The sequence below is a fragment of the Siphateles boraxobius genome, unplaced genomic scaffold (assembly GCF_051911475.1).
Source record: "Siphateles boraxobius isolate OS27281-9 unplaced genomic scaffold, OSU_SipBor_1 1, whole genome shotgun sequence".
Taxonomy (NCBI): Eukaryota; Metazoa; Chordata; class Actinopteri; order Cypriniformes; family Leuciscidae; genus Siphateles; species Siphateles boraxobius.
In genome coordinates this window covers 15,591,447-15,654,115 of record NW_027508699.1, presented here as the reverse complement: position 1 = coordinate 15,654,115, position 62,669 = coordinate 15,591,447, and the positions used below count along the sequence as shown (strand labels likewise).

At 39.8% G+C, this 62,669-nt stretch overlaps 2 protein-coding genes across 5 annotated transcripts; both read left to right on the top strand.

Moving 5' to 3' along the window:
- Positions 1 to 5,535: 5,535 nt before the first annotated feature.
- On the top strand, positions 5,536 to 17,221 carry thpo (thrombopoietin). The gene is made up of 5 exons (XM_077222809.1): positions 5,536 to 5,769; positions 13,556 to 13,686; positions 13,979 to 14,065; positions 14,180 to 14,344; positions 16,238 to 17,221. Exons 1-5 carry the CDS (start codon positions 5,715 to 5,717, stop codon positions 16,385 to 16,387), a joined length of 588 nt encoding a protein of 195 aa, XP_077078924.1. The 5' UTR covers positions 5,536 to 5,714; the 3' UTR covers positions 16,388 to 17,221.
- A 3,402-nt stretch (positions 17,222 to 20,623) lies between these two features.
- zfyve9a (zinc finger, FYVE domain containing 9a) lies at positions 20,624 to 61,578 on the top strand. 4 transcript variants are annotated; one of them, XR_013200735.1, is made up of 20 exons: positions 20,624 to 21,052; positions 28,933 to 29,032; positions 31,246 to 31,353; positions 32,678 to 34,152; positions 35,286 to 35,385; positions 35,740 to 35,916; positions 37,046 to 37,209; positions 37,372 to 37,480; positions 37,725 to 37,847; positions 38,140 to 38,295; positions 46,314 to 46,538; positions 47,088 to 47,170; positions 47,278 to 47,382; positions 47,840 to 47,990; positions 48,320 to 48,400; positions 49,110 to 49,272; positions 49,685 to 49,790; positions 50,043 to 50,219; positions 58,077 to 59,012; positions 60,990 to 61,578. XR_013200735.1 is itself a non-coding variant. In XM_077222064.1 (19 exons), exons 3-19 carry the CDS (start codon positions 31,284 to 31,286, stop codon positions 58,236 to 58,238), a joined length of 3,627 nt encoding a protein of 1,208 aa, XP_077078179.1. In that variant the 5' UTR covers positions 20,624 to 21,052; positions 28,933 to 29,032; positions 31,246 to 31,283; the 3' UTR covers positions 58,239 to 61,578. The 4 variants fall into 4 exon arrangements, 2 of the variants coding, with proteins under 2 accessions (XP_077078179.1, XP_077078046.1); XR_013200727.1 differs by having other exon boundaries at positions 37,372 to 37,501; XM_077222064.1 differs by having other exon boundaries at positions 58,077 to 61,578.
- The last annotated feature ends 1,091 nt before the right edge of the window (positions 61,579 to 62,669 follow it).

The following is a 62,669-nucleotide window of genomic DNA, read 5'->3' as shown; positions in this document are numbered from 1 at the left end:
CCCTGGACAAATTAAAATACAGAGATCCTTAAACATACAGTATGTGTATCATTATAGGCTGTTACCATCCAAAAGGGAGACTGACTACATCTCAATATTTTATATAGCCTACAGTTTTTCTCAATCGCTTTGGGGTAAATTTTTTCCGAACGGTCTTTACATTCTCTAAACTGTGGGCTAAGTGTAAATGTCTCAACAGTTTACTGGAAGATAGAATATTAGAACTCTTGCATGTCTGCAAAATGTAGTTACTCACCCAAAACATGTAACCCATGCTTCAAAACCTTGGTGTTGTGTCAATAAAATGTATTTTTAGCATGGAAATATTTGCTATATAATATGTTTTTTCTATACTTTTTTGTTGACACCAACTACTTTCTATGAATGTCCGTTTTGTCTGTGTATCACACTGAGCATTTTAAAAACAGACAGTAGGTAAAACTGACCTATAAGACTGACCTCCCTGGGAAAAGTCAATAGTACACAAAAAAATTAACATTTGTATTTATACATTAATTTTTGCAAAAATGTGTTACATTGTAAACTGAAAATGCTCTGGTGCTTTTTTATTTATTTTTACACACTCTATTATGTCTTTCGATAACACATACATATCTTCCTACTGCTCTTCCATGGCAAGAATTCTCAGTTTTCACATTTCTACAAAAATAAATGTAGGGCCTACTGTTTACAAATGTATTTACAGTTATTCTGAGTCGCTTTTGTGCATTTCTCAGATCAGAAATGAAATTCTCAAAACTACTTGTTCAACCTCCACATCATCTAGCACTAGTGCACATCATAAAAGCAGTTTCTCATTCTTTTGAACAAGTTGCTATTGCTTTGGTACATTCCTACATTATCAGTTGCTAATGCCATGTTGCTCAAAATGTATTAAATAGTTCTCTGTGCATTATAGTCTTACCCCTCAAAACATCTAGTCATTAATTCATCGTATAAGTCATTAAATGCAAAATGGTTGATAGTTGTCATTAACTACACATTTCTATGAGACTTTTTGTAAATGTGCCATGAATTGATCAATTGTGCCAGTGAATCTTGACTTTGTCGTAGATTTTACCCTACGTACCTGGTCCTGTACCCAAGCACGTCTACACATCAACGTCGGCTGAGTGTTGTAATCCTATGCTCCAGCGCGTCTACACATTGACGTTGGCTGAGCCTACTAACCATAACTTGCTGCGCAGCAATAATAAACAGACAGACTTCAGCAAATGTCCTTTAAATGTTTTAATCATGGCCGGGAAAACTTCCTGAGCAGTTCTCCAGAGAATCTCTACCAAAAAGCTTTAAGCACGGCCGGAAGATCTCAGACAAATTTCAGAGAGAATCCCACCAGTAAAAGGAATACAACAGTTTTTATAGACTAAGAGCATAGCAAAAATGACATGAAACATTACATAATTTCCCTACAATTTGATTGGTTTTTCAAATGCAAACCTTTCTGTTATTAGGTAGAAAACAAACTTTTTTTTTTTTACACTCACACAACCAAAGTCACGAGTTTTAGCCAAAGGCTATTTTTATCTTCAATTATCAAACCTGAAAATGTTATGATACTCGGGGATTTTAACTTCCATATTGATGACTCTTCTTGTACTGTGGCATCTGAGTTCGTAACACTCACTGAATCATTTCATTTTAAACAGTGTGTTTCTGGCCCTACACATATAAAAGGCCATACTTTTGGCCATACTTTTTTCTTTAGGCCTGAACATTGACCAATTGAGTGTTATGGACATTAATGTGACAGACCACAGTTGCAAATTTTTCTACCTGTCTTCTACTATTGACTATCTTCCTTGTAAACCGATGCTGCAAAGATGCATTATTAGTCAGCTGAGAGATTTTCTGAATCTTTTGACCCTAGTTCTTTTATTGATTGCAGTGATGCTGAATCTTTTCTTCAGTCTTTTAATAATCATTGTCTGTCTGTTTTAAATAATGTTGCTCCTCTGAAGTGTAAAAGCACATTCCCTAAGAATCCTTGCCCTTGGGTGAATGAAGAAATAATGTCTTTCAGGAGAAAGTGCCGTAAAGTTGAACGTTTGTGGAAATCCACAAGTCTGGAAGTGCATAGACTGCATTCGAAGGAGCTTAACACATTGCTTAATGTTATGATAAAACAGGCCAGGTCGGTCTATTTTGCTAATCTTGTAACTCTGAACAAGAAAAATCCTAAAGTCCTGTTTGATACTATATTTAAGATTGTCTCTCCCCTTGCTCCTCTAGTGCCTGTGCACTCAATGACTGATTGTAACAGGTTTTTAAACGCTTTTGTAAACAAAGTGCAAGATATTAGAGCAAGATATTATTATTGCTCCAGAACAAACACTACCCCAAATTAAACAACACCTCGGTTCCTTGGACTCATCCGTCCAGTTGAGCCTAAGAAACCTTGGTGTTCTGCTCGACCAATCAATGTCTCTGGATGGTCATTCTAGACAGTTGGTCAGAAACTGCTTAAACTGAGAACAATACTGCCCAAAGCTACCATGGAGTTGATCATTCATGCTTTTATTTCTTCACGGTTAGACTATTATAATTCTCTTTTTATTTGTTTTAACAAATTTTTTCTGAGCCGTGTCCAATTGGTGCAAAACGCAGCAGCCAGACTATTAACAGGAACAAACAGAAGGGCTCACATTACTCCAATCTTATTTATTCTCCACTGGCTTCCAGTAAAATATAGAATCGATTATAAACTATTAGTTTTTACTTTTAGAGCACTACATGGACAGACCTCTAAATATATTGCGGACATGTTGACCCCTTACTCTTCCTTCCGCACTCTTCGTTCCTCAGGTCAAAATCTCCTGATGGTCCCCAAAACCTGCCTTAAAACTCGGGGAGACCGCTCTTTTCAGGCAGTTGCCCCCAAACTGCCCTGCCCTGCCCTTGTTGTTGTGTATGGCTGATTGTGTTGATTCTTTTAAAAAACAGCTGAAGACACTTCTATTCCGACAAGCTTCAGTTGACTGAGCTATTATGTTGTATGTTTTGTATAATGTTTCTTAAAGGTACAATATGTAAGAATTTTGCAGTAAAATATCCAAAAACCACTAGGCCAATGTTATATATTTAGTTGTTATATGTTTAGTTGATTACTTACAATATCCCAAATATTTCCAACTATTTGTAAATCGTGAGAAAATTGCGATTTTAACCAAGGAAACGGGACGTGTGAGCAGGGGTTAGAGGTCGCCAGTCAATGACGTCATATCCGCGTTACCCTCGGTTTCCGCCTGGTTTGACCTCGCACTGCCATAGTAACCATGGCGACAGACGTGGACAACTGGGTTATGCCCGTTATGCCTAGCAGGACGCTCACGCTGTTGTTGTTTTGTTCAAACATTATGGACCATGGCAAGCAGACTTTGAGACAAAAAAAGGACTAAAATGAAGATCAGCATCTTTCGAGATGCCGAGAGCTCCACGTCCGCGACTAACTTCGACTTGACAGAGACGCGAGTGTTGCATGTACTTTATTAGACAGGTGAGCAAATGTACATAAAACTAATCAATGTTATTTAGTTCAACATGATGAAATGTTAGAATATGATCTGTATGTTATTCTAATGTTGATCTAGCTTAGTTAGTCTCATACACCCAACAAACAACCTAACTAGCAACATTCAACACACTCAAATGCCGTTTAGTGTGATAGTGTAACTGTTAGAGCAAGTGAAACAGCGCTGCGTTACCTCAAGTTTAATTCGTCTAATAAACTGACCTGTGTGAGTATTAATTCAGCACTTGCGTGTAGTTCGGTAGAATGAAATGTCCTTATTCCTTTACATCCGCGGGACTCGCGTTGTGTGTGGCGCTGGTATACGTCTAGCAATCGCGCCCTGCTTCATACCACAGTCATGTTAAAAACATCAATGTATTCACTCATCTATAAAAGATCCATCAGCTTAACGACAAGATCCATAATTCAGCTTAATGTGGAATATACGTCATCAATATACGCCTTTGTTATTGTAAGAGGTTAGCGACCCCTGAGGGCGAAAAATCCTGCATATTGTACCTTTAACTGTTCAAATTGTTATTTTGCTACATGTAAAGCACTTTGTGATTTTGTATCCTTTTCAGGTGAGAAAAAGAATGAATAGGCGTATGAATAGGATATATTTGGGTCTTTTTCGAAACTTTCCCCTAATGGGATTCTTCGGGGCTTTTTTTTCCTTACTCAGGACATATTGAGGATACAAAATCAGTTGAGTTTGCTTCTGTTGCAATTTGTTCAACCTTTTTTCATAAAATGACTGGACTGTACTAACAGAGTACAGTGTTTTATTGACAACATGACTAAGCATGATGTTCCGAGTATTCTTGCATGTTCAAAATGGTAGTGATTGTACTTTCAGCAAACTCAATATATTGGTTGATTGATTGTGATTCCTATTCATTACAACGGCAGGCCATTTGTCAATTTAAAAAACATTACAAACATTCCATGTTATAAATATCTATGGCATATAACATGTCTGACAGATATCAGTGAAAGGATTGCTTTGCATGTGAAGGCTCACACGATGAAAGAATGTTTGAAGTTGTGAAGAGTTTAACAATTTCACTGAGAACCAACTCATCAATTTTGATAAACATGCCATGTGTATTCATTATTGTGCAAATTGTAGACAATTGTACTTACTCTTTTGAACACGTGTCACAACACATGCAATCTGCTCAAATCAATAAGAAATTCAAATTTGATTTGAACATGAAACTAATTGTTCAGAGATCTGAACTTATTGTTTTGAGAAAAAAAGTTTAATTTGAGAATTGAGCAAAAACTGTAATTGATTACATAAAATACACTTGATTTTATTCATTTTTTAAATTTTAAATTTTATTATCTGATATCAGTAAGCACATTCAATGTGGTATATCAATACAGGTAGTGACTTTGGTAGCTCTTTGATTTTACTTACAAAAAGGCACAATTAATCTTTATGTTCAGTTTTGTAGGTTACATTTTTTAATGTATGGCCGGCGTATATGGCTAAATGTACATACAGGAAGTAGACTACTTTCCTGCCAAATGCACAATGGTACAAAGTACAATGGATTTTACATTCAATAAAACAATAAATATTTGATAGAACAAGAAATGAAGAATAAATAAAAAATATAATAAGTAAAATATGAAGTGTGCATATGTAAGAATAAATAAATAGTTTCTTATCCTGTCTTTTTTGTGATACATGTATCCCCTATGACCTTTGTTAAACAATAATAATTAAAAATAAATAAATAAATAAGTGTAGCAGAAGAATACATGCAAAAGCATGTCCTACTGAATGTGGCAATCCACTAAAAGCAGGTTGGTTGATCACATAATAAAGTATTAACCTGAACTAATATATGTGGGCTCTTTGTGTTTGCTCAGCCTAACGTTTTTTCTCTCTCCAAAAGCCTTGTTACTTATTTATTTATTTAGAATTGCATAAGCATCCCCTACAAACTCAGGGTTAGCCTCACTTTTATCCGGTCTTCAGTGAACTATGACTCACTGAAGAGACGTCAGGGCATGTTCAGAGACAAGATAAAAAGCGTCCCAGCCGGGAAAGGAATATTTAGAAAGAGTCAGAAAGTGTGGGGGCGATGCACATGATTGGGAATGTAGTGGAGAAGCGCACATCTCGGTGGGCGTTTTTGTTTTACTTCTTCAGAAAAGACGCACTCCAATGGAAAGCAACGCGACTGAAGATCTTATGTGGTCGCAGGGCATGGATTTAAGTAGTAAGTATGCATGAATGTCTTCATTGTACCGGACTGATCAATGCACTGCTGTTCTAATGCTTCTAAAACTCACTCTCTGTAAAACATGTAGCCTACCTTTTCGCAGGTATTTAGAAAATGATGATAAATTTGAGTTTTGAGTAAAGTCATTAATAAATATGCGTATGCGCGCGCGTGTGTGTAAAGGACAATATGTGCATACAAAAGGGCGTTACTTTACTTAAATGACCAACTGTTTAAATTATCTTGCACGGCTAGGCAAATATACAAGGACATAAAATAGCCTATTTGATTTATCTTATTTGTAGATTATCTGCACTAAAATAGGCCATTATAACAGAGAAAGTAGCAACAAGATAACTTTATTTATTGTTAGCTTACATATTTAGCTAGCCTACAGGGTAACTTCGATCTCTATTTAAAGTTCTGTCACTTATCAGTTCCGATGTTTTCGTTTTCTCGGCTCTTTTTCGTTTTTTTTTCTTCAGATTCATAGCAATCTAAAGGGTTTATTATCCCTATAAATTAAAATAATGTCCTCTCCTTCCATTACTTTTTTTCTTGTCGATTGTTTTGAGTCGCAAGATGGCGCCTATTGTCTATTCTATCCGATTCTATCTTGCATGAGAAGAAGACAGCTACCTCAGCGTGATAGAGATGTGAAAGACAATGGGTGCTTCTCAATATCCCTCCTAGTCTCCTCGCTCCTCTGTCCTCCATCCTATGACCCGGAAACCAATCAAGGTCAGCCATCTTGAAGGACATCTCAATTCTCTAATTGACCTGTGGCTAAGCCACGCCCCCTCCACTCACTCGGACAAACAGTCAACATTCGGTGACAGGCGCTATGGCAGCTGTCACAGCAGGAGACATTTCACAGGAGGCAATTGATGATTTTTGGAGACAGAAAGATCATATATATATATATATATATATATATATATATATATATATATATATATATATATTTTTTTTTTTTTTTTTTTTGGTAAAAAGTTGTCTAAAATATTGTGCTTTAATATGTAATTAATGATTCATGATCAAATTAAATATGTACAGGTCTAAGTTGCATACGTTTCCAGGACAAGCCTTTTTACCATCTTTACCAAGAGTACCTCTCTGTTAGTTTGGTGCTACAGTATTTACATGAATCATTCAGCACAACATTGCTAACATTTGTTATCTCGGTTATTTACTGGTACGTTAATGAAGCTAAGTGACATGATGTACAACACAGCAAGAAGCTAACGTTAACGTTTTCTAATGTTAGGCTAACGTTACGTTAGAGATGTAAAAGATAACGTTCAAATAAGTTGTTGACTTATCTTAGAACAAATGTGGACATCCTTGTTTAATTTATCCACGTTTAGTTGGTGTTGTGGTCTACCATAACTTAATCCAGACAATTATCTCGGTTGAGATGTGGCTTGGGAAAGGGTAAAAAATACACACCGTCGCCCAGCCTCTCGGGATACCTAGTGTCGGAGTTGCATGTACCCATGCACACCGTTTGACCATTTTAAACTTAAAAGGACAAGAAAAAACATATAAAAACGAATGAAACCTGACTAACTGCAATGCATTTCAATGGACGAGGAAGCAGAGAATGTCCGAGTGTATGGGTTAGCTATGCGCACTGTGATTGGCTCATCGCATTTGGGGGCGTGGCTTAGCCATAGGTCAATTGCACCGCGAGGAGTCGAGGATCGAGGAGTGAGGAGGCTTTCAGAGGAGCCATGAGCGAGGATACACAGGTTTATCATATGCGGAAGTGTTTTATTGACTAAATGTGACGCACGTATAAATTCTCCTACCCCTTCACATCGTTCACAATAATTTTAATTAAATACTTTACCCTTGCAGTTTATACAAACCACACATCTCACATATTTCAACAGGGTATCTTGCTTTATTATTATTCATTATGAATTTCTTAAATAAACAAACTTCAACAACATTGGGCAGATCCTTTGAGTGCTGCTGATGACGCTGTGAAGTGACGCTCGAGTGATCAAGTATTCCAATATCTAAAAAAAGCTTTCATTCGATTACTCTGTCCTCATTTTCTTTCCTTGCGTCCTTCCCTCACAACCTACAGGGAAGGAGCTGAGACGCTAGGAAAGGAAGCGAGGAAAGGAAACGAGGATGCACAAATAAGAAATGAGAAGAACCCAGAATGTTGCCATGGGCAGCTTTACACATTAACGTTACCTGTATTGCAACATGGAAATCAGTTTCTGTGAATGTGCGAGACTTCCGATTCAATATTCGCTGTAGGTAAATAATTAGAAAAATATGAAAGTGCTGAAAAATAGCATTTGTGCTACAAACCAGTGTGTTTGTGAGAACATTAGTTTTTATGGCACATTGCAGTGTTTATTATAAATAATATACCAGTGAAATGACGATCGCAACTTTCATTTCATGCCGACCTTAGACACCATTTTTGCAAGCAGGATTTACAAACTGTTTTTGTACAGCTAATAACTGAAAGTGGATGACACCAAAGCCTCACACATTTAAGTAAAAAATGGCCTCCACCGCTCTTCCATTAAAAATAATTTGAGAGGCCAACACCCGGGTTAAAACCGCTTTATTTTTCTCTGTAAGAAAAAAAAAAAATATATATATATATATATATAGTAGCTTCTAAACCTTTAAAGGCCCACTGAAGTGCATTGGAACACACAGCTTTTAAAACAGATAGCTAAGGTGGGACATTTTGAATGGCTCCTCCCCCTTTTCAAATAGCCAGTAGCTTTTAGTTTACCTCACAAACTGCAAGTCATACTTCACAGCACCATGGAAGCGAATTAGAGGCTGATGATACCATGGACTCAATAGTAGAGGTGTGAATAAATTCTAGCCATTTCATTCCTAACCAATCTACAGTTGGAAAACTGAATAAAACTCGAGCAACCTAGTAGAGTAATTTTGTTTTAAAAAGTGGGTGGGACAGTCTGGTGTGTGGGGGGAGGAGGTTGCTATACAATGCAAAGAAGTACAATATGTGTACAATAAAATAAATATATATATATAAAAAATAACATTACTATGTCCAGAAATCAATTTTAAATAGTACATTGGGGTTAATTTGCCATTTAATGAGGTCTACTAATATTGTTAGTGCTGAGAATTTTCACGTGAATCCATAGATCCGGACCTGAAGTTTGTGTAGGCACTTTCATGGTCTAGTGGCAGAACTTTTGAGGGACTGTACGTTTTCTCCTGTATGTATCTCCTAAATGCAAATTTTGTCATTGGTTTGGAACACACCAGCTTATTCATAACATTAAGCCTAACATATTCATACTAAAAGTTTAATAAAAAACTTAAATTTTGATTTTAGGGGGCATTTAAAGACAGGCTTACTATAAGCCATGAGGTTAATTGATGCTATATGCTTTTGTTGAAGCTATCAGCCCGCATACTTCAAATAATTTTTTTAATAATGCTGTTTAACAACAGAATTCCTGGTGAAATATACCTTACCCATGATTCTGAATAAAAATCTCGACCAATTGGATAATCACAACATGTAAATTCCGCCAACAGAACCGTCTATATATGGTAAAAGTAGTAAGATTATGCTTGTATGTTTCCCTATGCTCTCAAACTACTCAAATATTTGTATGCATATTCTGCATATTTTCTATATATCTAGCCTATAAGATCAACTTCTTTAAATCAATAGTTCTATCTTTGTTTTTTTATTCTATTTAATTTACAATGCTTCATGAGATTGTAGTTCCTTTCCTCATCAAAGCCGTTAAGTTCACAATTTTACCCTTGTCTTTTTGTCTGATTCTCAACAACTTTTTTGCTCCGTTTAATCCCACCGGTCACAATTGTGACAACATTTTTTTTTTCTGATTTCTGGAAGCTCTAAAATGTTGTTTGTCTTTGGGCAAGAAATTCAACTTTTAAATGAAAAAATAGATTGTCTTGATTAAAATCTATTAATTTCATGTGACTAGTGTGAAAGGTCACATGACCAGATCAGTTTACTTCTTGCTTGCACATCTAGAAGATGGTGAGTGCTGCTCAATTCTTGTTTGTGCATTCTCGTTTCCTTTCCTCGCGTCTCAGCTCCACCCCCTGTAGGATGCGAGGGAAGGACGGAGAAAATGAGGACGGAGAATCGAATGAACGCTTTTTTATAAATTGGAAGACTTGATCATTCGAGCGTCACTTCACAGCGTCATCAGCTGCGCTCAAAGGATCTGCCCTTATGTTGTTTTAGTTTGGCTGTTTAAGAAATTCATAATAAATAATAAAAAAAGAAGATACCCTGTTGAAATATGTGAGATGTGTGGTTTATTTAAACTGCAAAGGTATAGTATAAATTCAAATGATTGTAAATTTGTGACCGATGTGAAGAGGGAGGAGAATTTATACGTGCGTCACGTTTAGTCGATAAATCTCTTCCACAAAGGATACACCCGTGGCGTGTATTAGAGCCCGACCGATATATCGGCGGGCCGATATTATCGGCCGATTTTAGGCATTTTCCTAACTATCGGTATCGGCATTTATAATAGCCGATAAATGAATATTTTAAAAAATGCGGGTACGGTGATTCATGTAAGGGTGGCGCTGCCAGTAAAGCACCTAAAAGCTGTCACAAGAACTGGCAAAAATAATGATTATGAATACAACAAATATAGCAAGGAGACATTTTAATTGTTTATTAAAAAACAAGTGTTTTCAGTCAGTGTCAGCCAAAGATGAAGTTGACGATGCTGACTCGCGATCTTCAGTGAGCGCGCGCCAGAGAGAAATGCACATTTCATACGATTACATGAGTCTGTCTGTCTTTCGTTTTGAATTGTTCTGTTTAAAAGTAGACATTTCAATATAGATATATTTCAATTCTCAGGTCTATACGCTGAGTTTCGGTTCATGAGACGAGCTCCAGTTCACCGCAGGCGCCTCCGTGTCGAGATTATCTATCGTCTGCTAAATTTACTTCTTATAAATTAAATCCAGGCAAATGGCTGATGAAACATTGATTAAAATTAAGATACAATTAATACAAAACGAAATTCACTTTGAAACGAAAGGTTTTGTGCTTTCTGTTTGATGTCTATGTGAAAGTTTCAAAGCATTAGTGCCGCTTTCAGAGCGCTCACGTCCGTAGTGCTGAACTGTCGCGTCTGTAACATTGTTTTTTCCTCATAAATGCAAACACGAAAAATAAAATAAAATAAAATAAAATGAATATTTTATGTAGCCTGTGGAGACTGAGAGCCAACCCTTCTTCATCCGGTGGGTAGTAGCCTACTTGTGATTTGCGCAGTGTAATTCACAGAATTGATTTCTCTGCTACAAGCCTCTGTCACGTATTGTGTGAGCTTGTGACTTTTGCAAGCGCGCAGCTGAGAAGTCCTGATTATATTGTCTGCTATATTTAGGCCTTCTTCTTATTTATTTAGGCAATTGGTTGAAGAAACATTGATTAAAATGCGTGGCGCGAGCGATCTCCGACAGTAAACTGATTCTGCTTTGTCTCGGGTAAACAGCTGTTGCGACGCGAGCAGTAACGGCCATGTAGACACCGTGTTAAAGCTCATTCTGCCTGATAACGCTACGTTACAACATCAAGCAATATTCCAAAAATGTATATAATTATAACACTTTATATAGGGCCATTTTGCATTATGAGTAGCCTAGTTTCACGTTTAGTACATTTTGCTTAGGCTACTAATTATTTAAAATAGTATAAAAGTACTGTACATATATAATTAAAAACGTTTTCATTATGATATTATTCATTTTACTTTAGTAAAAAGATCTGAGTTCTTCCTCCACTGGTAGAGATTAGAGGAATTAAGAATAAAAATAGAAGATAATAACGTTTTGTCAGTGACACTTTTTATATATTTATTGATACAAGTTATGACTAAATTAAAAGACAAAGTTGTTGTTAGTGAAGATTATGCAACAGTATTTAGAATATAATATAATATAATATAACATGCAATGCAAACTAGTTTGGTTACAGCTCAGCTGTATAATTCTCATTCTATCATTCCCCCTGCCTCCATTACATATCTGTGTCACACAAGTGTTTGATTACCACATTTGAGTGATCATTGCAAAACGTGTTTATAAAATATATTTATTCTGTTTATAGCTACTGTGTAAAGTACCCATCAAAAGTTTGTACACACCAATAGGAAAGTGTCCAAACTTTTGACTGGTATACTGTACTATAATACACATAAATAATATTGCTACTGTATTATAATATACACATAAATAATATCGGCCGATATATCGGTATCGGGCTTTTTGTACTCCCTAATATCGGTATCGGCATCGGCCCCCAAAAATCCATATCGGTCGGGCTCTAGCGTGTATCCTTGCTCATGACTCCTCGCAGGAAGTCTCCTCTATCCTCGATCCTCTTCGCGGTGCAATCATAAGGTGCAATTAAAGAAATTGAGATTTCCTTCAATATGGTTGAGCTCGATTGGTTTCCGGGTCATAGGATGGAGGACGGAGGAGCGAGTAAACGAGGAGGGATATTGAGAAGCACCCGATGTCTTCCTCAGACTACTACAAAAAAGTAGTATGTAAAGCATCTCAATTAACAGATAGAACTATCATATTTTGTACATATATTCTTTAAAAGGTCTACTACTGATATATTTTGAGAATTATACTCCTGCAAATTTTGCTCGTAAGACTTGTCAATTTGTTAACGGTCACAAATGTGACCGGTAGTATAAGACAGTGCTTCAATTGAAAACACTGGTTTTGGCTGTTAATCCTACACTGAACAAAATTATAAACGCAACACTTTTGTTTTTGCCCCCATTTTTCATGAGCTGAACATGAGATGTGCTCAGTGCTCACTAACACAGATTTGTGAACAATATTTAAGAGAAATAGGCCTTTTGTGTACATAGAAAAAGTCTTAGATCTTTGAGTTCAGCTCATGAAAAATTGGGTCAAAAACTAAAGTGTTAAGTTTTTAATTTTGTTCTGTGTAGTTAACAGAAACTATCAATGTGTTGGACCTTCTAGACGTACCTAAGTGCTGTGTGCAGCAAACAGGCAATTGAAAGTGACTGTGATAGTGATGGCTCAGATAGGGAGTACCAGGGTGAAACGGCCCATTGGCCAGATAGACTGTTGAATGGCGATGCAGAGGTGAACTATCTGGAGGATTAGGCAGATGTTCATAAGAACAAATTGGTGTGCCCCACACATGACCACAAACAACCCTTTCTACAACGTACGGCCCATCTTCAGTGCACTGAATGAGTGCACACACATCTCCCTGAAACTGGCCTAGGACAGGGCCCAAGTGAAGTCATGGTCTTGGCCATAGGGGTCTAGCCGAACAAGCAGAAGTTCCTCCAGGGTGTAACTTTGTGTGCATCACAACCTTTTCACCTCACTAAGCCTCCTTCATGACATGACAAAACAAGTTATTGGATATCTTGGAATGTGTTGTGTAAATAGGTCTAATTTAAGAATTTGTATGAATTCTGACTATGGTGTTGAGTATAAAACTTAATATTTCACTAACTTAACCAACATAAAATCAAAGAGGGCATGAAGTTTGAGTGTTAGGGAGGTCTAAGGAGTAAAATGCATTTCCTCAAATGTCAAGAAAAAAATTGTGATTAAACGGTTAATCAAGCCAAAGTTTGTAATGTATCAACTTGTTGCAGGTTGCTTTGGCTCATGGATCCACTAATGTAATTCAATATTATAGTCCCAAGAGTTACATAATACAGACAGACGTATTCTCATTGGGTTGGTTGTCTTATAGGAGTTCTGGTAGTAGTCTTCAGCATGGTTGCCTCTGAACTGTCTCACGTTCACACTAGACCAATTGACTTTGTGTGTGACAGCGATGCCAGAAGAATGTTGAACAAGGTGAGGGACTTCCAAGAGGAAATGGTAAGACACTGGCATCTACTTTCACTTCTTTGTGTGTTTCTTAGGATGTTTATCTGTGGCCTACCACAATGTTTACATTCCTATCTTAGATCATAGTAACTCATAGGTAAGAGATAATGTTTCAAGGACAGTGGAACCATTTAAATTTAGGCACAAGGAGTGAGAAGATATTCACTGGTGAATGGACTTGGACTGACTTTCCAATCCAAAATGAGTTGTGTGCGTCAACATTTCTGCTTGTCTATCCACCGGTGAGACATTTTATAGGCTGTGCTTTTCACTCCCTTTACAGAAAAACTGCAGTGCTGTAGATGCTCTACCCTTTTCTATTCAATTACCATGCGTCGGCATTCACAAACCAACCTGGGAGAGAAAATCAGTGAGTCGTTCAGTGCAGCTCCCACTCCCACACACTCCCTCCAATACAGCATCAACCCACTCACACTGCTCTCGCGCACACACTCTTTGAGACAGCTGTATGTGTGTGTTCCAGGTGCATGAGTGGAGGGCTGAGATCCTGCTGTCTTTGGGGTCTCTAGCGCAGGATGTGCAGTCTGCCAGGACACTCAGCCAACCTGGCTGTAGACTCACTCTGCTGGAGCGCTTGGAACACAATATCAACAACTACCTGCTTGTAGTCAAACTACTCCACATTGAGGTGAGGATAGACCAGTTCAACCTTGTGCTGCAGCTCAGATAGATATTGGCACAGAGACGAATGGCATGCAGACAGATTGTGTGCCTCTTGGGGAATTCACTCACATGGGATTTTGACTACAAGACTACAACATCTGACCCTATAAAATAAATAAATATAAAAATATAGCCTACTATGTATATATATCATTCTGTGTTTTTTATTTAAAAGGGTGGTAAAACACGATTTCACTTTTCTAACTTTAGTTAGTGTGTAAAGGTTTTGGACTACACGACATTCCTCCAGGGTTGCTGACGTCAGCAACCCCCATAAACCCCTCCTCCGAGAATACTAAATAAGGGGGGCGAGGCCATTTTATATTGCTGTGGAGAAGAGTTATTGTGGTATAGGAGTGTTGTTGACGTCGCAATGTCATCGAAACGCTGTTATTTTCAACAGTGCCCGGATTGCAGGTCCACTTTGTTCAACCTTCCTAGGGTTAGGGATCAATGGTTAATTATTACCCAAATCACGCTCTCTGTGCTGCACATTTTACGGAGGAAAGCTTCCACAATCTTGGCGAGTTCAATGCAGGATTCTCACATAGGCTTGTCCTGAAAGATGGAGCAGTTCCAACTTTAAGAGCAGAAGCTGTTGTTTACAGGTCACAACCTCTAAGTATGATTTATTTTTCGTCGATGTGTTTTCCTGTAATAGTTCGTATTGTTAATTGTACCTTGTAGCAAGGAAGTAAACAAATGACAACGCTGTTTGGCTCTGCAAACCAGCTTGTTAAATGCTCATTCATACTTATCCGACAAACACCTAATGTTACAAACTTTTTTAAAATCTCAACAGCGAACTTAGAGTAAATTATTCTTTGATCAGAGCTTTTATGTATTGTTTATCGCTTGTTTATCTACAGGCATGCTAAACATGGTTCTGTGTTTGATTTGGCTACTGCAGTAAAGCCAATGTTTAGTGTTCGTTTTGAGTTAATAGTTCTGTCAACAGATATTTGTCTACAATCGTTCTAAAAATACAAAAGTAACGGTGGCATACAGTCAGTAACGATCACTATAGATCCGCAGTCTTTACTCAAAAAAAAATCCCTTTGAGGACTGTAGCATAATTTGTTAGAACGGTTATATGAAATTCTTGTTTATGAAGCTTATTTTTTTGTAATACTATAATTAATTAGTAGCTACAATTAAATAACAGCGTATCTAAAAGGGACAATGAGACAACAAAAAACAAACCTTTCTGAAACGTCGTTTAACATCCGTTCTCTGTTGTTTTATGATTAAAAATAATAATTTAATAATGTAATAGCAATAATAATCTAATTTTACAACATTTGAACATTAACTACTTTCATGTTATTTTTAAATTCCTTTAAGAAGACGTGAATGGAAGTTTTCCCATATTTGAATCTGGCTGTGGGACTACGTAGTTCTCAAGGAAAATATCCTGCCTTCCCGGAATATTTGTTGATCCGTCACGTCATCTTGGTGACTTTGACTCCAGGTGACCTCTGCCTTCCTTCCCCAGGAAAGAAGGGGAAATAGCGACACATACTTGACCCGTGAGAAGGATGGGAACATGGTGCTCTCTGAAGTGCATTACAGCCATGCCCTGCTGATAAAATATACATACCACCACTCCTAAGCACGTACTTTGGGGAATATGCTGGACTGTAGTTTTGCTGATTTCTGATGCATTTGCAAAACATAATTATGAGAATCAAAGCGTGTGTTTTATTGATCTCAATGCTGACCCACCATCTTCCAAAGTATAGCTCATTCATTTCTATCACACAGTAAAAGTAGTTTCTGTTCTTCACTCGTACACATACTATGACTATTTTTAGCTTGAACACTATTTTCTTTTTCTGTCCATCTTTGTCTCATCCAGCATCAGGGGGAGCAAGTGGGGCACCAGGAAGAGGGATGCCAGGGTCAGCGCTCTACGGATTTGGGTTTGGTGTTGAAGAAATTTGGGCTTCTTCTCACAGGCAAGCTGGAGTGGCTCATTGCAGAGATGGAAAACGGGTGCTTAGACTGATAAACTGACTTCTAATCTCAGCCTTTCGTCAACCTTGTGTAATTGGACCAGACAGGCCCAATCAATTTTAACAATGGTCCACCTTCAAGACAATGGGGGGCCATGCACTTTACAAGACCACAGATTTACATGAAGTGTAAATGACAAGACTCTGCCATCTACTGGATCGGAGCAGAATGACTCACCTGTTGACGCAACCACTAGAACTTTAAAAACGGACAAACTGTTCTGAAGTGAAAACTGTTGAGTCCTAAATGTTGTTTTATACCACGGATTATATTTATTTATTTTATAGGCTGCATGAAAGTTGAACTGTTCTACAGGGTGTGATATCACATGGAAGACAACCTGAAGTCAATAAGAAGGGCAAAATGTGACACAATGCAGTTCACACACAGGAAAGGTCACTTGATCTATACACTCCAAGTTATAATCATGGGATATTTGTGCATATAATATATTTTGTATAAAAATACTATTTACAATATTTTGTGAACAAACAAGCCATTTCAATATTTTATTCAATTGAAACGCTGATGCATTAACACAAAACAGTGTAAATAATCACAGTGAAAATATGTAATATTAAAAAAACTAAATATATTCTCTTTTTAATATGTGATGTCCTCCTCTCTTGAAATGTTCCCCCAGTTTTGTAAAATTAGTAAGAGCTGTTAAATGACCATATCTACATATTTAAATATATTTTCCTTTCATTTGTTGTGTGGATTATAGTGTTAAATCTACACTTACCTTGAACATCACCGTTACATCTACTTTAAAATGTTTGTCTTTAACGTATGCACTATGCAGGCAATGTTAACTAAAGTGGATTTAATCGGTTTAATTAATTAAAGGGTAAGTTCGGCGTTTTACAAGTAAAGCCCTGTTTTAAGATCGTTTCTGATGAAATCGAACGGTTAAGATTAAAATTTGGACAAATGCTGCTGTCCCGGGAATTTTATGTTTTTGTGTTTTTGTGTTGATCAAAATTGACAGTAAAGATATTATATTAGAATGCTGCAAAATATTTCTATTACAAATAAATGCTGTTCTTTTGAACTTGAATTCATCAAAGAATCCTGAAAAAAAAAATTACCACATGTTCATACAAAAATATTAAGCAGCACAAGTGTTTTCAACATTTATAATAAGAAATGTTTCTTGAGCATCAAATCAGCATACAAGAATGATTTCTGAAAGTATCATGTGACACTGACGAGTGGAGTAATGATGCTGAAAATTCAGATTTGCCATCACAGGAATTTATTACATATTAAAACAGAAAACAGTTAAATTGTATCTGTATTTCAACATAATACTGTATTTACTGTTTTTCCGCCCTCTCAACATCTGGACAGTAGCAGCACACAAAAGAGTGGAAAAACAAATTTCAGCATTGTTTGAATGTGTTTGTTGTAGCATTGGGATCAAGTTCTGCTTTTGCTCATTTTGTTGAATGTGCATTTAGCAGCCCTGGTCAGGTTCAGATGCTTCTAGAGATGACAATGATTGTAGGAAGCTACTGTAAGTCTTATGAGAAAGCGATGTGCAAGAGAAGTTTAAAGTGGAGTCCCTAATGAGTAATTTATGTATCAGATTCCAGTCTCAGACAAAAAATGAGCTGTTGAGAGAACATCAGGGAAAGCTTGTGATTGATTGTGCCATACAATAGCTGACAGATTGCTATGGATCCTTGAATTTGAATATAAAAATGCTAAAACCATGTGTTGTCTTTGAGCCTTTTCAGAATTCTGAATTCTTTTGGAGAAAAGCAATCAATTACACCATGTATGAGACGAATAATTATGTAAGTTACTACGTATAGCTTTGCTTGTCTTCATCATAACCAGTGATCTTCACTAATTCTGGAAGTCTGGACAAAATATTTCAAACCTGGAAGACTTTGGTCATGTCATGGCTGCTTTCATGTTTATTAATGTTTGTTCATGCAACTTTTTTGTCAGTCAGACCCCTTTGACATACATTTTTTCTAGTTGAAGTCCCCATGATATTTTAATAATTTAATAACACATTTGCATGTTCATGGTTCTCTGATGCCAGTTAATGGTCACATTGACATGTAGGTAAACAAATTATGTATCTCTATTTTTACTGTTCAAATTTTTTTATTTGGACTGTTTTTTTATTTTAATAAAATGTAATTTAATAAAATTGTTTTTATTAATTTGAATTTCTATTTGAATTTGAATTATTAACTCACAAACTATGTTTTTTTTTTACAAACTCCAGTTTGGGAAACCCTGTTGTAATGCAATGTTTAATACATTTCATGATCTACAGTAGTGGCCAAAAGTTATGTCTGGTCAAGGACGATTGCATTTTTCACCCTTAATTCACACATTATTATTATTTAAAAAAAAAAAGATTCTGTAAAAATATTGCGTAGTTGTGCTTTGAGTCAATTGTTTTATTTGAGATAACGCAATTGTGTGAACATAATTTTTTGGCCAGGCTGTCATAGAAAGAATTAATAATACTGATAATAATAATAAAAAAAAGAGAACCAGCAAAATTATGATAACTGATTATGATGTAGTCAATGCATGCTTTTTGCTGGTTTTCTATGTTTTTTTTTTTTTTTTTTGCATAGCATAATAAAACCTATATGTAGATAGTCTGCCTTTTTTGGTGCAAAATAATTTTGTCAGATAAATACTTTAACTATGCAAATAATCAGAATATATTACCTAATATGTGTAATCCAATATAATTATATCCATATAATTATGTCCAATTACGTAACTACAAATGAAAGGTTTAATCTGTCTTAGGGCCAGCAAAAATTTGATTTACTAAGGTAATGTTACTGTAAATCTAAGTGCTGATTTTAATGTATGACATATCTGATTAATGCCATCTCTGCATCTGTCAGTGTTGTGTTCATGCTGGTTTTCCTTCTACTCATCCTCTTCTTCTGTCCCACTAGCAGGGGCTACATCTCTAATACTTTTTCACCAAGTATATAGGCATTTACTTCCAACACTTTAATCAGTGTCAAACATGGCTCTTGAAAGCCTGCTTCTATGGCGAACTGAGCTTGCTTGCATTCATTTTTATTAGTTTAAATGGAACTGAATTAATAGATTAATAGCATTTTAATTGCTGTTTTTGTGTGGGACCAAGTATAGTTTAATATTGAAGTTCTTGTGAATGGGTTGACTCTTAGCATCCTATACTTTACAAACCATGCATTTTAGTTCAGTGGTCATTGAAATTCTGGTAATTTCCAGAAGATTGTGTACTGGCTTTTCAGATTCTGGATTTATAATGCTGTTGCAGCAGGAGCATATAACAGTCTGATTGAAGAACAGTCACCAAGTGACTACATTGCACACATACTCCATAAGGAAACGGCATTGAAACGATTTTAATGAGTTTAAAGTTTATAAATAGTAGGCTAACAATGGCATAAATATTTGCTTAATACGCATTTGACTGAAAAAATATTTTGCAGCATGCAGCGTATCGCAATGAACACTTGGTGTCGCACTTTAATCAGAGAGTGAAACTAAGGTAAACGACTGTTAATAGCTCATGAATATTAATAGTTTTAAATTGACGTTGCTTCCTGGGGCGTCCAATCAATTAATCAAATGTTTACATTACAGTATGATTCTCTAAGGGTAGGGGTGTATTTCTTCACCACAGAGATACAATGTTTTTCTTTTGACATTGCTGTCACGTTTAATATTTGCATTAGGCCTAGTTTCACTTTTGTATAAAGGAAATAACACTGTTAAACTAAACCCTGCCTTTCAGGCCACATTGTAGCATACTATCCTTTCTATAGGCCAGTTGGCCTATTTTTAAGACTCTTTAAAATACTTATTATTTAGGTTTATATTTGAGAACTAAATGCTTGAGCCCACATGTTTGAATATTGATAAACTACTGGCATGCCAGTAGCAAAATAGCAGCAAGTGCAATTTATTTATGTAGTTTTTTCCAAAACATTCAGGATTTTAAATTACCATTTCAATCAGCTCTTTAAGCTTATTATACTAATATAAAAACAAAGTGGGACAATAAAATAAAATAAACCGTACAAATGTAAATGTCTACACTTTCTTACAAATGGAGGTATTAAACATTTATGCTATTATGCATACAGTACCTACATGAAAATAATTTGATCGCCTAAATATGATACATTGTTGCGTTGTTTACGACGTCACACGGACTCGGTTGCCGCCCCGCGGTAATGTTTCCTCTAGTCTGAATCCAGAGGCACGGTGGTGTCACCCGCTGTAAAAACGCTTAGCACACAAGGTTACGAAACAGACGCCATCTTGGCTCAACTGTAAGTTACTAACGTGGGAATCTCACGCCATTTCAGCGTAGCTTGAGCCAAAATGTCACACCCTTGCTGCAGTTCGTAGTAACCTTCTCCATTAAACCTTTGGGGGAGGGATATACGAGAGCTGTCGCGCAAACTACTTCTTCCTACACTTCTGTGGAACACGGGAAAATGGCCTAGCTGTTCCTGGAGATTTCCTGCAGATGTCAAAGACACTATCGCTTGCTTTATATGACGCGAAGTGTGTTGGATTGTACCCGTGGAGTTAACGTTAACGTTACATGGCTGAATCGTGCGTGAAGATGATGGTAATGATGATGATGATGATGATGGGGATTCCACCGGTGAGTAAACGATTAACCCACAAACTGTTGTTCGCTTATGACATCTGTGGTGTAGAAACCCAACGAATGCAGCATTTAATACTACTTAGGAGATTAAAGACGGGTCATTTGCGAAATGTAAAATGACTCTTTAAAGCGTGTTTCTTGCCAAAGATTAATTTAGACTCGCGCATTTTTATCTTATGTTGTCACATTCAAATCACTGCGATTAGCCTCTGAATGCTTGTGAAGCGTGTACAAATAGCTGGTAAGTAAACGTATGCATTATTTAACAGGCTAATATTAGTTAGCTAACGGTAATAGAGTCTTTAGAGACTGCAGAATGAACTTCAATACTCTGTTATGTATGCGACTGTTGTTTGGTTTAATAATATATTACGGAAATGAGGAGCTTTCGAGTAATTGTTGATGAGGTAACATTTATAACAATTAACATTACTATAAGTAAAAAATACTGCTTAACTACTGTGGTATTGCAAAAAAATAGGATACATGAATCAAAATTTCTAACCCTTTCTAATATAGATTATATGACACTTAACTGAGTGATAAGCAGTTAAAAGTTTTTATAAAGCAGTAAAAAGTTTGTATACAGTGTTAACTATTTGTAGTAATCAACCACAGGTTTTATAGATGCTTTGGGAATATAGTTTGGTATGGCCAACTGTCAAGAACCCGTCATACTAAAAATCGTTTATGTGGAGATATGACTTTTTTTCGTGGTAGGGCGGGAGTGTATAGTCATCAAGGGTTTGGTTCTTGCTTTGTCAGAGTGAATCAACACTTGCAATGAAGAAGTTAAAGTTACTCATTCAGCTTTCTAATGTGTGATTTAAAGCACTTGTTTGGGATGCACTTGGGAAGAGAGGAAATTATGCAGTGGAAGCTTTTGGAATCCAATGACAGGTTGACAGATTCCTGCTTCCTCCAGCAACAGATAGTCCTTCAGTTGGCCCTGCTCTCCTAGACATCCGAGCTACTTCTAATGCCTTTTCTTATAAATATGACACTGATGTGGGAACAAAGGCTAGTAGTTCCAACGCTGTTTTCATTCTTCTTCTTTAAGAGTAGATGAAAGTAAAATCCTGTAGTAGAAATTAGAAAGCTACTGTGATGTTCAAATTGTTAGAGACACTATGGCAGCAGTGGGCTCTAGTTTTCCCTAGCTTTTAGAGCATCGCTGTATTTTTCATTACTTTAGTTTAAATGCAGCTTTTATGTTCAGGATGATTGATAAGCAAAGCATGGGTGAAATGCCACAGCAGTTTTTGTAGCAAGAAAGTGACAGCGAAAACCATGCCTGGAGTGTGGCTGTGGAAGCAATGAAACTGAGCTTCACGTCAACAGTCTTAGTGACACAGTGTGCTGCAGAAAAATGTTTTACAAAATGAACAATAACAGGAAGAAAGTGAGTAAAAACTACATTGAGATATCTCAACATTCCAGAGTCTTGCAAAAGTGATCAAGTCCAAACTGAACTAGTCGCATGACACTATTAAAATTTTAGTGGTTACATGCGAGAATAGATTTGACTGGGAATACAGGGAGTGCCGATGTGTAGAAATGTGGTAATATTGCATATTTAACCCAATGAAGCCTTCAGTATCATGATGTAAATTTCGAAGGCCTCTAAATTATTAACATGATCCAAACTTTGCTGAAAAACCTGTTAAAAAACAATATTCTATGTGCCTTTTGCCCTCTGATTGATGGTTCATACTTTTGTAGCAAGTAAAATACCCTTTAGGCCCTGTCCCAACTACCATATGGCACCCTAAACAATCTCAATCTTCCTATGAGTGCACTTTTGCGACATATAAATGCTGCTTTAACTGTCTGGTAGAAGTCTTCAGCGGAGCTCTCTTCAGTGCGCACATTGAGGGCGCATATTCGACCACAAAAGGGGGGCACTCGCGAGGAGGTTTGAGTATCGTTTGAATTTTAGCGATTCCATTTTTTGATTCCACTTTCATTAAAATTGACCACTGGCTGTCTATCATGTATATAGATCAGGATGACAATAGGTAAAACCTCGCACACATAGCACCTCACTACCATGATAAACTGTAAAGCTATAGTTCTAGATGTTTTTTATGGTATTTCTTATGAAAACAGTAGCCTAAATACATTTTTTTACTATAAATACAAATGCACAATACGATAGCGTAATAAGAAAATTCATGTACTCGAGTCAGCATATGGTTATCGTGTTTATATTGTTTCACATGTTCATGTTGAGAAAAACAATAATATCCACATACTCAGGTGAGAAAACGCGCTCCGCTGACAGATTTTGCAGAGACACAAAGATAACTGTGTGCTAGGCGAAGTTTCTAACAGCACTTTGTGTTTTCTGTTCTTAAACCTGTACGATAAGTGGCGCAGTCTGCTTTATTAGTGTTTTCCCGTTTGCGCTGCTTGAGCTTAAATGCTTTTGTTCTTTATATTTTTTGTTTAAACATGTTGTTTAATGTTTTCAACTAAAAGAAAACCTTAAGATATAACGTAAGCTTGTTGTGTATATTGCCTAGTTGTAAGCTTGTTCAGAAATGGTGACGAAAAACTTGATAAATAAAAAAATAATGTCTATCTCGTTAAACGTCATTTAAATAGCTCTGACCTTGAATTGAGAATGCAGATAAAATTAACTTTTATTAACAACAGTAATGTGCAAACAAATCATTTTATAGGGAAAATTGAAATATTAAACCATTATTAAATGTACCATTATTCTCTTACGTATAGTATCATACTGAACTGACCGACAGCTTCAGTGAATATAAAAGAAGTGCTCTTTGCTTGTTTTCTTTGTAATTCTGTCACAATTTGAAGGAAAATTTTTGTTTAAAAAAAGTTTTAAAAATCATCACAATAAAAATATCATTCCAATTGGATTATATTTAGAGCTTTGAAGTGCTGGAAAAATTGTGAAGCCCTTAAAAAGGGCGATTGCAAATGTTACATTGGTTTTATAGTTCAAAAAACAAGTAGTTTATATTAGTTACTTAAATTTTAGACAAAATGTTGACTGTTTTTGTTCTATTTCACCAAACAAAGATCACAAACAGCTGAACCAGCCTATTGTGCATTCTCAAAGCAACACTCAGCGGTGTTTTGTCACTGAAGCATTTAGCGTTTTGAACGAATTGGTTGAATGAATGACTCAATGACTCATTCATTAAATGACTTGCCGCCACCTACTGGGGGTTAATTTTAATATTTAAAAGTAACATTGCATTTTTTCGAACATTTCTTATGATTTGTATATTCAAAAATGTATTTATTTATTACAATAGTAGGCAAATTTTGCAGTGTGAATTATTTTATTTGATTGGCAACAGCCCTATAGTGTCTTATTATTATAATTAATTTTTTTGATCAAATGCAAGAATTTGACATGAAAGATGGCACATACATTTAATAAGGTTAAAAAATGGGTCTTTATAAAGGAAAATAACACCCCGGGGTAAATGTCAAACATATGCAGATTTAAGTAAAGCTTCTTCCCCCCAGGGCAAGTAACTTTTTTTTCGGTCAAGTGAATGAATGATTTACTTGTCTGAAGGATAAGCATATGACAAGGCTTAATGTCGAGGCCTGCTTGAAGAGCAACTTTTCATAGCAGACCTACAAAACTGTGTAAGGAAGTGTGGGATATGTTCGGCCTCTCTCCTAACGGCTTAGTTATGTAACAACACTCCTTTCTGTTTTCAAAAAACTAAATGTTTACCATTAAATGAAAAAGTTATATCAATGGAGCCACATGTTGCTTAAATGTTATTCCACTATTTGACAATCCCAAAAAAATTACTTTAAATGTCTAGATTTAATATCGTATTACTTAGTTTACAGGTGAAAAATACAACACCTTAGTTGACTCTGACTGTGCATGTATTATTTAGAGAATCTACCAAGTAATTAAATCTTGATCAGGCATGGTTCCCTGGTTTCTTGATCGCACTCGCACCCAGCTTGTCTCCAAATACATTTTAAGTTTATAGTTGCTTTAAAAAGCAATTCAAACATGCAAAGTTTAACTGTGTGCACTATACATTGTCTATAGTGGATTATGCAGTGCTCCTTGAACTTTGACAATTAGCTGTGAGTGTGAAAACAAAGCTCTTTGTATTTCAGCATGGGTGAAGTCACAGTGCGGTTTAATGGAAACTTTGTTTTTTAAAGGTTTTGTTTCTGTGCTGCCAGTTATCTATAGCAACGGTTGCAGATTGTAATTAAAGACTTGCGTTTGTACAAGCACAACCCATATAGTCGGTTGTAGAGGCTTTGGGGATTTTACTCCTGATGTGAAGAGTTTGGTTGGCTGGCTTTTAAATATTGCATGATATGGTGTAAGTTTGTACAAGTCCAAAACAGTGTTGGGCAAAATTATTAGAGTAATATTTTTTAATGTTTTAAAAGAAGTCTCTTCTGCTCACCAAGGCTTCATTTTTTGATCCAAAATACACCAAAAACAGTAATGTTGTGAAATATTTTTACTTTTTAAAATGACTGTTTTCTATTTGAATACATTTTAAAGTGTTGGTAAAACTGAATTTTCAGCATCATTACTCCAGTCTCAAATTTCTTATACTCTTTCTGTCCCATTTGTAAGAACTAAACTGGGAAAAAGGGCTTTTATGTATAGCTCCATTTGAATGGAGTCTACTCCAAACGAAATTGAAATTACAAAGTCTGGTGTCTATGGAATATTTTAAGTCTATTATTCGGTCACTTGAAGAAGACTCAATGATGTGCATTTGTTTAAGTGTTTTAAGTTTTTACTTGTTGTTTTAATCTGTAAATTTGTGATTGTAGCCTAACAGTCTTGGCCAGGACACTACTGTGAAAGAGATTTTTAATCTCAGAGAGATTATCCTGGTTAAATAAAGGTAAAAAATGCATTCTAATATGATGATTTGATGCTCAAGAAGTTCTTTGATGACTAGAAAGTTCAAAAGAACAGCATTTATCTGAAATAGAAAGCTTTTGTAACATTATCACTGTTGTTCAAAAGTTTGGGGTCAGTACCTGTTTTTTGTGTGTGTTTTTTTTTAAAGAAATTAATTATTTTATTCAGCAAGGATGCATTAAATTGAGAAAAAGTGACAGTATAGACATTTATTATGTTGCAAAAGCTTTCTATTTCAGATAAATGCTGTTCTTTTGAACTTTCTATTCATCAAAGAATCCTGAAAAGAAATTGTACACAACTGCTTTCAACATTGATAACAATAATAATAAATGTTTCTTGAGCAGCAAATCAGCATGAATTATTTATTATACAGCTTTGATCACAGGAATAAATTACATTTAAAAATATATTCCAATAGAAAACAGTTATTTTAAATTGTAAAAATATTTAACAATTTAACAGTTTTTGCTGTATTTTGGCTCAAATAAATAAAGCCTTGGTGAGCAGAAGAGACTACTTTAAAACTTAAAAAAATCTTACCGTTCTAATAATTTTGGCCACCACTGTATATAAAATTGAAAAGACCTCCAAAAGTAACACAATAGCATAATGGAACTGATCATGTATTTTTTTTCTTATACTAAGAAAACAAATATTGTCTTAGTAATCATGTAGCTACTAAATGGCAAAACAACTTCCAACACTTTAATTACTGGACATTCCAACAGGACATTCATGTTGGCAGTGATCTTTGAACATTCATGTTGGTACAGTGAAAACAGAACGTGATTGTAAACTCAGCAAACCTTAATTTCCTCGTTCGACCTTACTTTGTTATATCAGGAGCCTTTGTGCAACAGTTGCTTCCATCAACCCATAGCTGGACAGCCGATATATTTTCAGAGAACATAATGGCTATTTTTCAGCCATGAGATTTAGTTGCGGTCCTCCATTCTACTTCTGTGATAGTGATGTCAGATCTAGGTTACATGTTGTCTTTATGATCAGAACCACCTATGAGCCATTCTTCTAATCTTTTTTGGCCATAATTAAGCATAATCATATGAGCAAGAACTAGGGCTGCACTATATTGGAAAAAAATATATAATTTGAATGGCTCTATTTGGAAAGAACTAATACTTATATAATGTTTAAGATGTTTTTGTAGGGAAGTGCATCTACATAGAAAATAATAACAAATTACAAACATAGATAAATACAATAGAACAAATATACAAATTAAATAAACATTGCTTTTTTTTTCATGCAAGTCTAACAACAGAAATTGAATAATCAAATATAAAATAACACTGCATAGTCTTCACTGTATTAATCAAATATAACTAATCTTTGATAAAGCCATAAAAGGGATTTTTTTCTCTTTTGTTGTTTGATTAACATTAATGATAAAAGCAGCAGATTTATTAGGCTGCTGCCACTTTAAGACTGAATAGGGCCTGTTCCGTACAGATCACCAATCAACTACTATCCCTATACTTGTTATCTCACATCCTGTGATTGCAGATGTACTCATCGTCACGCCGATGCTAAAACGATATATCGTGCATATCATGTTGGTGTTCTAAATATCAGCACTTCTGTGATAATTAATATTTAATTTTAAGATATTTTTTTAAGTCACAGTAGTTAAATCTGTATCTGTATTGCATGTTCAAACTTTAAAATCATTCATATTAACAGGTTAATAGATGTTTTCTCCGGGAGTATATGGGTTTGGAAAATGTTAGAGAAATTCTAAATTAATGCATTACAATTGTACTAAACCCATTATATTTTAGTCATCTGAATTGTTTTAGTTTTAGTCGACAAAATACAATAAGATTTTAGTCGATTAAAATCTACAGTAGATACTAATACTAGTAAATACTAATACACTCTTTTAAACTAGTTTCTCCTCCATGTTGTGGAAAGAGCCTCTGCAGTGGAAAGATGCAGATGTCCACTGCACAGGTGTGCCAATGTGCTCCTAGCCTCCTCCTGAGAGCAACACTCCCCTTGTGTCACTAAGACTGTTGACGTTCCCCTTGTTCTGTTTTACTAAAGTGATTGTAAAGTGTGATTTATACTTCTGCATCAAATCGACGGTTTCACACCATAGTTGAACACAAAGAGAAGGAGCTCACACGTAGTGTATATGTATAATAAATATTTTGTTAAACTCTGTTACTTGAAAAATTTTCACTTCGCTCCAAAATTTCTTTGTGTGCTCCAACATTTTTTCATTTAGGAGCACATGTGCTCCTTGGGAAAAACCTTAGCGTAGAACCCTGTAGTGTAGGTTTTCCTTTCTTTTATAGTTGCTTTCCTCTTTATTACCATTTTCTTTAATAATGTTTTCTGGTCTAAACTAAAGCAATATCAGATGCTATTCTAACACAGCAGAAAAGAGAGAAAAAGAGAGCAAATGCATAATCAGGGGTCCTGTTCCCCAATCTAACTTAAGCAGTTTGCATAACTGATGTTTCTTATTCCCCTCCTCCCTGTCGTCTTAGCTTTGTGCTGACAGTGTGGCAAAGCATGCATCTTTAACTAAGTGTAAAATGTGTCTAGTTTGCTACTTTCAGAGCCCTCTGCTTGGTGGAATATCTTTTCTCTGGCGTAATCCTCGGCACACTCATTCTAATGTGAGACCGGCCTTCACCATTACCCACTATGAAAGTGACGGCCTATCCACTGCAATGTAACAGAGGCAGCCACAACTTTGTGCTCCTGATTTTGTCCATCTTCAAAGCTCAGCAAATTATATTGGAAGTTGAAATGCTCTAATTTTAACAATATTAGGTTAACTGGAAGGTTAAGGGTTATTTTTTGGTTTTATTTGGACCTTAAGGGTATCAACATAAGGCATTCATTTAGCAATTGGCTGAACCAGACACAACAGGGAGAATTCAAACCAGTTAGAGTTTGTATGTCATTAGTGAAATCTTATCATCCTGTTCTGTTTCAGGTTTGGCTGTCCAATGTGTGTGAGACTGGATGAGACAAAGGCTCTATCAGGAGCCTTTGTGCAGATTGACCTGCAATTACTGAAGAGGACCTCTGGGCAGGTGAGAATTATTATTATTCTTGTATGTTTCTTGAATGTGATCAGAGTTTACTGATTGTTTCGAAGTTACATTTAAAGTTTAAGGAACTTATTTTTAAACATCCACACCACTCTGCTATCACTTCATGTGCACAGCAACTAACTCTGTCTCGTGCTCTATGATGAATCGCTTGTTGTATTCCTCATTTGTAAGTAGCTTTGGACAGAAGTGCCTGCTTCTCTAAATTTGGAGAAAAAAGTGCAAATATCTCTTAAAGGTGCCTTGTGTCATGTCCGCCCAAAAAATCAATTCATACTCCACATTCCATACCAGATGGGGGCAGTATACCTCCAGAAAGTGAGTTGGTCTAATCTAGAGTAACAAACGAGAAACGCCATAGTCTCTATGCTCCGCCCCTACCTTTACAACAACGACCCTAGAGCCATAGCCGAAGCCGAGCCAACTAATAGAGGACGTTTTGACTCCAGAGGAACGTTGGTTGATGTCAAGTGATTTTTAAATATGACATCTTCAAGCTACTCCCCTTCACCTTTACCAGTGAATATGTTCATATTCGTTTTGTTCATATTAAATTTGTATTGTTAGTTTGAATTACATTCATTTGATAAGACAGCATTCGCTGATGTTGACCAAGCTAGCGCCATTCAGAGCTGCCAACTCTCACGAATTCACCGTGAGACACACACAATTTACACTTTTCACACGCTCTCAGTAACGCCACACATCAATTTTGTCACGCACAGAAAAATCGCAAAGCAAAGAGGACACGGAGACCGACAGACTAGACAGAACAGGTTAGTTATGATATAAAAAAATCTCAGCTCTCAGATTCTGTCAATTTTATTACGCAATTCAAACAATAAATAGCGTTTTGGCGCTTGTAAATGTTACACGACAGATCCCTAGCTCACGTGAACCGATCATCTCTACTAGCTAATAGTAAAAAAACACGAACACTGTTGAAAGATACAGTAGGCTACAACAAGATTTTTGCACAATATGCTACACAAATCCCTATTTCTATTAGGCCTATATAGAAATAAAAAATAGTCTGCAGGTGCATTTTGAAATGTTTTAACTAATAATCTTGTAATAAATGTCATTTCAGTTCTACTTTGAGTATGAATTATCAAATGCATTGAAAGCCAACAATATACAAGCACTGTAAAAGGTTTTGCCACAAACTCAATCGAAGGAGAAAACAAACTGTTTCTCTTCTGTATGATTTAACATCTCTTCAGAGTCTCTTCAGACTTTACTGTACATGAATTATGAGCTTCCAGAACTTTTGATTGAGGTTGTGTCTGTGTGACCTCCTAATTGAACTGCTTTCCACAAATTTAACATAAAAATAAAAACAGTATAAATAACAAAAATAAATAACCGTTTTTTCTTAGTCTTATTAAGTGCAAACAATAAGTACAAGTGCAACCATAATCAAAGTACTCTCTCAGTATTCAAAGAGCAAACAGAGACCAGAGCCATAACTACAGAGTCCAGAGATAGGTTTGATATTGGAAGACGGGCTATTGTATGCAGCCTAAATAGCGTGCATCAGGGAGCTTATGTGTTTTACTTTCACTTTGAAATTCGGGATTGCGCGTAATCTGTATAGGGAGCGGCAGTGCTGAGCACAAATTCTCTACAAGATAAGACATTTATCAGACGCTTAGGCTCTGCTGTGCATCGAACCATGTGCTTGTGCTGGATGAGCAGAGTAGACATTTATAATAGTTTACAATGGTTTTTATGTTTATAAAATCAGCAAAACGACAGGGGAGGCATGAAATGTGAATGGAGACATATTCTATGCTAATTTCACCCTCACACCCGTCATGGCGATATCGCGAGACATTTTCTTCCCTCGACGAGAAATCGTCACATTTTAGTCTCGCGAGATCTCGTGGCACAAGATCTCGTCACACCCCATCAACCACCAATTCAAAAATCATTCATCAGTTACATAAAATAATCTGTATCTGCCTTTAAATTATATGGTGCCAATATATTGTGTATCATTGACATTTTCATGACATTTTATAGAGCATCACAAAATATCACTTTTTAATGAATCAGATCTACAACCAGACTCTGGAAGACTTTCACAGTTCACTGTACTTTTAAAAGGTTTTAATTTGTTAGGATTCTGTGTTCCTGTGGATGTGGAAAGTATTGTTTTTATGTGCTTACAAAAAAGGCAACTTCCCTTTCAGGTTCACACATCACTTGGCAGGGTGGAGTTTCTTGACCCATGGAGAATTACTTCCAGGCTGAGGCCTTTAACCTGGACAAGGTGCTGGATGAGTTTGAACAGAATGAAGGTAAGAAAACTGCTACCTTACAAAACTTTGAAAGAATAAAGCAGGAGCTCTGACAGTCATAGATGTTCTGAAGCCATAAAACAGAACAAAAGAAATTCTCAATCTTGGCACGTTTACATTATCTTCAGATAACCCACTTCTTCAGGTGAATTAGAGCTCTGTTGAATTTTCTGTCGTATTTGAACCACTGAATTTGTGGAAGCGAATTTGTAAAGCGAAATAAAATGGAAAATTGCCTGTCGAATATTATATAGTTTGTATTTTTAAACAGATTTAATATTTTGGAAGTGAAATCTGAAAGGTGAATATGGATTATTGAATTTCTAAAAACATAAACGAGTTAAATGTTTTGAATTGAAATTTTCACAGTTTAAATATACATCCATGTTGAATTTCAGCCCATAAATGCAAGGCCTAAAAGTACAATGCATTAAAATGCAAGCAGGGTTAAGGCAATGCATATATTTTCAAGTAGTGCAATTCAACAAGCTTTTTTGTTTCAAAAACATTTGTCATTATTTTACTTCCATAGAACTGAACGCAAAGTAACACAGATGCTGATATAAATAGAACAAATGTTTGGCACTGTCGAGCTGCCCACAGCATGGCTAGCACAAGCAGGTAACTGTGCTGGTGGCAGCAGTCTGTGGTGTAAATGGGGTCAACTGAATTAGCATTTCCCCTCAGGACTTCTGCCTCTCCCTGATTTTCCTGAACACTGTTTAATTGGTGTCACACAGTCAAGCACATGTAATTTACAAGGTTAAGCTTGTATGTGCGTTTTGAGTTATAGCAGGAAATTGCAATTAATATTACTTTGATCACGGTTCTGGTAAAGGGCGGACAACAGCTCCTGGTGCACAGCCATATAAAATTGACATAGGAATTTATTGATTGCTTTGTCCTGTATGTCACAAAGAACATTAAAAGCCACACAAACTTGGCTCACACATAGACATCCTCTTAGTGAAGCCATTGAACGGTGGAATGAATGTATATCCCCTCTCTGACACTAATCTTGAAAGATTAATGTAGTGAAAGGAGAACTATTAAACGGCCCTAGAAAACAAAGCTGAATAGTGAAGGAGAACAGTGCGAGTATGTGTCTGCTTGATCACTCTTGAATGTATGTAAGAGAAAGGGATTGCCTGCCCACATTCCAAAGCATTGCTGTGTCAGTTTGACAGATGGATCCCATGGCAATGACCAGATTGGACCCCTTCCTCAACATATTCCAATCTAGCCTGACCTAATTTCTCAATTTAACTGTTTGTTTCAATCTTCTCAAAAAGGAAGCTAATGAGCTCTTCTTTCATCCTTTTAGATGAAACGGACACGCCAACTCTCTCTGATGCCAAGTGGACTCAGATTCTGGCTCCGCCATCACACCTCCTTTCCCTGAATCCAGCACTAACCCAGTCTGACCTCAGCCCAAGGGACAGCCCTATCGGCTTCAAGCCGCTTCTGGATGCCCAGATGTCAGATGGCCCCTCTTTGCCTGAGGTCACCAGGTTAGAGGGGAAACAGGGGCTGGGGCAACAGCCAGAGGGCAGGAGCGAAGAACGGCCGGCAGATGTTCATAGTCCCCCTCTGCCCCAGCCCAACATTGGCAAGCTGATGAGCACTGACGGGCAGTTGGCAGACTTGCCGGCCTCCAACAGTGTGGTGCTGGAAAACGGCTTTCCAGCTAGTCCTGATCATAGTGGCCGGTCTGATGTCCTTCTGGCCAATGATGATGAGACAGCTCAAGCTGTTACAGATCAGCAAAGTGTTAAGGATACTGGTCCCTGTGAGCTTAAGACGGAGCAGAATGGTACAGATGAGCGAAGTCATGCTGGTCTTGATGAATCTGGAAATAGCCCACCTGTTTTAAAGAATGGTGTCAAGATAGAGGCAATCAAGCCTGAAGCTGGTTCACCTGTCCTTGAGGTCAGAATGAGGGACTGTAATCTGGTATTTCCAGAAGGAAGTCATCCCCAGAAAGGGGAAGCAGTATTGCACAGCTCGGTGAATGGTGGCAGAGAACTGGATTTTGAGAGGGAGAATCATGAGGGTGCTTTTCAGAATGGTGGACTGGTTGAGAATGAAAGTACAGGGAAAGATACTTGGGTGTTAAATCAGGAAGAGAAAGAGAAAACAATAGAGAATGACCACAAAGAGATTCACAGAGACTCTGAATCATCAGGGGCGGAGAAGTCCCTGTCCAATGGTCTGATTGTGGACTTTGATGGAGATGCACACAGCCAGCCAGTGGTCCCTTCAAAGGAGGACTCTGTGACAGAGGAAAAAGAAATGGAGGAGAGCAAACAAGAGTGTTGTGATCCAGTTCGAGGACTGGAATCTGGCAGAACAGGCAAACTCAACAACAGCCGGCTGCAGCCTGTCAGCATTCCCTACGGTGGTGCCCGCCCAAAGCAGCCTGTCAGTCTGAAGCTGCAGATTCCCCAGCCTCTCTCGAGTCAAGTTAAGAATGAATTTGTCTCTACAGGCAAGAACAAGAACCTGGAGCCACAAAGTATGACAGGAGGCTTTGAGACATCGAGTGGAGTAACCGAGTCTGGTGTTGTTCGAATGAATGGAGAGCATGGAGATGGCTCTACAGGCTTACTCATCCCATCTGAGAGTCCAGACAATGATCTCCAGGCAGGGCAACAGGGAGCCTTCTCTAAGAAACCCTTAAGCTCCTTGGGGGAAGTGGCTCCTGTTTGGGTTCCTGACTCCCAGGCACCCATTTGCATGAAGTGCGAGGTCAAGTTCACTTTCACTAAAAGAAGACATCACTGTCGGGCATGTGGCAAGGTAAAGCATTTTGTTCACTATTGAGTGGTGTATTTTTTTACTTTATTTAAATCCTTAATCCAAGTATTTAACTAACAGGCTATAACTTGTTTGTGGTAAATTAAATCATGCTGCTTTCTGATAATTGGTGTGATGTTACTTTTCTAAGCAATCAGGTTTATGTTAAACGTTGGCTCTTTTAACTTGGATCTTTTTCAGTTTAAATTTTTAATAAAAATAATCCCCTAGCAACCACATAGCAACATGCTTAAAAACCTCTCATTACACTTTAATAACTGCATTGCACAGTACTGACAACAGGCCACAACATCCTTGCATTGTGGAGGTGAGTTTTGCATGGGCAAGCAGCATTCTTCAGAAATTAAAAATCAATTTAATATTGGCTTCTAACAAGTTGGAAGCTCAAGCGGAATACAAGTTTGTCTCACCTCCTGCTGGCCAAACTGTTTCTCATGATGTAGTAACTATTTAACATAATATTTTGATAACAATAACACTCTAAGGCTGGCATCAACTAGTTTGAGGCTATTTTTATTCATAAGCTTCATTTGTTTTATTTGTCACACCCCTCTTCCATTCTTAATCAGTAAATGCGACAGACCCTCGAAAGAAGAGGTTGAGACTTCAGGAAAAGTATTCGGTGGGTGTGACATCTCTGATCAGAATCCAACTGTTCTGAGTCTGCTAGTGGGACACTGGCTTACAATTGAGCAGAATTTCAAGGAAGTATGGGTAATTGTCGGGCAGCTCTAAACCTGTGAAGCTGTCAAATTCCATCAGGGAGAAATGTTTGTCTATGCAGCACTCATAAATAACTCCATGACTGCTGGAATAATGTCTTAATTTCCCTTGGTGATAAACTGCTGCATTGTTGATGACATTTTCACAGATATGGGCTGGAAAGAACTCTGTGAAAATGAAATGTAGCTGTGGTGCAAAATGGTTTAATCTGACAGAACTGTGATTGTTCTAGACCATGTCCTCATCCTGAGAACTGGTTCATGAGTCATGGCTGGTCTGGTTCATTTAGTTTTCTTTCGATTGTTTTATTATGTCTCATTTATTATGTATCATTTTCAATATGGATTGTTTTTTTATCAAAGCAAATGTTTTTGTGATGTGTGTCTGGCCAGGTGTTCTGTGCTGCTTGTTGTAGTCTGAAAAGCAGACTGATGTACATGGACAGGAAAGAAGCCAGGGTTTGTGTTACCTGCCACCGTGCAATCATGAATGGTGAGTGATGTGAAACTCATAGGAAAAGTAATAAATTTCCCTCTATAGCCTGGGAGTTTTTGACCTCAAATTTTCCTAATTTGAGTTGTGGTTACATTATAACCCTTTTTTATGGTACTAATTTACTGTAGTTTTCATTAATAAATAATCTTTATGGTCAATTTTTCAGAGTTCAATTGAAGCCTTCGTTTTGCACAGGTCGGAGAGAGGTTTTGATATTTTCCAAGACTTTAAGGATTATAAAGAACAGAATAACTTTGTTTCCAAGTAGCTTTATGCAGAAATTAACCAGTTAACACTTGAAATAAGGGTTTTACTATGTGTATAACCTTAACCTTTGAACTCACTCATTAGCTCAAGCATGGGAGAACATGGGAGGTGGTGGCAACCTGAGCCCAAATCCCAACAACCCAGCTGAGTACTGCTCCACAATTCCTCCTCTGCAGCAAGCCCAGGCATCAGGAGTACTCAGCACCCCACCACCAACCGTCATGGTGCCTGTTGGTGTCCTCAAACAACCAGGGTCTGAAGGTAAAGTCTGTAGGATATTGCCAATTTATAAATAAATAAATTGCCTGTCAATTTGTGGATTGCAGATTTTTTGGACTTCAGCAGTGTTCAAATTGTGTCAGGGCTCTTTGGGGGTCCCCAACCCCTAAACTTCATTCTAGGTCTGTTTGGTGGGAGCTTCACTTACACTAACCCAGTGGTTCCCAACCCTGCTCCTGGAGTGCCTTCAACACTGCACATTTTTAATGTCCCTCTTATCTAACACACATATTTGAGGTCTTGGAGCTGATGAGTTGAATCAGGTGTGTTTGATTAGGGAGACAACTAAAATGTGCAGTGCTGGGGTACTTCAGGACCAAGATTAGGAATCACTGCCCAGACCTAATCGTGCTCCTGTGCCGTCATTTTCTAAACTTCTGTCATCATTAACTCACCCTCATGTTGTCCCAAACCTGCATGAATTTCTTTATTTTGTTGAACTTAAAAAAAATATTTTAAGAAATGTTTCTCTCTAAATTTTGTCTATAAAATGGAAGGCAATGGTCCGCAAACTATTTAGGGTTGTCACGATATCATATTTTTACTACATGAATATAGTGGCCAAAGGAATTCACAATAACAATCATCTACTCCGACATGATTTTGTTCAGCAGTCGTAGCTTCACATTGCGTGCTTGTCTTCATTTTTTTTATTGTGCACTACTGCCACCTAGCAATGATTTTTTTTAAATATCATGGTTATCATCAATACCAGTATAATGCAACACCCCTAGTTACCAATATTCTTAAAATATCTTATTTTGTGTTTCGCAGACCAGATTTGAAACAACATGAGCGTGAGTAAATGATGACAGAATTAAACATTTTATGTGAACTCTTCCATTAACACAGAGATAATATAGTATATTGAGCACTTTACAGGTGCATAGAACCTTCCGTCATAGCAAATCAATTTCAGATAATTTATTGAAAATTGGATTAAAAAAATCACATTATGTCAGAGCAATAATTTGACAATTTTTTGTTTGTTCTTATATGTGACGGACGGTTCCCTTTAACTCTACTCTGGATTTGAACACTGCTTTTCAGGCTGTTTATCATTTAAAGTCCAGAGTTGTTTTTAAGCCTCATCGTGTGCATGTACTTCCAGGTTCACTTCCTCGAGAGCAAAGAAGGGTTTGGTTTGCTGACGGTATTCTACCCAACGGGGAAGCTACAGACTCTTCTAAAGGGCCGCCGGCAAACCCCAACCCCTCACAGCCTGTGGCAGCGCCCCAATACTCAAACAAATCCTCAGGAGCCAATGCTTCTGAGGTGACAATTTACTTTGTTCCATTCAAGTTCGATAAACTGTTTCAATGCATCTCTAATATGGAGTCTTTTTCAGGCATAGGCTCATTTCTGATCATTGTGCTTATCCTGAGAACAGTTATGTTATGTTGCAGTCATAAATTTGTGTTTTTTCCGCTGCTGTAGACTGCCCGTGCCACTGGAGCCCCGACCGCCAGCCCTGTGGGCAGCTCTCTCAGTCTGATCCCAGAGGACGGACTTCCTCCCATCCTCATTTCCACAGGCATTAAAGGAGGTACGGGAGGCCACATCACAGGTGCTTGCCCATCCTCACCATTCAGCTGTCTCCACTATTGGTGCTTGTTTGTATATGTCCGTGTGCATGTATCTGTGTTTCTGCTTCGGTCTCCACCACTCATGCTAAGGGAGGGCTTTCATTGGGTTGGTTCCTCATCTGGGTTGTAGCATGAGAAGAAAGTGTCTGTCAAGGATCAGTTTGTTGCTAGTTACAGTGATGATATTGTTTGCCTTGTCTGTAGACTATGCTGTGGAGGAAAGACCTGCTGAGATTGTGCTGATGCAGCAGCTTGAGGAGGGCGGCCCTGATCCCCTTGTGTTTGTCCTCAATGCCAACCTACTGGCCATGGTCAAACTGGTCAATTGTAAGTGAGCCATTCCTTGCTAGATATTTACTATGGTTTAGATTTAGTATAAATGCTAATGGAGTGATTTTTTTTGGGGGAAATTCTCATTCATGGGTGTTTCATCAACTATGGGCATGTTTGGCCCAGTAGACATTTCTCATTATTAGCAATGTTGAAAACTCTTGTCCTGCTTAATATTTTTTGGAAACCATGATATATTTTTAGGGAAGTTCAAAAGAACAGCATGTTTTTGAAATATAAGTCAATTCCCATGAGCCATAACATTCATTTGTGCCATCTTTGTGTGAAGATGTAAATAGGAAGTGCTGGTATATGACAACAAAGGGTATGCATGCCGTGGGCCAGGCAGAGGTTGTATTGCTTCTGCAGTGCCTCCCTGATGAGAAAACCATTCCCAAGGACGTCTTCAGCCACTTCATCCAGCTGTATCGGGAGGCTCTCACAGGTAAACTGATACGTCTTCACCAGGGGGCACATACTGGTAAACTGATCCAGACAAAATGAGAGCACGGCCTACATAGATAAAATTACACCTTTCTGCCAGGAGGACCTTAAACTAAAATTAGGCTGCTTGCCCTAGAGGTGGGCGATATATCGTTTAGACGATAATATCCAAATTGTTGTCTGGACGATATGCAAAATTGGGATATCGAATATTTCATAATTTGTACAATCCGACCCCCCAAACATGAAAAGAGCTAGAGGAAGTTAAAGAGAAAACAAATAACGCACACTATAACCTTCTAAACAATTATATGTAGCGAGTTTCATACTATAGGGGTTTGTTTGACTGTATTTTATTTTTTGTACAAAATCACGATCGTTCCTCAATTGCACGAGAGTAAGCTGCTAAAGTTACTAATTTGCAATATACAACTACGAAGTTCTTACCTGTGTGCTTTATGACGTTTAGGTTGAAGCAACAATCCAAAATCGTAAAGAGAAGGCAAAATATGCGTTGTTTGTGGAAAAATGATCTTAAGTTAAAAAGTTTTTCTTAAATGTCTGTGGCGTCCTCGAGTGGCGAGCTTCGTGATTGCATCATTAGAAAATTACGGTGTATGAGTCCAAAAGATGGAATACATTTTCCCAAGAGATCGGTTCCGTACGCATTACAGACCGAACCATTACGGTGGTTGGACCATTTTTCCTGACGACCAAAATCCGCGCTGGAGCGAACACCACAATGTTGCGCAACATCACCTGGCAAATGTAATGAAAGCGGGACCAAACTCATTATTTTGTGCTTTACGGACCATTTATCATTTCGGACAAATATCAGTGCAGCGCGAGCCGAAAAGCAACACCGTTACTACATAAGAGATCCAGTAAACAAAGCATTTGAATTCGCCACTTAAGTAATAACATCGCTACGAGATCTAGTGAGAAGCATTACAATTTCTCCTTTATTAAGTGATCAAACAGCGCTGACGTGGAAACTAGGAGAAACATCGTTCCATGAATGAACTAGTTATAGGTTTTAAGTCCACAGATCATTCACCATGGATTTAATGTAGTAACCCTAACTTGTAACCATGGAAGTTTGGCAGAAATATTAAAATGCTTTCAAGTACGTCACACATCTTTTTCCAGCACTTCAAAACTCAAATGTTATATGTTATTTAAATTTTATTTTTAATGTGATGACCAAAACATTATTTGTTCATCCTTCAAAGATTACCCCCATTTATAAAACTAAAAGTTTCAAGATGTAGGAAAACTCACAATTATTTAAAAATATTTTTTCTATTAATAAATAGGAAATGTATATGGCATTTCTTTATTTGTGCTGTATCGAAAACGTACCGAACCGTGACACCACTGTATCGTATCAAAACAAACCGTGAATTTTGTGAACCGTTACACCACTATTAAAAATATAAAAGAACAATAAAGACTTTGAATAATAAATGACTATTGAATAATATTTTATTATTTTAAAAAGTTTAGGAGTCTTTAAATCAATAATGTCTCATATCTTTATGAACTAGTAATTCTATACAATAATAGGTAAAATGCAGCAAGTCAAAAGACCAACTGGACCTTCTTTACCAGTTTGCACACATTTCTTTGAAGGATTGCAAAAATATCGTTTGAATATCGATATCGAGATATTGAAAAAAAATATCGAGATATTCATTTTTGTCAATATCTCCCACCCCTAGCTGGCCCCAATGCCATTGAGGATCCACTTCAGCAGAAATTGTTTTCCAGACACGGCACCCAGTCGTACTTCAGGTCAATAGATTCAGCTTTAAAACAGTTCCCATGTCTTCTTACTCTGAAAGCATTCCCTTTTAGGCTAATGTAGGATGTATGGTGACCAATTTAGATGTGTTCAGTGAAAGAATGTTATCTGACTGGCCATATTCAGCGTCATCAGCTTACATAAGGGGCTTTCGCACTGGGTAGTTCTAGGAACTTAGTTCTAGGAACTAGCCACCAAGGGGGTTCCCCGAGAACTAATGGTTCCCTTTGGAACATTTACCTGGTTGCATTCGCACCACGAGTAGGAACTCTGAAGTGATGTAAGCCGTGCTTGTTGTTGTGACTTTTATTTTGATGATGCTGCAGACCTTTATTTTGAGGCCGCTGAGAATGCCAGCCAGAGCTGCTTCAGCTTCATAAATGTGAAGTCACATATGCCATTGTTCTGCAAATTTTCATGGTTTCGTTCATTTTCAACAGGAATCCATGCAATCAGAAATTTCGTTTACCACACTGATTCCGCATCAGGCTCAAATTGGTCACGTGAATTTGCAGCGTTGACTAATAGTGACTACAAATGTAGTACTAGATTAGCATGGTTCTAAGCTAATGACTAGAGGTGTAAATCGGAGCCTACATGACGATTCAATACAATACCGATTTCTTAAGCCAACGATTCGATTATTTACGATACTTCAGAATTCCCCGCGATACGATTCGATGCGATTCAATAATCGATATTTTTACATGATATCTATTAAGTTTCAAATAAATCAACAAAAATGTTTATAATTTGCCTTTTATTGAGAATACAGGAACAGTATTCTATTCACATAATGTGTATGTTGTGCTCAATGCACTGCAAATAGAACAGCAAATATAACAGTTACTGCATACAGTTCAAAACTTGATTCTATCGAATCCTGGTGCGTTTCCGAATCCGTGCATCTTACGTCATCGCAAACGTGCACGACGCATGATAGAAAACAGAACGCGGGTCAATATATTGTGTTTTTTTTTTATTTTATTTGGTGCTATTATGCACAGCTGAGTGAACAGAACCGGTTTACTGTGTGTCGCATTTGGCATTTTGCTGATTGCAAACGCAGGAGACTGTGGATTTCCATTATTTTTTTTGTTGCCCTGAGTCCACGCGCTATGTGTGTGCGAATACACTGCAGACTCGCTCTTGCTCTTATCCAAGGTAAATTATCAACACTATCATCCCTTACATGTGTTTTATTCAACTAAATACATCATAATCTGCTAAAAAGCATGCACAGGTCACTTACTTCCTGAAAAAGTGCGCACCCGAGTCCATTATTCTTTCACATTCACGCGAGCCGCGGCACGGTTCGAGTACAACCGAACTCAGCGCACCTCATCCAGGCAGTCTCGGGTTTGGTACCCCAGTGCGCACCCGGTTCCGCATGACAGACCGCGTTTACATAATTACCGATTTTTCATGCGAACCGTGTCCGTTCCGTTCCGAGTTTGTGTGAAAGCATCCTAGACTTTTCCATTAAGCTGTTGAAGTAGCCTTTTGTACACGTTAGCGCCTGCTTGTTTACGTTATTAACTGATAGCTTGGAATTCGCCGACTAAGTCACTGAGTGCATTCATACTGGCAGTTTAGTTTGGTGACTAACTAACGTTAGCCCAGTGCATAACAACAATCGTTTGTACGCATATGAGCGGATGTTGAAAATAGACAGGCGGCAAAACAAACACATTAATCGATACTCTTGCGGACGCATCGATGCATCCAATCGTCGGCTGTATAATCGATGCATACAATCGTCGGCTGTATAATCGATGCATCGATACGAATCGATTAATATTTACACTCCTACTAATGACATTGTTCATGAAACTCTAATAAGCATAAAAATATTGACCGCCTATTTGTAATTAGGTGCAACTATTCTTGTATTGAATGAAATATATTAATAATTGACTTTTCATTACAGTTTGTCCACCATCTTGAATGTATTTTTGTTTTTTTTTCTCCCCATTTTCGTTGCACTGCTCTCTGGGTAGATATTATTGTCTGATAAATGTTCTAAATAAATACAAAATGTATTTTTAAGTGATAATATAAAGTACTGTAAGAGATTGTATAGGCTTTACCACAGCTCTAGGATAAAGTTATTGTCCAGCTAAAGTTAGTTTTGATTGATTCACTTGTGTTGCGAAGACCATTAGTTATTAACTTTGGGGCCGTTAACACGAAACCGTTCTAACAGGAAAAACCCTTAACGCGCTACGGCGTTGTACGTGTCCAGGCGCTGGTCCTTCATCAGATCTGGATACAGCCTGGATCCGGCAGACTGCGGTAAACCTTGGGATAAACAGAGAGACTAATATTAGCGTAGACGCCATCCTTCTTATGATGCATCAAGTACATCAGGATTTATGGGAAGTGTTCCCGTTTCCAGCTGATTTAAACCTATGCAGCCTAACATTGAATTATAGAAGTCTATAATGTGTTATGTGTATGCTAGTCCAAGAGATTTTTAGTAGGGCTGTCAATTGATTAAAAAATGTAATCTAATTAATTAAATACTTTGTGATAAATTAATCTAAATTAATCGCATACATATGTTTTGCTGTTAAAGTATTTTAAATATTTCAATTCAAATGAATCAATGAATAATCATCATTAGTGACATTAAAGTTCAAAAACTTCTTTATTATTATTTGTCATAACACCAAGGTAATTGTGATTGCTAACTGAAGTCCAGTGATCCCCTGTCAGCACAATATATTCCACTTCCACCAATACATCTCCTTTTGTTTTGTTTTTAGTGTCGTACAGCTGCTGGATTTTTAACATAATAGTGTTTCGCGATGGCGGGTTATATGTTATGTCTGAAGAGGCAATTTGCAAAACCTCTGCTAACCCTCTGTCTTCTATCACCAAAACTGGTCTGCAGGACATTGCGATCCATTTAGTAAGGGAATTGCTCAGTCGGTCACATACAGATTGGCTAAGTTTGCATTTCAGTGTTTGCTCCAGTGTGGTTTGAAGATGACGTTGACTTCTAGAGTTGGTATCACAGGACGTCCTAGGTTGTTCCTCCCGATTAACGTTAACTCCTAGATGCTTTGCATTGATGTGGTACTTTAGAGTTGACGAACTCTGGTGATATGCATTTCACTTGCTGCAGCGACTTAATTTTTATCAACACTTCCACCAGGCTGTTTAAATGTTCCAATCAATGATCCAGGCAGCACGTTCTCGTCTCCCTCCTTCATTTTACAGTCGAATGGTGGCTAGAACAGCTCCGAGTCAAAGGTCAATACAGAATGGATTAATCTGCGTTATTTTGACAGCCCTAGTTTTTAGTCTAGATATGAACTGACAGAGTGTGTCTGCTTCCCGGACAATGCTAGGAAGACTGTTCCAAAGTTTTGGTGCTAAATAGGAAAAGGATCTACTGCCAGCAGTCGATTTTGATATTGTAGGTATTATCAACTGGTCGGGTTTTGAGATCGCAATAGATTTGAGGGACTATAATGGGTTATGAGCTCGTTCAAGTACTGGGGAGCTAAACCATGTAGTGCTTTGTAAGTAATCAGCAATATTTAAAAATTTATACAATGTTTAATAGGGAGCCAATGCAGTGTTGACGGATAATAAAGCAGACTGGGCAGTTATTGTACAGAATGTCCTCGAGTCAGCATTATCGTGTTTATATTGTTTCACGTTTATGTTGAGAAAAACAATAATATCCACATGCTCAAATGAGAAAACGCGCTGCCCTGACAGATGTTGCAGAGACAGTGTGCTAAGTGAAGTTACTAACAGTACTTTGCGTTCATTTTCGAAAGCGGTAACTCTACATTGTGTAGTAAGGCTGCGGGAACTCCTCCCTTCTCCACTTTTGTTGAAATCTTATGGGCTAACGACAGCTTGGAACAGCTGGCCAATTGTCGCGAAGTATGCAAAAACTGACAGGCTCGCAGGCAGTATAAAATGCATGGACGCGACAATTGCGACAGAATCTCTTTCTTCATGCTTCCATTGTTGAAGTTGCACCTGAGGAGAACTAGCATCTTTTTCTCTAAGCATCCGATGGCTTCTACGTGCCAGATTTTTTGGGCCCCATTGACCCGCCCGACAAACATGAGTTCTGCGTCGCGTGCCTGGGTCTCGCCCATGGCGAGGCGGCGTTCATGGACTCCACCTGTGCCGAGCCGCCATCATCCATTGTCACTGCGCTCACCTGTTTTCTTCGCGGACGCGAGCTTTCGTGGACACATGGCATGCCCCCCGTCGAGGAGACCGTTGCTGCACACCTGTGCCCGTCCTCTTCATCCCTGAGCACGGACCTAAGTCTGTTGTCCAAGCCGTGCAGATTCACGGCCCACCAGGCTGACAAGGCCTACTCATCTGCAGACGAAGCAGCATCTGCTCTTCACTCCATGGCCATACTGCAGGTGCTCCAGGCCAAACTTCTGCAGCACCTGGATGGCGGCGTCGGCGGACACTGACATAGTCAAGGATCTGCGCATAGGCGACGGACCTCACGCCTATGGCGACCAAGCGCTCCGCCCAGGCTATTGGCCACTCCATGGCGTTTATGATCGTCCTAAACAGGCACCTGTGGTTAACCCTTACGGACCACAAGGCGCTCCTTAAAGCTCCAGTCACTCCCTCCAGCCTCTTTGTGTGACGCCGTCGAGTCGGTCACGGAGTGTTTCTCCGAGACGCAGAACCGCACGAAAGCGATAAGCCACGTTCTTCTCGCCATCTCACTCCCCGCTGACGGGAGATGCTCTGACGTCGCATTGGCCGAAAGCCAGGCTCTACGCGTTCCCGCCGGGGAAGATTCTGCCTATGGTGTTATGCAAAATCAGGGAGGAGAGAGTATTAGTGATCCTCCTGGCCCCGAACTGGCTGAACCAGCCCTGGTTTGCGGACCTGAGAGAGATCCCCATCAGGAAGGACCTGCTGTCTCAGGCAAACGGCACAATATGGCACCCCAGCCCCGAGCTTTGGAACCTTCATGTGTGGCCGCTGCAGGAACCTTAAGAACAGGCGACTGCAGCGGCACTCTCCGGCCGAGACGGGGCTACGTGTCGAAGTCACTCTCTACACCGTTCAAAGCACAGATTGTTTCCCTGCTGGCTTTATCTGCTGAGCCGTCATCCTCGCGTGATGCTGACGCTCATAGCGCTGTCTGCCCTGTCAGGGCTTTGCGGATGTGTGTAAATCGCTCGGCCACCTTTCGTCAGTCGGACCAGCTTTTTGTGTGCTTTGGTGGATGTACTAAGGGACGTGCTGTTTCAAAACAGAGACTTTCTCACTGGATTGTTGACGCTATCTCAAATGCCAGGGGAAAGATTGTCCCCTTAACATCAGAGCTCATTCGACGAGGGCGGTTGCCTGATTTTACAAGCTGGATGTTCCGTCGCAAGTGCTTTCGGGGAGTTAAGTTTCTTACTCATGTATTGTGAACTATTGTATCCAACTATGCAGTGGTTACCACTATGCTGTTAACTCAGTGTATATGACTAGTAGTGTTAATACAACTGTCACCGCTACCACCGTCGACACTGTGTTTAACCCTCATGCTTGAGCGCTTATTGTGTTGTGTCTGCCCTGGATCAGTGGAGCCTTCGCTTTCATTGCGTTTGGATATGCAAATTCGGATCGGATCGGAGCTGATGTCTCATTGGTCTAGTTCCGCCTATCAGATGCAAGCACTCCTAGCGGCGCGGCTATTGGCTGACTGTCCGTCTCTTCTGTTTCTCAGGGCTTATTTTCACTACTCACGGCGGGATTTAAAACAGTTCCCGCAGCTTTGCTATGCAATGTAGAGTTACCGCTCTCAAAAGGGAACATTTCCAGTTACTATCGTAACCTCCGTTCCCTGAGAGGTGGGAACGAGACATCGCGTTAGCGCCGTGTTCGCTGTTTGATCAGCTGTGCAAGCGTTCAGACGTGATTCTGATGCAATTGTTGCGTCCGTGCATATTATACTGCCCACGAGCCTGTCAGTATTTGGATACTTCGCGACAATTGACCAGTTTGTCAATATGATTCCAACAAAATTGGAGAAGGGAGGAGTTCCCACAGCGTTGCTACGCAATGTCTTGTTCTATTGTTATTGTTTATGGTATTTACATTTCTAAAAACCATTTAGCGATTTAAAAGTTTTATTTTCGCCTCTTATCTAAGTAGAAATGGTTTAATCATGAAAATAAAGTGGTTGAGCCTGATCTAATCCTACACTTCCTTTTGTGCAGGAAATGTGTTAAGTCACCTGGGCCACTCCTTCTTCACTCAGAGCTTCCTGGGCAGCAAGGAGCACGGCGGATTCATTTACATCAGCCCCAGCTTCCAGACCCTGCAGGACCTGCCGTTGCCTAACCCGCCCTACCTCTTTGGCATCCTGGTGCAGAAGTGGGAGACCCCCTGGGCCAAGGTCTTTCCCATCCGACTTATGCTCCGACTAGGGGCGGAATACCGATGTGAGTTTCTGGTTTGATGTTGAATTTGAGGCTTTTTTAATGGTTTAGCCTTATCAAGACATTGAAAGATCCGGATTGTTTTTGTAGTTTTTATTGTATCTTTGACCTCTTGACATGGAGATGTGTACACATTGCAGTGAGAATGCAAGGCCCCTTTCTGAGGCCAGTATAAGAGCTGTTTAGGAAACCACAATGCAGAAAATGTCTTTTTCTGTGCTCTCTTCTCACGCACTAGTTTTCTCTGCACTAATTTGTAAGCACTGCCTCCTGTGGAGATGGAATTTATTATCAGTGTGTTTCTCAACTCATGATTCCTCATCCATGACATGCAAGCATTCTCACATTTACAAGCACCATGTACGGTTCTAGTCTTAAAACCGGGGTGTGAGCACACAGGCCCCCGATTTTACATTAAAGTTATTGCCCTATTACATAAAAGGGTCCTCTGAGTCATTTGGAGTGTGAAGGAGCTTATTGTGAGCTGCTAAATTAAATAGCGTGACTTGTTGTGGTAGCCCGGCATGTTCTTATTGTGCACTTGTGTTGCAGTCTACCCCTGCCCACTGTTTAGTGTTCGCTTTAGAAAACCTCTTTTTGGAGAAACTGGTCATACCATCATGAACTTGCTGGCAGTAAGTATTCTTATTTCACTTCTTCTTCTGAATTTAGCACATGCATACTGTCAATATGAACCCATGTCAAGACGTCTGATGACGTTTGAATTTTCCCACATCTACAGGACTTCAGAAATTACCAGTACACATTGCCAGTGGTCAAGGGGCTGGTGGTGGACATGGAAGTGAGGAAGACGTGCCTCAAGATACCGAGCAACCGTTACAATGAGGTGAATGAAGAAAGAAACTTCTTTTTGGTTGTTGTATGGCAACACATTTCCAATAGTAAAACATTTCTTGTAAAATGTATTTGGAACTTATGTGGAACAGCATGAGTAACAGCGAGCGTAGCAGATTCATGACAACTGTCCCATGAAACAAGTGAAGCATTGACAACAGCTTGTCTTCTGTGTCCTCCGTGTCCTAAATACCAAAAGTTGGAGACTTTTGGTATTTAGCTTGTGTTTGAAAAGCGTTTGACGGAGCAGAACTTGTAGTGGCAGACCTTTGACATAGCAGGGATTATTTAAAGCCTTGGTTGTCTTGTGTCTTACTCTCTGCTTTCTTTAAAAGCTGTCATTCACTCATATAGGATTTATAAACCCTTAAAAACTTAATTAAGTTTTCGGATTATGCAAAACTTTGGAAAGTCATGACAAGTTATCTTTCGGCTTTCTCTTTTCTCAGCTCATGAAAGCAATGAATAAGTCCAACGAGCATGTGCTGGCGATGGGCGCATGCTTCAACGAGCGGGCGGATTCCCATCTTGTCTGTGTTCAGAACGATGATGGTAACTACCAGACGCAGGCCATCAGTATTCATCACCAGCCTCGCAAAGGTGCGACACAATTACCTGCATTTCCAAAAAGCCACACCCAAAGATTTTAAATAAATGCAGCCTTTGTGATCATAACAGACTTCTTTCAAAAAAAAAAAAAAAAAAAAATTTTTTTTTATTTTTGCACGGTAGTGTACGGCAATGTAATGGATTATTTTATTAAAAGATATGTTGTGAATTAATCATATGTTGATTAATTAATGAAATTAAAGTACTTTGAAAAAAAAATCTTATCACCTCTGAGTTCTGTTTCTTTTAAAAGTGAATGAGTACTATTGGTTGAGGAAATTATGTTTTTGATGTATTAATTCCTTTTATCCCTCTTTTAGTGACTGGTGCCTCCTTCTTTGTGTTCAGTGGGGCTTTAAAGGCTTCATCTGGCTACTTGGCTAAGACCAGCATTGTGGAAGGTACAACATTTGCAGCCTCTTTCTCTAAATGTAGGACATCTGATCCCCCTGGAACAATGTCTAAACTGGACAAAATCTCCCTTTTAACGTTTTTGACCCAGTCCCAGTCAGGCTGCATTGTACTTTTTGTACCACTTGATTCTAATTTAAAGTGCTTTCTACTTAGCAGTAAAATACACCGATCACTTGTTTGGAGAGGTTTTTGGACTTTTGATGAAAAGGCTACCATGCTAGAACCAATCCCATAACTTTTGATTGCTTTGAGATATTAACACACAATTTGGCCAAACTTGATTTTACGACCTGTCATATATACTATCTAATAGTCATCATGTCAAGCATGATAAAAAAACAAAATAAATCAACTAATTGCATCACTTTATCTGGGGTTTTCTCAGCAGTGTTGTAACATAAAAACATTTGCAGGAGAACATGCCAAAATAAATTCTCTTCAAAATTTTAAAGGATTTCTATCAAATGAGACCATTTACTTGATGATACCTTGTTTTTTTGTAGAGTTATAAGCCATTGCTTTTTAACTATGCCACTTGAAATTATGTGAAATCATTAAAAATGCCTTCAGGGTGTAAGGGGTTAACAGTGACAGTCAACAGAGTCGGGCTGAATTGTACTTTTTGTACCACCTGATTCTAATTTTAAGTGCAGATTTGTGTGCACACTGTAGTAACTCTGAATGCTTGTGCCCCAGATGGCGTGATGGTGCAGATAACAGCTGAAACAATGGAGGCCTTACGGCAAGCCCTGAGAGAGATGAAAGATTTCGGTATTGCCTGTGGGAAAGCTGATCAAGATGAGAACCAGGAGCACGTCCATATCCAGTGGGTTGATGATGACCACAACGTCAACAAGGGGTGAGCAGACAACTAAAACTGTCTCGTTCACTTGACTCGTTCACTGGCATCATTCCCTATCTGCAAAGGGGGGACAAAATCCATATTAATGTCTATGTATTTAGAATGCTATGTCATTAAAGTCCCTGTTTGTGTAATTTCTCCTGCATCCAACACATTGATTCCGAGAACTGATTGTTTTCTTACCATCTAATCTACCCAGACCTAATATGTGGCTTTTCAGTAGATGATCAACAATTTTCGCTTTCCCTGTGACTGGTCATAATGTTTTGGCTCATCAGTGTACGTGTGTGTGTGTTTGAATAGCATTAGCTGCCTTTGTGGATATCCCATCAAAAAACCTGTTTACAAAGGAAAATATTTAATCCCAAAAATCATTCTCATCCCACCTGTGTACTTTTCTTGTTATAAGAGTGATCAGTCCCATTGATGGGAAATCCATGGAGTCAGTCACCAGCATTAAGATCTTCCATGGCTCAGAGTATAAAGCCAATGGGAAAATCATCCGTTGGACAGAGGTATTTATTCATCATTTGCCATTATTTATCTTCATTTAACGTCATGAATTCTATTGTAATGACATTTCAAATCTGTAAGCCTTTCTTTGTTGAAACACAAAATAAGACATATTTGAAAAATAATTTTTGACCATACAATGAAAGTCAGTGGGCTACAATGTTGTTTTGGACTCTAGTAACTCATAGTATGGACAAAAAAAAATATTTTTTGTCAAATGATATAACTGTACATTAATTGTGCTGTTTGCTTAGGTGTTCTTCCTAAGGAGCGAGGACCAGACCAATGGCCTGAGTGATCCTGCAGACCACAGCAGACTCACCGAGAACGTGGCAAGGGCTTTCTGCATGGCCCTGTGTCCTCACCTCAAACTTCTCAAAGAGGATGGGATGGCCAAACTGGGCCTGAGGGTTACATTGGACTCTGATCAGGTTAGAATGATAGCTCCATTTAATTGTTGCTTTCTGGCTACATCTACATTAAAAGATTAGTTCACTTTTAAAAAAAACTTTTGCTGATAATTTACTCACCCCCATGTCATCCAAGAAATCCATGTCTTTCTTTCTTCAGTCGAAAAGAAATTAAGGTTTTTGATGAAAACTATCCAGCATTTTTCTCCATATAATGGACTTCAATGGGAACCAAACGGTTCAAGGTCCAAATGGCAGTTTCAGAGCACAAATGCTCGCCTTGCTCTGTTCTGTGATGCGCGTTCGTTTCAACGTAAGTGCGTATTAGGTGTCGTCACGAACAGAACAGAGCAAGGCGAGCATTTGTGCTTACAAAACTTAAACTTTTTTATTTATTTTTGAAATGACCGTTTCGCTAGATAAGACCCTTATTCATCGTCTGGTATCGTTTAAAGCCCTTTGAAGCGGCACTGAAACGGTCATTTGGACCTTGAACCGTTTGGTTCCCATTGAAGTCCATTATATGGAGAAAAATCCTGGAATGTTTTCATCAAAAACCTTAATTTCTTTGCGACTGAAGAAAGAAAGACAAGGACATCTTGGATGACATGGGGGTGAGTAAATTATCAGCAAAAGTTTTTTTAATTTTTAATGAACTAATCCTTTAATCTGGATACATTTTTATCTTTTTCTCTCTGTTTTGGCCTTCTGTCCACACATAGACCGTTTTTGTCCTGCAAAATTTTAAGAGGCTCTCCAAAGTGGATACATAAAAAAAACAAAAAACAGTTTTCATGTTATAATGTGTAGACTGTAAAAGCTGAAGTATTTGAAAATGATGACGCAGGTTTAGTCATGTGACGCATATTGTACATTTATGTGCTATTGCACAGTGTTGCTAAAGATACATGTTACTTTGTACAATCTTCATATTACATTCCTGCAAAGATGACAGAAAATGTAGTCTTGCAAAAAAAAAAAACATGAGAGCAGTTGCGTTTTAGACCATACATGAAATGGCGATTGAGTGTGACCTGGACAGAAGTGGTGGAATATTTTGTTAATAAAATGATTGGACCAGAAGAATAGTGTGAGAACTTTATTATGTCTGGTCTCTCGATATTATCTCAGTAAAACGATACTCGGTTACTAACGTAACCTCGGTTCTCTCTAGAGAGGGAACGAGTATTGCGTAAGTTTAGCTTACGCTACGGGAAAGATTCATCTTCTCGAGATACTGAAGCCAAAAAATTATCCTTAATTTTGTATACCTTGTCAACGCAGTGCAGCAGCTAGCAGACCTAGAGCAGGCCATCTCGCGTGCTCATTGGCTGCCCTGCGGGCAACTGCTGCAGCCTACCAGTGAGCCCGGCGTGACGTCACGCCCAATGAAGGGCGCCCGCGCCTTTATAGCGTCACAGCCCGCCAGATAGGCGTGGCTTAGCGTATAAAATAGGGGCTGTAGGCTGAATTCTCTGGTTTTTCGACGACTGAAGCGAAGTCGCTCGTGGCGCGAGCACGGCCGGTTACGCAATACTCGTTCCCTCTCTAGAGAGAACCGAGGTTACGTTAGTAATCGAGTATCGTTCTCTTACGAGAGGTTCTCTTGTATTGCGTAAGTTTAGCTTACGCTACGGGAACACTTTGTCAACGCCGTGCGCGCCAAGCATCCACATGAGACCCCGAGCTTGAGGGGAACCCCATAAGTGGAAAAAATAAGGTGGCCAGCCACGCGGGCCATCACTTGTACATAAGCACACATGGGGAATACAGAGCAGCGCGCCGGTCTGTATAGTCATATGGCACATACCCTACTTAGTGCAGCTCAACCAGGAGAGCTGAGTCATGAAAGTGATCTGAGCAGGAGATCTGGGCAGAATACACCTCTTTTTCAGACTGACAACAGTTTAGCCTGCAAGGCAGGAACTTCTAGGTTATAAAACCTGACAAAGGTAGACGGGGAGCTCCAGCCCGCCGCTACACATATGTCATGGATAGAAATTCCACTGGACCATGCCCACGACGAGGCCACGCCTCTCGTGGAATGAGCCCTGATGCCCAGAGGGCATTGCAGACCTTTTGACGCGTAAGCTGCCGCTATAGCGTCCACTATCCATCTGGACAGGCTCTGTTTCGAGGAGGCGAGCCCCTTGGCGCGCCCACCAAACGAAACGAAAAGCTGTTCCGAACGCCTGAAGGAGGCGGAGCGCGTAATGTAAAATCTCAGCGCTCTGACAGGGCAGAGGAGATTCACATCACTTTCGCTGTCAGATGCTGGGAGAGCTGACAGCGAAATAACTTGCGCTCTGAATGGAGTGCCCATCACTTTAGGGACATAACCATGTCTAGGTCTGAGGATGACTTTAGAGTCATTTGGTCCGAACTCAAGACACGACGCACTGACAGACAGCGCGTGCAGATCCCCTACACGTTTTACTGACGACAGTGCAGTCCGAAAAACGTTTTTTAGTGATAGATATTTCAACCCCACGGAGTCTAGTGGTTCAAATGGAAAAGCTTTCAGGGCCTCGAGGACCAATGAAAGATCCCACATGGGAACCGACGGCGGGCGCGGCGGATTCATCCTTCTAGCTCCTCTAAGGAAGCGGATGACCAACTCATGTCTTCCCAGTGACTGGCCGTGCGTCGATTCCGCGAACGCTGCCACGGCCGCCACGTATACTTTGAGCATGGATGGGGACCTTCCCTTATCCAACAGCTCTTGTAGGAAGGTGAGCAGCTGCGCCACCCCGCATGTCCGCGGGTCCAGACCTCTGTCGGTGCACCATCCAGAGAACACCGACCATTTAGACGCGTAGAGCCTTCTCGTGGAAGGGGCTCTAGACTGCGTGATCGTGTTCATCACTCCTTCTGGCAGGGCAACGAGTACCCATTGATCAACCATGCATGCAGAGACCAGCGCTCTGGATGGGGATGCCAGATCGTGCCGCGAGCCTGAGAGAGGAGATCTGCCCTCACCGGAATCGGCCACGGAGCTGTATGTGACAGCCGTGCAGTTCCGGGAACCAAGTCTGATTCTCCCAACGCGGGGCTATGAGGAGTACCGAGTGGCGCGTTTCCCTGATCCTCTTGATCACCTGTGGCAACAGAGAGACCGGAGGGAAAGCATATAGCGGGAGGCTGGGCCAAACCTGGGCCAGCCCGTCCTCGTCCTTCGAGAAGAACGTCGGGCATTGAGCGTTGTCTTTTGACGCAAACAGGTCGACTTCCGCTCTGCCGAATAGGCGCCACAGTTTCTGGACCGTTTGGGGGTGCAGGGACCATTCCCCTGGGGGAACATTGTCCCTGGACAGTTTGTCTGGGCCGTCGTTCAAATGGCCAGGCACATGCGCCGCCCTAAGCGAGCGCAGGTTCATCTGTGACCAAATAAGGAGGCGTTCCGTCAGATTGCAGAGATTTCTGGATCTGACACCGCCCTGACGGTTTACATAGGATACCACAGATGTGTTGTCCGAGCGGACAAGAACATGCTGGTCCTGTATGAATGGGAGGAAGCACTTCAGCGCGTTCTCGACCGCTATCATTTCCAGACAGTTTATGTGAAAACCCTTCTCCTGGTCTGACCACTGGCCAAAGGCCGGTCTGCCCTCGAACAGCGCGCCCCAACCCGAGTTGGACGCGTCTGTCGAGATGACCTTCCGATAAGAGATGGTTCCCATCATTACTCCCTGCTGGTACCAGTCGGCCACTAACCAGGGCTGCAGAGCTGTTATGCAGGTCTGAGTCACTCTGATTTTCTGGCCGCCATACACCCAGGCTCGGCGAGGCGCGCGAGCGTTCAACCAGCGTTGGAGCGGGCGCATGCGCAGTAGGCCCAGCTGGAGAACCGCTGCAGCTGATGCCATACAGCCCAACATTCTTTGAAATGTTTTCAAAGGGAGAAAGCTGCCCTTCTGGAAAGATGCGGCTAGGTGGCGAACACGGCGCGCGCGCTGTGTCGATAAACGAGCCGTCATGGTCACCGAGTCCAGTTCTATTCCTAAAAAGGAAATTGACTGGCTGGGCAGTAATGAGCTCTTGGTCCAGTTGACCGTGAGACCCAAGGTTTCCAGATGACTGAGAAGCACTGTTCTGTGAGATAGTAGTTCTGTCTCTGACTGTGCCAATATCAGCCAATCGTCCAGATAGTTCATTATGCGCAGCCCCTGACTTCTCAGGGGGGTGAGCGCCGCGTCCATGCACTTTGTAAATGTACGGGGTGCTAGGGACAGGCCGAACGGCAGGACGGTGTATTGATATGCCTGACCGTCGAAGGCGAATCTCAAAAATTTCCTGTGACGGGGTACTATCTGAATCTGAAAATAGGCATCCTTCAGATCTAGAGAAATAAACCAGTCCCTCGGGCGAACGTGCGCGAGGATTTTCCTGGTCGTAAGCATTTTGAACGGTCTTTTTGCAAGCACTTTGTTCAAATATCTCAGATCTATGATAGGTCTGAAGGCTCCGTCCTTCTTGGGTACGAGAAAATATCGTCTGTAAAAGCCTGACTCGCTCAGAGAAGGCGGTACCTTTTCTATAGCCCCTTTGCACAGCAGCTTTGCTATTTCTGCGTGAAGTAGGTGTGCTACTTCCGCATTCACTATCGTCGCGGTCCGGGCTTGAAAGCGCGGGGGACGGCGAATGAATTGAAGTGTATAGCCCTTTATTTATTTACTGCTTTATTGTGCTCAACACCCATTCTGAAATCCCTGGGATAGTTTCCCACGCAGGGGCCCGGGGGGAGGTTTGTGTTAGCAAGCGTGAGCGCTCTCTGGCGGGCACGAGACTTGCGTTCATAACCTGCTTCTTTGATCGTGTAACAGAGCGGGCAGATAGTGGGCACAGACCTGTGGACACATTTCTTACATTCAACACTCGAGCGGCTTTTCTGCGCTTTATGAGAGTGTGCTCTGTGAGTGACACGGGATTTGGGGTGCTTATGTGTAGGGGTGAACACTGGGGCGTGGGCACATTCACTACACTTAAAACACTGACGGCGTGAGCCGGACCAGACATTATACTCTTTTTGAGATTTCTCTGGGTCGCCGTGAAAACGGCGTTTGTGTGCAGGCGAGAGGGTGAATAAACCGGCTCGTTGGCTGCTAGTTGAAACCACTGCAGTAGCCTGTTCGAAGGGGACTGACAGGGAAATGAACTTTGACGGCGGTCCGGCCGCAGCGGGACACGCGCGTCTTTTCTCTCTCGCTGTTAGGAGGGCTTCGCGTGCTCGGACTTCAGCGTGATTCTTTGCCGAGGCCCTCTGGGGGGCGGTGGTCTGTGACGGCTGTCTGAGCGCGATCTACGGCGGCCGCCCTGACGTCGCTGCGAAGGCTGAGGCTGTGCTGGACGCTGGGTGCTGGTTCGCACAGGAGGCTGGCTTGTCTCTCGCGAGAGCGGCCTGTGGCAGAACTCGAGCGTCGCGGCAGGAAGAGGTTCATGGCCTGCGTGGTCTTTTGTAACACAGAGAAGCGGTCAACAATCCCGTTCACCCCTGGGCCGAAGAGACCAGTGGGGGAAAGCGGCGCGTTCAGAAAGGTGGCTCGCTCAGTTTCCCTCATATCCGCAAGCGTTAACCAGAGGTGCCTCTCCGTCACGGTCAACGCGGCCATGGCTCGTCCGATGGCTTGGGCTGCGGCTTTGGTGGCGCGGAGAGAGAGATCCGTCGCGCTTCTCAAATCCGTAACCGCAGCTGGGTCCCGGCCCTTCTCATCCCATTCACGGAGGAGGTCGGCTTGCAGGATCTGAAGCACAGCCATCGAGTGTAGAGCAGACGCGGCCTGGCCGGAGGCGGCATAAGCGCGGCCGACCAAGGCGGAAGTGGCTCTGCAGGCTTTAGGCGGGAGGGCTGACCGTGACCGCCATCTCGCGGAGGGCGGGCAAAGGTGCGCTGCGACCGCCTCTTCCACAGGGGGAATCGCTGTGTACCCTTTCTCGGCGGCGCCGTCCACTCGGGAGAGTGACGCGGAGGCCTGTGACTGAAGTCTAGCAGAAAACGGTGTATTCCATGACTTCGTCAGCTCCGCATGAAGTTCCGGCAGGAATGGAGCGGGCCTAGTTTCTGAAACTGCGCGGCGGCGACTTTGAAGGAAGCAGCCGTCGAGCCTGTTCGGCGCAGGTTCCTTCGGCAGCGACCACTCGAGCCCGAGACGGTCAACAGCTTGCGTCAGCAGGCGCATAAGTTCCGCGTCAGCTCCAGCGCGGGTACGGGTGGAATCCTGGATTGACGAGGAGGCGGAGTGAAGCGACCATTCCTCGCTGTCTGATGCCAGGATAGAGCAGCAGTCTCTTGTGACGTGTCCCTCGGACTCATCCTCCGAAGCGACGGCAGTGAGGCTCGCAAGCGGCAGCTGCGCGTCGGTGAGGAGAGGTGGGGAAGGCGAGAGCGAGGCTCGAGGGAGGTTCTCCGGCGAGCGCGTCGCTGTGGCCACAGGTTCCGGCTGTCTCAGGGAATGGCGCTTCTTTCTGCGCGGTCCCACAGGGGGCGGAGTGACTGCTGTGGTGTTGAAAGCTTCGAGTCGAGCCCGCAGGGTCGACAGTGGAAGCTCCTCACAGAGCTCGCAGCCCCCGGACGCGAGGGCGAGCTCTGCATGTTCCAGCCCCAGGCAGAGAGCGCAGATCAGGTGGCGGTCTCCGGCTCTGAGTGGGGCTTTACACGAGCCACAGGAAGTGCGAGGCATCTTTAAAAAGACGCTCGCTGCTCTTTTAGAATAATAAGCAAAAAAGGATACGTCGCCGGATAGCGTAGCTCGCACGGATGGCTGAAGGTGGCGAAGACGGCCGGCTTCCTCAGCGCTGTCCTAGGCTGGCTGTTCGCTGTTCAACGGCGGCGGTGGCTTCTCTCAAATCCAGCGATGCGAAGAGCTCGCTGAAGAGTCGAAAAATCAGAGAATTCAGCCTACAGCCCCTATTTTATACGCTAAGCCACGCCTATCTGGCGGGATGTGACGCTATAAAGGCGCGGGCGCCCTTCATTGGGCGTGACGTCACGCCGGGCTCACTGGTCGGCTGCAGCAGTTGCCCGCAGGGCAGCCAATGAGCACGCGAGATGGCCTGCTCTAGGTCTGCTAGCTGCTGCACTGCGACAAAATTAAGGATAATTTTTTGGCTTCAGTATCTCGAGAAGATGAATCTTTCCCGTAGCGTAAGCTAAACTTACGCAATATGAGAGAACCTCTCGTAAGAGAACGTTTTATTAAGATTTCAAGTGATAGTTCACCCAAAAATGAAAATTATGTCATTAATTACTCACCCTCGTGTCGTTTTCAAACTCATAAGATGTTCGTTCACAGCTACGCAACTACCACTTTGACCCGTCAAAAAGTTCATAAAAAGATCGTAAAACTAATCCATATGAATTGAGTGGTTTAGTCCAAATTTTCTGAAGCGACACGATCACTTTATATGATGAACAGATTTGATGTAGGTTTTTTCACATATAAACATTCATTAACGCACACATCAGTTATGATAAGCGGAAGCTCAAGCATGTTCGCTTGATGTGCGAGAACCAATGAGGTTTTTTATTGTGTTATGGAGCACGTTTGAGCTTCAGCAAGAGGTTTGCTCTCAGGCATCAAGCAGGTTGGGTTAAGCTTCTGTTTATGTTTGCTGATCAATGTTTAAATGTGAATAAAAACCTAAATTCCATCTGTTCATCATATAAAGTGATCATGTCTCTTCAGAAAATTTGGACAAAACCAATTCATATGGATTAGTTTTACAATCTCTTTATGAACTTTTAGAAGCGTCAAAATGGTAGTTGCGTAGCTGTCAATGGAGGGACAGACATTTCTTAAGATTTCATCAAAAGACTAATGTAAATGTAGCCTCAGTCAAGTTAAGATGACTCCTCCAGGCTTACTCTGAAATGTCTTACAGGTGGGATACCTAGCAGGCAGTAACGGTCAGCCGCTGCTCCCCCAGTACCTGAGTGATCTAGACAGCGCCCTCATCCCAGTGATCCACAGTGGGGCCTGCCAGCTAAGTGAGGGGCCTGTGGTGATGGAGCTCATCTTCTACATCCTGGAGATCATCTCTTAAAAGGAGGGAATCCGTCCAGTCTCAGAATCATGCCTACCACCAGCTCGAGTCCCTCTTTGCTCGCTCGCTCTCTCTTTCTCTCATTTGCACTTCAAAGAGCCTGAAAGCTGTGCAGGAACAATTCCTCCATACCACCTATGCACCATCTCCACTGGGACGCCCTCTGCCCAGCCCCGCTGAACGTGGTGCTCTCTTTCCTTTCTTCTCACCTCTCAACTCCACTGTGGAAACCATTGGCCCTGTTGAGTCAAAAGGGGTGGCGACCCTGAATTCGATCTCTTCAGAACCGTTGTAGCAACACTAAGCTCCTGAAACACAAGAGGGCGCTGTACACACTTAGCCCTAATGGAGACTGTTCAGATGTTGATGTTGGCCGAGAGAGGAACTGTAGAGGGAAGGTTTGTTCTATGAAATGGTTTCTGGTGCACAGTGCCTGGGCCTCAATAAGAAACGAAGAATGAGCTTCGGTTTCGCCTCTAAGCTTTATGAATCACCAGATGCTTTATTTCATGAATATGGACCTTGTTAATTTTTTTGGTAAGATAAAACTGCTCCAAAGCTAAAACAATGTAGCTTTCTCAGAGATGGACTGCTTGGCATTGTAGCGGAAAGACTGTGGATCAGTATTAGGAATGTTGATGATTAAGTTACTGTTACAAGTATCAAGAATGGACCTCTGTCACTGACTTTATTATTATTATGAGACAATACGATCGAACAATAATTTCAAGCGGCCTTCAGGAATTCAACTACAACTTCAAGTTTCACATAATGGTAGGTTTTGACATAACTGAAGGTCTCAGTCCAATAAAGCTTTTATTTTGCATTGGTTTGGACCGTGATAGAGGATGAAATGTTACAATTTTTCTGGGCCGCTGCATTTAGCATCCTGTCCCATCTCTTCTCTCACCCTTTTTAGTGGCCCATTTTTATTTAGTGTTCCGCCAATGTTTTTAACATGTTATCATATAAAGGATTGTGTAAGGAATAGCAATGCAGTGCACGGGATATAAAGCCATTATCAGGAAATAGAAGGAGAGAATAAAGAAGAATGGAATAACTGATATTTAAGTATTATTCAGAGATGAATGCTATATTCATTAACGAGGGAAATTTTGGTATGTGGTTTGGAAGCCTTTAATTCAGCTGTTAGTTGGGTTGGGGCCATTAACTCTGTTAGTTTTTCCTGGTCCGGTCACATTAGAGGGATTTCGCGAGCAAATAAGGTCTATTTTCAATATTGTAGTATTATATGAAGCTCAGCTCATGCAAAAGTCACTTTCAAACCAAATAACTTTCTGTTGGTCAACATGGTAAATCCGTCTGACTATCTTGAATCTGTGAGTAATGTGTGGGGAAATCTTTCGCCCTCATGCAAAATTCTGATTGCATGGAATCCTATAGAAATGGCTGGATTTTGCTTGCGAAACTAAATGTGACCGCACTTTTTATAGACCATTCTATAGACCATTATCAATGCGCTTTAAGCAGGGCTCCAGACTGATTCTAGGATAATCGCAAATGTTGCAAATTACATATTTGCTACTATGAGAGTGTTTTTGTGTATCTCGTATGGAGCCCCTGAACGTAAATGTGTTGGAGGAAAAAAATATCTTTAAATGTTTATGCATTCTCTTGCAAAACTTTTTTGTTCCCCCAAGAATGCTCTCAAAACTTTTGTATACTATAAACTATATTTCAATGCTTTTGTGATGCGAGTGAATGCAAAGATTTTCGGGTGAACACAATATAGTTTTTGCGCACGAATGCAACCTTTTTTGGGGAGCGCAGTATACTTTTGCAAGAGAACGCACAACAAAAATCAAAATATTTTTTGTTTTTTCACATCACCATGTCCCTTTAGGGCTTTGTTTCATTATATATAATTTCATGAGGTGCCGTTAGTTAATTACAACTTTAGAGGGCACGTCAGTGCATGCTCATGCAGCGCGATCTGTGATTCACGCACACATTGTTTCTTAAGATAATAATGAGTTTATCAAATGGATTTGAGAGTTAGCATGTTTAATCAGATTCTGTCAGTGAATCATTCAGAGCTGTTGCAGAGTTAGCAAAGGTTTTACTTAACTGCAAGGCAGTTCCAAATTATGAACTTGAAGCGCTTCAAAACAACAATTTTTATCTAGCGGTTTCAGTTTATCAGTTCAGTAATTTCATTTTAGGAGCCAATAGCTTCCTAGTCACGTTTGTTAGTCTGGAGTCCTGCTTTAGATAAACAGGAGATTCCCTTATTCAGCCTGTTGCATTTCTTTGACTGATGTAATGTCGGATTAGATAGAAGAATCCTTTACTTTATAAGCAGGAGTTATTTTAATGAACTTTTTGTATTGATTTTTCACTCACATGGAGACAATTGATTACTACAACGGTTAGCTAGCTAATTATGGAATTCTTCCAAAATGGAAAACTACCAATATAAGAAAAGCTTGGAATTTGGGAAATCACTTGTGGATGACATTTTAAAACAAAAGGGCTTTTGCCGCCTTTTTCATGAGATTTCATGAGACATCCATCAAGACATTCCAAATGTCAACTAGATTGTCAATCGTATCTAAACTGATGCAGACATTGCGACATCAAAGTGTTTTAACAAGCCCTCTTTAGCTAACTAGACTTCAGCTGAAGTAATATTTTGACATGACAATCAAACTGTAGTATCTTTCTGTCAAATAACAAGTAAAGGTGGGATGGTTTTGCATAATGACTCTCAGATATGGTTGGTTTCATCAGATTGCCCACGCATGAATGAGGACAGCAGCTGATATGAAGATCCCCAGCACAGCCCTTTATTAGCAGTTCAACAGTTGAGACAAAGCATGCGTTTCTGGCTTTTGGTGAAGAGTGCCGACAGCTTTGGAAGCAGACTGTTCATGAAAAATAAATGGCAACACATGAAGGCTGTATTGTCTTTCCATAAACAGTTCAAAACAGCCTTTTGTTACTCCCTGCATCCACCTTTGCCATTGTTTCGCTAGATGTGCAGTATTGTTATATTTGGACATTTATATATTTTGTTAACCATAGTCTTTTTCGTTTTTTTTTTTTTTGGCCGGCCCAAAGAGTAACAGCATGCATGCTGAAACAAACGAGAACTTGTAATTCTCAGAAAATCCTTGCATTTTGACAGCACTTCTAAGGATGATCTGCTCAGTTTTACATACTATTGGTTTGATCTGTGATTAATCGCTGTTAAAACCTGACATGGGGGGGGAATGGAAATAAATTTGCAATGTATGAAAAGCCAAAAAAGAAAAGGGTAAAAAATACCACCTTTCTTTATTGTACACTACAAATGTCAATAAAAGCATTCTTTATCAAACCTGTTGAATGTACAAAAACGTCATTGTTGTACTGTACATAAAACTGAAAACTTTTTTTTTATATTAATAGTTTCCATTAAAAGTAAAATAAAATGATCTATTTCAACCAAGAAATATTAGGAGCTACAGATCTTCGTTTCTCTTGTTTATTAAAACATTAACAGATTCACAAACGTGGTGTGAAATGAAAATACATTACATGGCAGATTCTGCAGGTAAAGAGTAGAAAGATACATTGACAACATGACTAAAGTGAAACATTATGGCATGTGTAACATGACCAGACAATTGAGTTCGTTTTTTAAAGGTAAACCCAGCGATGGATGAAATAACCACTTAAGGAAGAAAAGACACTGACAGTGCAATTTAAACCAGCTCGGTCTGAGACTGGGAAATGTGCTATCCACACAATTCACATGAGATGGGAAAATCTGTAACTGAAATGTATGGACAGAGTAAGAACTAGTCTGACGGCTCTAGATCGCACATTGTCTACACTTAAAAGCCAAATGTCAGCCACTTCTTTGCAAATTGTAATCCAACACACCACAAAATATAAATGGGCCAAAATTGAGGTATTTTTTTAACTTGTAACTAAATGTTACAAAGCTAAGCTGTTTCTGAGACCATCGCTTTGCCACTTGAAATCAAAATGTAACGTGTCTGTCTTAATATAATAATTTATAGGGCCAGTTCACAAAAAAATTAAAATTCTGTCATTTACTCACCCTAAAGTTCTAAACCTTTATAATTTTTCTTCTGCTGAACATGAAAGAATATATTTTGAAAAATATGAGTAACCCAACAGTTGATGGGCCCCAAATGACTTCATTCTTTAAAATATCTTTTGTGTTCAGCAGAAAAAAAAGATATTAATTTAGGTTTGGAACAACTTGAGGATGAGTAAATGACAATGTTTGGTTTTGGGTGAACTGTCCCTTTTAGTCCGCACTAGACCACAATGTAAACATTGACTAAACGTGGATAAAGTGCCTACTAGGAGCGACTAGTAAAGAGCAAGACCGTCAAGTGCAAGAAGAGCAGTAACTAAACGATTTTTCTCAAAAATTATGTAAGGGGGATTTTATAT

Coding starts and splice junctions, on each gene's coding strand:
- zfyve9a (XM_077221931.1), top strand. CDS start 31,284: ATGGAGAATTACTTCCAGGCTGAGGCCTTTAACCTGGACAAGGTGCTG. Junction 37,210..37,371: donor CAGGAGCCAATGCTTCTGAG/GTGACAATTTAC, acceptor CCGCTGCTGTAG/ACTGCCCGTGCCACTGGAGC. Junction 49,791..50,042: donor AAATCATCCGTTGGACAGAG/GTATTTATTCAT, acceptor CTGTTTGCTTAG/GTGTTCTTCCTAAGGAGCGA.
- thpo (XM_077222809.1), top strand. CDS start 5,715: ATGGAAAGCAACGCGACTGAAGATCTTATGTGGTCGCAGGGCATGGAT. Junction 13,687..13,978: donor GGGACTTCCAAGAGGAAATG/GTAAGACACTGG, acceptor CTCCCTTTACAG/AAAAACTGCAGTGCTGTAGA. Junction 14,345..16,237: donor TCAAACTACTCCACATTGAG/GTGAGGATAGAC, acceptor TGTCTCATCCAG/CATCAGGGGGAGCAAGTGGG.